Source organism: Ischnura elegans, chromosome 7 (assembly GCF_921293095.1).
Source record: "Ischnura elegans chromosome 7, ioIscEleg1.1, whole genome shotgun sequence".
NCBI lineage: Eukaryota > Metazoa > Arthropoda > Insecta > Odonata > Coenagrionidae > Ischnura > Ischnura elegans.
Window position 1 is genome coordinate 10524561 of NC_060252.1, and position 72089 is coordinate 10596649.

Here is a 72089-nt window from a genome sequence, read left to right on the forward strand (position 1 = left end):
TGCTTGGAAAAAAGAATTGATTTTTTAACTATAATTTAAAAATAAAAAGTCATAGGAATACGAATTTCTTTGCGGTTACCGTAGGTTTTTAAATAAAACACATTCATGTTCCTGTTCCCATCTTAGCTTAAAATATTTAGTCATGTGTTATGGTTATTTCAGAAAAAATATAAAATATTTTTATGATTAGGTATGTTTATTGTTTTAAATTTGATATTTTGTTAAACGTTTTCCAGGCTCAGTCGCTATCATTGCTCCTATGACTTTTTTTATTGAAAATTGAAGGAACTTTCTTCGCATGCACAGCTACTGGCCTTATGTCGTTCCTTTTTGTATAATTCTTGTTAGTTTAACTAAACGACCGTAGCGTTACGTTTTTTTTGTCATTTATAGTCAAAAACTAATGTTTAGTTTCTGATCGAATATTTAAAAAAAATGTGAAAATAATCGTGATCATGTTTGAAAAATATGTGATGCGTCTTTTGTTTCTCAATTAATTTGTAAATATTTTTCTTTCAAATTCAATCTTAAACTACAACCAATGGTAAGCAATGCTTTTAAACAAATGTCGTAAGAAGACTGGAATTTTTTTACCGTGGTCAAAATTTTGCTCGAATTATTGTCGAGAGCATGTGAAACAACAAATGTATGGATGAGCTATTTAGTATTCACTGATTATATTTGAGAATAATTTATAATTATGTCTGGAAATATGATACTTTCGCTTAGCTTTAACTGTAGCTTTTTCACATGGTTCTGCAGTATTTGATTCTCATTATTTATAACCCTTTTATTTTCTTCAAAACCTTCTGAATATATTTATTTTTTTACTAGAAAGTTCTAAGTAGCTAAGCTTTAAATCAGCGTCACTTTACAGAATTTAACAAAGCTCCTCAACGATTCAGTTTTAAACTATTGACAAAAGGAAGAAAACTGACAGGACTGACGTGAAAGCTTCGATTAGTAGAGTCATTAAATTATGTTTTTCAGTGGAATTTGCAAGATTTATTTTATTTATGATGTCAAATTTATGCTGTATTATCTCATCCCATCATTTAGAATCTTCAAATTTGTCATCTGTACCATTTATTTAATTCCATAGGCTTTCACAATTGCTTAAATTTTTACCACTTTTTTCGGTATTTTGTTTCCCTAACGTCTCTTCAAGCTTTCTTCTCACCTTTTATGCAGTAAAATCTTTCTTCTCACACCACAGGGTCTCCGGTTTGCCAATTACATTATTTTAATTAATTCATTTGAAAAAGCATGAAAAGAGTTGGTGGTTTTATTTTTAATTTTTTTTGTAGCATTTTTCATGCAGATTTTATCCGCTCCGTCAACAGAATGGTCGAATTGCGGCTCGCCTCCAATGTATTTATCTCTCTCTCTAAGTCTCGGTCTTTTTTTATTTTTTCATTCATTTATATTTATTTCCTTTTTTTACATTAGATGCTTCGAAAGATTCCCAGCCAAAATGGAATTAACGTCGTACCGCTCTTTTCAAATACGGGGCTTTTTCGTGCACCAATGAGATGCGTTGATGACAGAGGGATTGGTGTTAGGTGTAAGCGTGGATAAAAAGGATCTTTTTATTCTTTTTCACTCTTATTTTTTAGCTTGGGTCATCAGCATCATCATTTTGTCAGGCGAGCTCTCTCTCTCTTTTTCACCACTACATTCCCTCACCCACTCTCTCTGTCTCTCATTCTCTTTTTATCCATTACATTCGCTTTCCTCAATCCTCATTTCCCTGTTCTTCGCAACAACGCTATCCTCTCATTCCCCGTTGGACGAATCTCTTAACTTCCCCATCCTCCATCGGGCGGCGCCACCTGCGACCCAATTGGTGCTGGGACGCGAGAGGAGGCGCTGTCATCGGTGGGGGTTTTTGCGCGCGCTCTTCCGCTGCGCGCATGCGCACTACCCGATTCGGGCCCGGAAGGCGGGAAAAGTAGATGGGGGAGGAATCTTTGGCTTTTCTATGGGACGCTAATGAATGGTTATATAGCGGCGCGGCTATATGCAAAAGCGCTTGTTTTGCTGTCGTCCTACAGGGGCGCGAGGGCAGTTATATAGGTTTAAGGCGCGTGGGACGAGAGTGGATTGGCGGGACGCGAATGATGCTTTGGGAGCTGACGGCGGAAACGCGTGGAGCGGCGGCGTTTGGGTGGGAACTACGCGCAATAGCCCCGTCGGATGCGCTTGGCTTATGTGTGGATGTGTTCAGTTTTGGTTGTCGGTGATGGAGGATGATGGTGTTTCGTTGTGGACCTTTTGGCTGAGTGGGGTGGGGAAAGGGGTTATTCAGAGTTCTGGGAAAGATTGAGGGTGGCGGCGGTGGCGGGGTGATTTTTATTTGATGATTTGATGACGTCCGGGCGAACAGTTGGGGCACTGCGAGATCGCTGATTGGTTGAATTTGAAACCCACCGGGGAACAATGTTTGTTAATCTGCGCCTCGTCACAATGGATTTTACGCAGGATTGGCAGGACGCTCGTAGAGTGGGTAAAGGCTTAAAGGGTCGTGCACTGGGAGGCGGAGGGTGGGGGGGGGGGGGTTAGGACTGCCTTCCGCACGGTCAATTAGCGATGAAGAATTGATTAATAAGTCTAAAAAGGGGTGATTCGAGCGTGTAAAATTCTCGATAATTTTTCCCTTACTTTTGCATTAAAACTCGCGGCTTTGTCATTTTGCTACCGTTTTGAATTAATTCCAGGGCGTGGGTTATTAATGCTTCAATTTCACGGGGATGGAAGCGGATGCAAACGTCAGCCTTGATTATATGACCGTGGTAAACGTGCCGTATTTACTGCCTGCCTGGATCCTGTGTTTTTTGGTCTATTAAAGAGCTGCGATGTTATTTGTCACAGCTACACATTTGGGGGATCTCTATCGTTTGGGTCGGCTCACTATCGTAAACTCGAAACAACGCAAATCCATTGCATGACAACGGCGCGTCCGTGGCCAAATTGGGCCTTGGGCTGTTGAGCTCTTATTAACTCCATGGGGTGATTTCACTCATTAATGCCAACGGTAGGAGTTGTGTACCCTCGCACTTTGCCGTAGGTGATACGTACTCTTGCTCTGCGGCGTTTAAACCTTAAAAATATGATTGAGAGATGACTGGACTTCAAAGCGTTGCCTATCAGTCGAGAAGCAGAAATTAACTCTATTCCGTTTTTTATTTAACCTGAATGGTTACCCGATATCAATAGGTTCGTGATGAGGTTTTTTTATGCTGGTTCCTCGCCATAATTAGTTTTGTTTGATGAAATTAGTGATCTCTGTTTTCATTGTTCTATTCTAATTTTTATATTAAAATTGAAATTATGTTTTTCTTATGAGGCATTACAAATACGATTTTAGGGAGGCATGCTTTTACAGATTCGAATTGTAAGCCTTGACATGAAAATTATCCCGTCTGTGACGCTTTGTTTATATGTATTCATTTATTTACTGCTGTAATAATTATTTTTTTCAGATGCATTGAATATATCTCTTTCATAATTCAAATTTTGATATCCAACTTAATTCCTTTTTATGAGGATCCTTCGATCATAGACGGTTTCTAATGTGTAAATGTTTTCATTACCCTAAACGGGCACTGCTGTATCAAACGGGCACTGTTGTATCAAACGGGCACTGTTGTATCAAACGGGCACTGCTGTATCAAACGGGCACTGTTGTATCAAACGGGCACTGTTGTGTTTCCTTCTTTTTTTAATTTTAATATTATCGATGAATACAGCATTAAATGGCTATTAAATATCAATATGTGATAACATCTACTTGAAACAAATATGAAAAAAATTCTAGGATCTCGTTACCTAGATAAGTTATTATTTACAATTGCTCAACGTGTGTTAACTGCACGAAAATATTAAGAGATAATTGCGAAATAAATAAATGAATGAAATATATTTGAAATAATCTTGTACGCGAAAGTAAGTATTATCAACCTTATTTTTTACATGTAAAACAATAATAGAAACCTAAATGAGTAAAAATAATACGAGGGTGGTTTTTTCAATCTCCGATAGCTCAGCGAAAACACCGTACAAGAGAGAGGCGGGTACGGAGCAGGTAGGGCAACTGCGCGTCCTCCGTACCACACGCTCCAGTCATTTCTGACCGTAAGTTGTTATTTTAAGGTTAATAGCGATCTCATAATCTACACTGCCTCAATTGATTCTCCCTCCAAATGTGCACTGCGGAGCGGCAGCCAGAAAACTCGCCGAATGGCTTCAGCATTGACATGCCTTGACCTTTATGCCGATAAAGGAGATTTTTAAATGCACTACGGCTAGAGTGTGAAACTGAAAAATACGGCCATTCCCTTTCAAAACAAAAGAGGAGGCACACTGTCTTCTGGAAGCGTTCCGATCCATGACAACGCCCGTCATTTCAGCGCTAATTTAGCAATTTAACAATTTCAATAGGACATTTTCGATCACCCGCCGTGAAATACCAATCCGTGATACTTCCAACTTTACGCTAACTGAAGTTGTGGCTAGGAGGGTAGCGTTTTCAAACGGGATATTAGCTTCAGGAAATAAGGCAAAATTCTTTGTAATTCATTGGTGGTAACATTCTATGCGTAAGGTATGGTAAAGATTGTCCACAGGCGCGACCAATTCCTAAATGGTCGAGGCCATTATGTCCGCAGCACACCAAAAGTGTGCTCAATTTTTAGAAATGAAATAATTTTTAATCAATCACTTCGTATTTCGTTCATGACCTTTCGGAAATTGAAAGAAAACCGCCCTCGAAACTAGCTTTAAATTCTAAGTTCTAGTATTTGGCTACTCCTTGCAGGGATTAATCGGACCTAACTTTGTATGCATATTTTGTTTGATTAAAAATTTTCATCTGCAAAATGGCTCTAAGTGCTAATTATTTCTCATAAATGGACAATCAGACTATTGCTGTAAACGTGTAAAATGCTGATGCTAACGGAAGTCGACTTAATAATTTAAACAAGTAGAAGCAAGGTGGATAAAATTATTACAGAATTTCCTTCGCATGCAAAGCTGCTGGTATGAGCTCATTCCTCTTAGTTTTCTTCAACTTAAAATGACCACCTGACCACATTAAATGGGCCTTATCATTTTTATTCCCACAGATAATATTTATTTTTTGTTAAAGGTTACGCGGGGTTCAGTGTGGTTCAGTTAAAGGAGAATTGATTATATTGGAAGTGGCGGATGACCTTTCATGGGGTATGTGAATGTTTAAACAGCTGAAAGACGTAAAGCGGTATTGATACACCGTCTACGAGAAAACCAATCGGCGAAAATAGCGAAAGAAAAGCGAAGAAGCAATTTTGAGCGTCGGTAGCAATGGAAAGCCGGAAATGCTGTGAATGGGGTTGAAGCTTTGAAAGTAACTGAAATGCCTCGATCGCTAAGGGAAGCACTGAGGAATAACTGCAAACGGGAGGGTAGATTGTGCGAGTCTTTTGAAGAAACTTTCCCGTTTGAAGCCATAAAAAAACACTCTTGGAAAATCCCTTTCGTAGCAAAAGAGGTGAAAAAAAGGTACCTACATGACTTCTTGAAGAGAGCATCAAGCGGTGAACGAGTGAAATGTAATTCGATGGTCGATTAAAGATATGGAGAGCAGCAATTTGAATTGTAAATCGAGTCATTGATGCGTCTCATTTTCGCTCGCACGTTTTGAATTACGTCAAAAGTTTTTGATATTCCTCGACGACGAGCGGCAACAAGAGTGGATTCCTCTCCCTTACCATGAAAATGATAATGCACTCGTCCCCTTGGCCTATAAGGTGAGATTATTCAATCAGCATTGTGCTGATTATCCCCAAACTTATGAATTACTTATTGAGAAAAAAAAACATCCTAAATGTTATAAAGTTCATGTTCACTTTCTTTTCTTGCCGAACGGGTCCAAAGCTATGGGTGTTTCGATGTTATATGAGTCTACTACCTTGGTAAAAAAATGAGTGGGAGGTATAAGAAAATTATTGCCAACAATACGGCCAAAATATTTTAGGCTTCATGCGTAGATTTTGGGTAAATTACTTTCAATTTAACATCGCGATATATTTAAGTTTGTTGTAGATCATAAGAGATTAAATCAGTGCATGAAAATTTTATTTTGAGTTCCACTTGACATTATCTTTTAGTACTTAATGAAATATTGAAAATGTTCAAATAAAATGTCTGTAATGATCTCTAGAATTTAATTTAATTTTAGGCAAATTTAGGATGTCATTCTGTTTTTCCTTTGTAGTATTAATAAGTTGTGAGAAAGTTATTGATGGTATGAGGTAATTAATGAAAAAGAATGCTTCATTCCTGTAGGCGGAATACAACAGGAATATCAGTATTTGGGCAATGAATCCGTGTATAATAAATTGTATTTCAGAGGGGGTAAGTATACATGATTATCTATAGCATACTTCTTCGACGATTTTTTTATTATGAGAAATAATAATCAGGAGACAAGAAAAATTGTTTTTTTATAAATTTTACGCTAACAGGAAACGATTTGAAACATTTAAGGTTTGCTCATCTTAAAAATTGTAACCGCCTTAATTGAAATTTGCTTCTCTCTCTCTCTCTCTCATCATTCATTACGCACTCATAATTACTATCCGTAAAAATTGAGCTTAGCAAGCGAAAGATTATTTATTTATTTTGTGATGCAGTGATTGCGTAACGTTAAATGCTGACAATCTATCCATTTATGTACATGCCATGAATTTAATGAGCATCGTCAGGATTATTTACAATATCCAGTGTTATTTCCTTAGTACCTGGATCCATACGTTTTTGTATTTTTTTCCGGCTATTCTAGCAACACCAGTTGCATTGAACGCGTTATTCGAGCTACAAAAGTAAACATCAGGGATAATTGAATAAAAGCATTGCATGAAATATCTCGCTTGTGAGCGATTTTACATGGATATTCATAGAACTCCCTCTTTGTTGAAAGAATAATCAAATATGATAAAATGCCAACTGTACTGTTAATTCCTAAAATAAAACAGCGTCTGCACAAATAGTAAAATGCAATTACGTAAAAATAAAATCTTGATTCAGGATCCTTTGTTTTACGTGGTCGCTGTCCTTAGTTCAGCCGATTTTATTTATGAATAATTATATTTATATTTCTTTCCTGTCTTTATTTATAGCGTTTTAATATTTTCCAAATTCCAAGTTAGGGTATTCTCGTTCTCTGTTATGCGTAAAATATCCACTCCTGTTACTAATGGGAACCGTTATTGTTATTCAGTTCAATTCTGGCGTAGGTTTCCGCGGCGTTGCTCATGGTCAGTGCTGATTTTCGGGTTCTTCAGCCGCGTTGGTTGTTTTTGGATGACAACAGTTTCGGGAGCCATCCTGCTCCCGTCTTCAGGTCGAATGTTGGTTTCGAATAACTAAAAAACGCAAATACTTAATAGATATGAACAATATTTTACCTTCGACCTGAAGACGGGAGCAGGATGGCTCCCGAAACTGTTGTCATCCAAAAACAACCAACGCGGCTGAGGAACCCGAAAATCAGCACTGACCATGTTATTCAGTTCGTTTAATGCCCTCAATTCCATTTGATTCATAAGATTCCTTATATACTTTATTTGTTGTTAGATCATATCTTTTCATTCGTATAAATCAACAAAACATTCAAACTGCAACATAAGTTTTTTTTAGTAATCCGGTTCTCCGACATCTATTTCGACATATAATTAATTCTACGACACATATATATTGGTTTCAAACAACTAAAAAAAGCAAATACTTAATATATAGGAACGATATTTTAAATTAGGTGATTCTTTAAAGGTCTATGATTCCGATACGTCGGTCAGTTTTATGTATGTATCAGTCCAATCCAAACCATTACTTGTGGGCTTTCCCAGATGTTTTTTGTTTTTGGAATTTGATTGCTTCCTTAATTTTTTTTGTCGCTTCTAACGTTCAAAAATCCTCCATAGCCGTTACTTCTGTTGATTGGATTACTAATTTCTTACCTTTCTTTTCAGAAGGCATGAGTATTTCCCCCTCTAATTTCCATAAACAGCTCTACATGCGGTGCCTTCAGAGCTTTTCTCTTGCATAGTATTCGTTTGATAAATTCATGGAGTTAACAATTGTTATTTATTGAAATGTTCTAATTTTTCGAGAGCCTGTAAAAATTTTGAAGATTCCTGACTAAGATATGACCATCGGTGATTATTCTCCAATACGTCTTCGTTGAAACAAATTGGTGAAGTTATTATAAGCCAAAATTTCAATACGGAAAATTAGGCAGCTTAATACAACATGATAAAAATAATTCCTAATATGTAATTAGTATTTAATATAATGTAATCCAAATTGGATATGAGACAAACTATGAAAAAATAAGTTTTTTTCGGTAAGAATCCCTCAGAAGGGAAAATTTTCGATTTATTATTTCAGGACAATGAAATAAACTAACCCTCAAGGCTAATTGATAATACATACCAATTTGAGGAAAAAAAACCTTCAGTTGTAATGATTTTACTCGCGCTTGACAACACCTCAGCCATCCTAAAACCCTACACCGTATCGCAGTGACTTCCTTCCGCTGGATCTTCAACTGTTTCCGCGACTAGCAGCGCCTCCCCTCCAACTGCGTCGCTTTAAAAACTTAATTATTGCATATTCCGAGCGAAAACGTGGAAATGCGCGAAGGATATAGCCCTCTCTTTTCTCGCTAGCCTCCAGAAATCCGCGGCATACCTTGCCATACACCAACAGTGTCTGATGCTTGTGTGCTTTTAATCCGCATCCCATGAATACAGATTGCGAGATTATTAAAATGGACCCCGCGGACGTCGGAGCTCGGTTGGGGGTGAGAGCCAGGCTGCCGAGGTGGGGATATCAGTTTGAAAGACGTCTCTGGAGAGTGTTAGGACGGCTGAGGGAATAAGCGAAGGAAGGACAATGTGGGAAGAAAGAATGATTTGAAGAATATGAGTTATCTTAGCCCAGGAGCTTAGTAGGCATTCGGTAATTATTAGGGCGCTTGTACTACTGCGAGGGATTGAATTTGTGCGGTGGCTGTAGAGTGTTGGCTTCCTGCCCGGTGGGTCCGGGTTGAAATCCCGGCGGTGGTAGGGAATTTTCAGAGATCGCGTAATCCACGTTTGATTGGTAGAGGGAACAGCATTCCGTTCCTCGCATGCGACATTGAGCTGTGGTCTCCTTGGCGACTTTCGTTAAGAACAGGCCAAGGCCGACGGCGGTTTTCTATCCACCCTCCCTCCCATTACCGCTTTGAGTAAATGCACTTATCTGACGGTCGCCTCTTCAAAATACCATACGATATCAATGCCAAGTTCAAGCTCAAGAGATCAAGGTGTGACAAGGAACAAAATGGCAGTAAAGCGTTTGTATGATCCACAGAATTTTATTATTAACCGGTCTAGGTTTCGGCAACTAATGGAAATCTTGAAACTCCGGAAATAAAAAAGAAATGGTCTTGAAAATGAAATAAGGTATCGAAATCTAGGTCGAATAGTAATAAAGCGTTTTGGAATTTTAGTGGACGTTTTCTTTCATTTATCATTGACGGTGTTCAGTTAAACTAAATTGATGAAATATTGTATGAGGTATGACAAATTTTTTGTATATAGGAGAACAGAGTGGAGAGCTGCGTCAAACCAATCCTAGGATTGTTGACCAGTGATGATGATGGTGATTACTTGGCTGCTTTTACCGCTGGAGATATAGGGCGAAATTGAACATGTTCACTGCAAAAGGTCGCACTTAATTACAATTAAATATTATTTTGAGAAAAGTAACAGCTGCAACAAGATGCATTGAAAAATTTGGAATAAAATTTTAAGTCCATTATATTTCAACAAATTGCGTATCCATAGTTGCGTAAATAGCATATACAATATATTTTGGTAGTTTATATTACAATTATTCAAAGAGAGACCATTTAATTGTAATTGGAGGTTTCGATATTCGCGTAAAGTCGGGTCCTCTAAGTATAGCGTAAAATGTAATTTTGAAATCATGCAATATAAAGTACTTAGGTAAAATAATGTATGATGATCCCATGCACGGCAACAGCATACGCTGGGAACTTCCGTGCATTTTTCCGGCCGTCTTCCCCGAGCAAGTGGTCAGAAGAAGGGAGAAGTGGAAAGCCTTGGTTTTGATGCCGTGCGGTCAACTGGGCATGATCATGTAAAGTAAATTAAGTAAGCATATTTTGCGCGAGAAATAGGGATTGGCAGAAGTAGCTTGGTGATCATCCGTTTGATAACAAAAAAAATTGTAATGAGTTGATGGCAATGGCCTCCTCAGACTTTTCTCAGAGACTTGGATCATATTTCTATGTCCTTAATTTCTTGAAGGTGTTTTCATTTCTCTTTTTAACCGAAAACTCAGTGAAATTTTTTTTATATATTTTTATTATTTATTTTATATATTAAATCAAGCGTTTTATTTATTTTATATATTAAATCAAGCGTTCAATTGTATAATTTCCTGATTTTTCAAATTAAATAATTATTAATACATCAAATCACTATGTCCAGCTATTTAATAAGCATATATAATTGGCATTCTCTAACAATGATTCAGGATAAACTAAAGAAGAGATGAAACGGAAGATTGTGAAAGAATTTTAATTAAAAGATTTTAAATAGATGGTATTTCTGAATGGAGGACGATCTTAATTTTCCCTGGTCTACAAGGAATATATAAGAGATTCTTTCCTTCTTACATCCCTTGGAAATAAATTAATGGAATACCAAACTCCTATTGTGTATTCATCAGTTAAAAAACAAGGAAAAATTAGTCGAACGAATCACAACCTATTAATTACATTCCGGTGTAGGGTTGGTGGATATCTTGGAGTAGGTAGGCTCATATATTTAATGAATGAGATGTGAGAAATGGTATGAGTGCCGAGGTGAGCGGGATAAACGGGGAAGAAGCGCTCCTTAGGCCAGTCCCTCGAGTCGGAACACTTAAAAAATGTTGGACCGAAGAATGGTTCCACTGCACGGGGGGCAGAAGACCAAAGCACCTCTCCCTTATTAAAATCCGAAATTAAGTCGAGTGTCGCGGGGCGAGTATTCTATCTCAATATTCCCCGTGGATCCACGATTCATTACCATCTCCTTCTCCCTTTCCCCTGAATGAAAGACCCTACTTCTTGTTGCCACCCTCATGGCGGGTCCTCGGCGCCGATCCACGGCAAATTATTTCGCGAGCAAGCAATGGAATTATCTCCGGCTTGCCCACTCGAAGAACATTCCTACGTTCTTCCCCGACACCGAGCAGCCTTAGAAGCACCCTTGACGTTACGAGATGTCCCCTTCCCGTCTCTTCAGTCGTCGGCGTGCTTGCTTTCATTCCAACCGGCTCCTTCAGGCTCCCCTCCCTCTTCAGCTTCTTTCGGTCCTTTGTTTGGCCGTGAGGGTTTTAAGATGAGGCAGTTCAGGGAGACATTTCAAGCAACGATGTCACTCGAAATTGAGGTAAGCATTGCGAGATGAAAATAGGGATGTTAAGAGGGTAAAATTATGTATCTATCTTTTATTACACAGGAACAATAGTATTACCTTATGCAAACATTATTTCGTAAGAAAGATCTTAGGCTTACGTGGGGAAGAAGAAAGGCGCGGGGAACAATTCTTTGGCTTAGCCGGGATTCAAGCCCAGATATCTCAGTTGCCAGTCAGATATACTACCACTTTCATCGCCAAGCCAGTCTTTTTCCAAATTGAATGTCAGACTCAGTAAACCTGCCGACAATCGAGCGATCCGGGTTTGAATCATGGATATATCAAATGTTTTTTTCATTGTGAATTCCATCTTCGATGTGAATTGCATCCTTATAAATGGCTGCGAAAAAAATTAGCGATAGATTAGGGATAGCGACTAAGTAGTGTTTTCTCTATGAAGGTAGCTTCATGAGCGCAACCTTAGTGTCACAATGTGGATTTGAGAGGTAAACAACTTCTTCGGAAAAAAAAAGTTTGACATACGCTTTGGCATATTGGCATAAGTTGGCGTAATAGCGTCCCGGCCCCACAATGCAATGGTGAGATCCCGGTTTGAATTCAGCTTTAGCTGAATGATTTCTTTGTGGTGAATTTCTACTTGCTATAGAATACTTTAATTTTCATGGAAAATTTTCTAACTGATCCATTCATTGAATTCGTTGATTGAACTTTAATTTCGCATGTAAGCGAGCGACCTCGCTTTAAGATCATCCCAGAGGACTAGGCAGGAAGGTGCTGATGATGAAGAAGAAGAAGGCTTGGGGTAAAGCGGAGTGCGCGAGGTAAGAAGAGGGTCACAAGGAAGAGAACCTTGTTGTCAGAGCCCTGGGTTGCCGAAAGACGCAAGGGGAAGCTTAGGTAAGGGGTAAGTTGGAGCTTTACCGAGTGAATGCAGGGGCAAGAGGAGAGAAAGAAATTGTGTTGGGTGGCGTGGGGGGGTTGGCAACCCTGCGACGGCCCAAGGGAGGCGAAGGAGGAAAAAGGTAGGCAGGCAGAAAGTAGGAGGAGAAGAGAACCCCGAAGATTCCAGTCCTCTGCACAGAAGGGAAGACCCCCGCACCACCATCCAGGGAGAACTCCAGTCAGGCGAGAGTTCAAAGGGCGATTGGGAGGGAATTGTGGTAAGGAAGATTCTGAAGGACGAAGCTAGGGCAGAGTGGTGGGAGGGAAGAAAAAAGCGGGAAGGAAGGACGTACGTGGAAGGGAGGAATTGGAGGAGGAGAGTCGGAATGGCTTGGGGATTGGAGTGAATGTGGGCTGGAGTCGCAGGGCAGCGGGAAGAATGAGACTGCTGGGACTTGGAGGAGGTCTTTCTCTGCCGTTGGAGGGGCGGCGGAGGAATCGGAAGTGGGATGGGAATACACGAATCCCGCGCAGGGTCTGATACAGCCGTTCGTGTCCGAACGTTGACGTGTCGGGTTCAATTATTCACATCGACGGCAGATCCTTCCTCGAGTTTATTACATCGCCTGCGCGCATACCTCCTTCCCCTCCCCCCCCCCCCAATAGCTTGTTTTCCCCCTTTTTTTAAAGGAAGAAACTGAGTGAAGCGCCGCGTATTACCATGACTTTTATTTTAGTTGTGATAGCAGATATAATTTTATGATTTGATTTTTGAAATATGAAATAATTATTTGAAGATCCCCTCAATTTTCGCGAATCAAAATGCTCCTGGTGTCATGTTATTGCATACTTAGCTCAATTCTTAGTAATTGTGGCGCCATTTAAGATTTTCCACGGTTTTGGATGGTTTTTGGACCTCAATATCTTATTAAATAACGTGCGAAATAATGTTATGAGAAAAATTTGCATTTACGAATCAATTAAATAGAGTATTAGTCATTTTGAGTGCGTCAACGACCGAGGTCATTGGCTTAAGAAGGATCCGTAATGATAATGTTTCCTATTTTTAATAATTTTTTGAGAAAAATCTTCAATAAATCGAATTTTCTCCAGCTTCTTCACTCATAAAAGAAAATAAGATATGCTTTGAGCTGAAAGAATGAAAATTTATGCAATAAAATAGCTTTGTCCTCTTGTTAGGGTCATAAGGGCCCTTTAGAGCTCAAATTTCGTTTCCCTTATAAGTAGTTATTTGACCTTCAGATAACCAATTTTGGTTCTTTAGTACTTATCACTCTTGATACTCGAGTTCCCACAATTACAAGGTAGCAAAAATTTAGTGCGTTAATATTAATTTCATTTTGGTTGGCCCACCAGTGACGTGATATTATTCATGGACCGATGGACGCGAATGCAATTATAGGCTGCTTTACCTAGATACATAAGGAAGCCAAGTCTCGTACCTGAAAGACGAAATTATTATGGCAGCAAAGATTCATGCAATTTCCTGGATTTTACACAATTGAACCAGAGTGAATGGGTTAAGGGTGCTCCAGGAAATCATCTGTGGATCTTTTTAGAATTCTAATCTAAAGGATCTAAGGAGGAAGACTATGCGCATTTTGGGGTGGAGGAGATAATTGTGGTGAAATAAGGAGTTTTGTTGAGTAGGTTTAGGAATTTCCTATGAGTTAATTACCCCTTTTAAGTGTGTATCGAGGTTTTGAAAAGTCCTCAAGAGAAATTATTTGGAATACCTTTTGCAGTCTTAAATTTCCAGAGTCATTTTTTTTATGTTTTAGGCGTTCCAAATACATTTGCGGTTCCAATATCTATATGGTCATTCATACATTTGGACCACAAAAGCCTTCGAATTTGTCGTAATATGTCTGACTTGCCTACCCCTTCGGGAAAGTATCACGAATACTAAGGTTCTTCAAGAGTACAGATTGGGAAATACGCCTATAGTCTTTATTTTTCAGCATTTTTTTATATTCTGAGAGTTGCAAGTAAAGTAAATATGCACGACTCTTCTAGTAATTCCATCATTTAGCTTTGTTAAGCTGTGTTCGGCCCTCTATAACTCCCAAAAAAATAGAAAAGTATTCATTACGAATGGCACCTGCAGTCTTAAATCTCCAGTACTATTTTTTTATAGTTTTCATACATAAATTGATTGTAATACTAAGATTGTTATACTTTAACCCTCCATGTCTCCTTATTCCAAACTAGTTTTTCCTTTAATTTCTCCAAGGCTCTTCTTCCCCGTATCGTACCCCCCTACCGTATCCCCCTTTCCTACTTGATCTTTGCTTCTTCCTTTTCAATTGTTCTTCCTCAAGGGACTTTTCCACCAATTTATCCTTCTATTCAATTTCCACGTAACTGTTGTGCTCATTACGTAGCCAGTCTACCGCGTTCTTCTTTTCCGCACAGGGATCCGAAGTGTCATTTCTTTCCTAATGTTCCTATATGCCACCACATTTCCTATCCTAACCGTTCATTTTATTTTCAGCAACTTTCCCCAGCACCAGGTCTATCGCCTCTATTCTTTTCTGATCGTTTTATGTGATGGGCCATGGGTCTTTAATACTTTAAGAGGTCTTAATGAATCTACCGCTTTTAGTTGCAAAGTATTATCTCAAATAGTCATTGAATTCAGGCTAATCTTGAATCTGTTGTCCAGAAAATCGAATGAGTAAAATTTGAGCTATATAATCGTATCTGAAGTTTCGCCCATAAAATCGTATACCTACCAGAATACCAGTCCACAAAGCTGTATTAGTTTCAAGCTACGCACGATTTTATGTAGGAAATTTCAGATACAATGATAAGGGCTCTGGTTTCACACATACGATTTTGTGGACTGGAAATTCAACTTGCGCCTGAACGGAATGACTTCTGAGAGTTGCAAGTAAATTAAATATGCACGATTCTTCTAGTAATTCCATTTCTATATTCTTCTACTAATTTTCGTTTAGATGCGGTCAAATTGTGCACACATCCTCTCACAGTTCCATAATTTTACTAAGTAAAAGTGCTTTTGATGACTGGTAATGCAAACTGTTGCTTAGGACTAAAGGAGAAACGGAAAGGAAATAAAGAGAAATTGGGAATGAAAAACGTGTTGGTCGGGGAACGGTGAAGGAAAAAAGGGGATAGTGGATAGGTAGAGGCGATGTGGGTTTTGGTGGGTGGAAAAGGGGGTTGAATTCGGTGAATCGGAAGTAAGTAGAGCGTCTTTTGTCTTCCCTGCCTGACGAGCCGTGTCTCGTTTTTCTGGTGAAGCACTCTCCTTTTTCCCTTTCCCTCCAAAGGCCTCCTTCTTTTATTATCCCCGAACCTTCTGCTTGTCTTCCCTTAGTTTGAAAACGAGCCCATTGCAGTAAGGAGTTCGACTCTTATTCCTATATACATACCTCGTGTTTTACAGAGGCTGCCAGCGATAAAAGAGATTGAAAGACACCCTTTAAGAAATCAATACGCAGTATACAGATGCGAGAGTACTTATTTTCTCAAAAGTTATCCTAAAAATTGATAAATGCACACTGATAATTTCTTGTGTAGTTTTTTACGGCGATGATCTTTATGAGTGCCAACTTATGAGCTCTCCAACGGGTTTGGAGTCCAAAATGTCCTCCCAGCTAACCGGCATACGCGGATAGAGAACCCGAAATATTACACTCATACACTAATCAAAATATGTATCGGTAGTATTAAGAGTAGCCTGTGGAAGCTAATAGTTCGATTGTTGAATATATTTTATATTTGCCATATTAATCCTTCCATTTTGGAGGGCAATTCCATTGAAAATAATACTTCCACTGATGAATCAGTACCTATACTCTGAGGTTGGGTTTCCCTTGCTTTTATGTCAGAAGCCCCCTCGGAATATGTGCAAGCCAGTTCTAAGTATTTTCTTATGAATTCTTTTTTCAAATCATAAGAAAAAAGTTCTGTGATATACTATCGTTTTAATGTAATCCGCCTAATAATATCATAATATGCATTAAAGGTATAAAAGCTTCATCAACTCAAAAATATCGGATCTATAGGAATTGCGTCTCATTTGCATACCCCTTGGAGAAGTGTCGGATATCCCAGGGGTCCTAAAGAGTACTGATTGGCAATGGTACTGTAGTCTTAAATTTATAGTGTTGTTCCTCTGTAATATTTTAAGAATTATAAATGAATGTGCGCAAATATTCCCATTGTTCTATTACTAAATAAGCTAAGTAAAAGTGTAGTTGACTAATTTAAAATTAGTAATCTTGCTTTAGATAAAGCAAGTGAATTAAATATAATCATTATTTATTTGCTAAAGTCTCTGGCCATTCAAATTTTTGGACCTCAACCTTTTCAGATTTGTCTGTAAACCTTCATTCATTTAACGCTACATTATTCACAGCAGATCATCATTGAACCTGCGGTACATTTCTGTCATGGGCTGTTCGGTAAATTTGAATGAAAATGCATTAGTTTACATTTATCCGAAATATTTAAATATAGGCATTACAACGAAATCACCCTGAATAACATAAATACCATCAACATTGAAAGCGAAAGAAATAACGAACTTCGCTGTCATTGCACTGGAAATTATCACTAGCAATGCTTGGTATACTCCTATTACCCATATTTATATGCCAGGGTTCTTTTCCTTTCTGAAATGTCAATTTTTGTTAAAATCAATTTTATTTTTTCCTTACCCATCTTTTGTTTCATTCTCATCTTCTATAAAAGCATTGCATTCGTTGAGATGGAATGATTTTCCCGGAGGACCCTGATTTTCCTTATCGGTGACTTTTTAATATTCTGTTTTTAAATCAGAGGAGAGAATGAAATGGGTGGGGGAAGTAATATTATTGCTTTTAACACTAATATTCAAACTTGTATTTGAACGCAAAAAGTAATAATACAGAATTGGAATAATACAATAATAAACTTAAACTTTTGTAAACTATGCAGGTAAAAATAGGTAAAATTCTTGGCCAATCGAGATAATTTTTAAAGTAAAACAGTTCTCGTCAGTTTTAATGCATTTATACACGTCAAAATGGTGGATAAAATATTGTTATGAATTATATTTTAGTGATTGTATGAATATTTAAGGTAGTATTAATGCGCCGACCTTTGGGGATATTTTTAATTCTGGCATGAATTAATTGATTATAATTCAGTGAGGACGGAATATCTTCTCAAATTATGATAGCCGTCAAAAACCCATTCAAGAACGATTGTCATGGCCTTGGTATTCTCACACAAGTCCGATTTAAGTCGAATAGCTTCAATGACTAGAAATAACCCTTAAGGTCCAAAACGACTGAACCTCTTAAGCCTTCCATTTTGTTCAACCACTTCTTTCATTCTCCCGTCTTAACATTTCTATTACGAGTCCCCGCTGAACCAGCTCCTGACAATTCTTTCCTCAAATTCTGGGGATCTCATTATCAGCCGTCTTATGCAGCGTTGGATTACTCCTAATCCCACCCACATCGTGGAGAACTTGGAGATTTTATTCCGGCTTGCAGTTTTTTACTGTTCCGCAGCTCATTTGGAGCTGTTTTCCAATTCCAAAAAAAGAATAGTTACTTAAAACGAGCCTCGTTTTGCTTAAATTATGTCTTTCTGCGCACAATCCAATAATTTTCAAATTTGAGACTAGATTGCAAATTTTGAAGCCATAATGATTATTTGTAGATCTTGAATCCTTAATCGCAACAGTTCCATGGATTGGTGTTCATCATGAAATTTAAAGTGAAGTGAATTTAACTCATATTTTTCCATATTGGAAGCTACGTGAGGTTTTTAAAATCACCAATTTGGGATTATTTTAAAAATGTTTCAAGAAGATTGCAATAATTTTTAAACTGCGTATCAGTATAGTATATGAAGTAGTGATACTTCCCTCCAGTCAGATTTTTTCATTTGTATTAAGATCTATTTTCATTACTTACCGATGAAATTACGTTGCATCGTACCTGCATACTGACTTTTTCTGCCCATGGCTTAACGAAATTTTTATTTCGAAATGCTTATTGAGGGCACGGTCTCCATTATGAAGCCTATGATTTGAGGGCTCAACTTAGCGTAACGTAAAATACTCGTGTAATTATTTAAATTTGCATCAATTACCTGAAGGTTAACTATTTGGGAGTTGTTATCATTTAAAGAATTTGGAGCAAAATATGGATAATTTTATGATTCAACATATATTCAATGCTGGAGGTGTCAGCGCGTTAGTTTGGCAAGGTATATGGATGTGGTATTAATGTATGTATTACATATTGCTATTTTGATTAAATATTGACAGCTTAGTTACTTTATTATGACTACATTTAAAAATGTGGGCACTTCGAAAGCGAATTTTTATGCTGGAAATGGATAAAGTATAATTACCTTTTAGCATTAAAAATATCTCAATTACAACGTTTGTATTTACTGCATTTTAGTAAATTCAAGTGATAATAAGGCAGTTTGAATAAATCTAAGGAGAAGCAAACATAAATAAAACGCCGTAGTGAAATCCATTGCTTGTCACAGGAAGAGAAAATTTGAGTTAACAGTTACAATATTTTTTGAAACATTATTTCATAAAGGTATCTGCTTTTTAGTGATTTAATAATGGAATTGTGTTAGTTTGAACACTTTTTAATGTTATCGATAGTTATAAATAGATTTTGCCTCATAGCTACAGCTGTTGTTTTATAGACGTTGTTGGAGTATTTGATCCCATGTGTCCTTTGTAGTCATATGACAATATGGAATGCATAAAGGAATACGTATTCCTATATGTAGGCATGTTATCGTTAACATATTCAATTGTAATAGTTTTTAATGGTCAGAATTGCATTTATTACTGAGCTTAAATAATTAAATCCATTTCAGAGCGGTATAACTCCAATGCAACCTTATTATCATTGCAATGAGAATGGCTAACGAAGAACCCAGCGAAAAATCCTGATTCTTTCTTTTCTCTACTGCCTTGGATCGTATGAAAAAACGTAGGAGCTTGCATTCAGAAAATATCAAAATTTTCCTTAAAGATTTCTTATCTCTCTCCATCAGCTTGGAGATCTTTTAATGCTATTAATTATTTCGTAAGTTCAACTAATGCCATAGTTATAATTAGCTTAAATCATATCTTAAGCGAGATGGGGAATAGAGGGGTGGTATTGGGGTAGTGGAAGAGGAGGGATGTATTGGATATATACCCGAGCGCATGCAAGGATCTCTTTCCGTACCGCGCTTCTTTCGCGACCGCACCCGCACCGCTCCCAGCCGCACTCCTCACCCTCCCCAGCCAACCTTCACACTCGATTTGAAAAAAATAACTCCTTACTCTTTTTATTTTCGCTCACCATTCAGAAATCCCATCCTCATCCCACCCTTTACCTTTTACCGTTTTATTACTAAAAAGCATTTATACGTTTTTCTGTCGGCTTATTTTCCCTCCCTTCCCCCAATACACCCCTTCCCTCCATCTTATCTCCGTGAAATGTTCCCCCCAACCCTCCTCATTCCCACCACTACCATCTGGCCCATTTCCTTCCTGATCTTTCAACCTTTTATTATTTCCAACTCTCATTAGCACCCTCTCACTTATTCTTTCTCCCTCTACGACGCCACCGTGTGGATACCCTCCTATCTCACTCCACCCCTTCCCTTCATGAACTCAGTTTTTTTTCTTCATCCTTCAGTCCTCCATGGCTTCTCTTTTCCATACTCCTGGCTCACCTATTACACCCTCACCCTCCTCTCCCTCTCAGCTCTTCTTCTTTTAAGCCGTGGCATAATGTGCGGAGTGGGGGTTCATTTCAAACCAACTTTGCCCCACCACCCCACCCTTTTCTTGATCTTCCTCCTTTCTCTCACACCCTACCCTACCTCCCCTTAACCCCCCCAGCGAATTCATTTTATCCATCTCCCTTAAAAATGCGCATTATATTCCACAGCGCAGCACTTCTTTCTAACGGCTATCGTTATCTTCCGCCCAGTCTCCTTACTTTACCCACTGCCCCCAACCCCGGGGGCTTCTTTGCATAAACCCGTCCCCTCCACCCGAGCCAATGGAAAGGTACTTATGGCACGTATTTATGCCTTCTTCATCGCTTCCCCTTGCTGAGTGAATATGAGTGCGCATTTATGTGTATTAATATTCGGTGAATTTCGGTGGGCTACCGTCAGCGATTATGCGTATGAATAAGAAATCGTTAAATGCAAACTTCTCCTCCCAGTTAAAATACGAGATGGTTGGCAAATTGCACAGGAGAAGTTTCGACGTGTTTTTGATGGAAAAATTAGTAATAATTCACTTTAATTCTTGATCATTTTAATCATTTTTGGGTTGGGCTATTTTCAACACAATATTTCGTGTGGTTGTAATGACTTTTAATAAATTTCTGATGGCTTAATTAATTATGATCATTTGCCGGTGTGGTAGTTTTTATCAGTTATTAATAACTAAATTCTCCATTTCTTTTTTATTATTCATCAATATGGACGATAAAATCACAGGTTCGGGATCGGGTTGGTGTGGTGGCTAGAATGTTGACTTCCCAATCCGTGGACTCGGGTACTAATACCAGGGGTGGTGGACATTTTTCCGACACTGCTTAAGTGCCTTACGTTGGGACCTTAAAGCGCAGCCCGCCCGCTGCATGAGACGTTAGGCTGTGGCCCTCTTTGGTGGCTTATGGTCTTAGTAGGCTAGTACCAATGAACGAACCTTGTAGCAATTGTCCTTCACGAGCGTGCTGCGCCCGCTCCCAGCGGGCTTCCCCCGCTCTTTTCAATGCAGGTCCACAGAGGGATAGGCGCGTTTCTAATTTTAAAATGTAGAAAAAAAGGCAGGGTCTTATGTACAAATTTAATTGGAATTTTCATGCACAAATTGTGGTCAGAGGACCCCTTTAAACACAACATTGGAAGTAATTACACTAACCTCTGTTAAACGCACATGATGACTCATACTTACGTATCAATAGGAGACTTGAATGTGGAATCAGCCGCATTTTGATAAAATTTATCTAAAGAATGCGAGATATTGTTGCAAATGAAAAAACGTATCAGTTTGTACGCCGTTAACGTCAGGTATATTTACAGGTTTTTGTTTTTTTTACATTATTTAACCCCTCAACGCCGTCATGCGTACCCAGTACGCGCCCTTTAAATTTCGTATGCCGCCGTCATGCGTACCCAGTGCGCTTCCTGACCCACTGTTTATAATATTTTTTCTCCGCCAGATATTGTATGTTAAATTAAAACTAATTACTCTATCTTTTGAAGAAATGTTTTTCCTTTCCAATAAAATATTCATAGCGGTTTTGTGCCTTCAAGATTTTTAAAAAATGCTTCGATAAAATTCCGTTTTAAACCAGCGCCTTGACGACTTCGGTCCAAAAACTCATCGCCTTCTTTCAGCTGTTCTATCATGAAAACTTCCGCCTATTCTGCTTGAGAGACGTCTATATAGAAGGGTCAGCTGCTTTAACTTGAGATACGGTATCTTCTAAGCTCAATGCCATCTATCCGTCTTCTCCTTGTTTGTCGTCACCTCGAGCCCCAAGTGTGTTTGGTCCGCCTCGTTAGTCCTAAGCGTCCTAAGCGAAGGGGCCATGTGCTTCGCTCTGCATTTATTTTTTTATTTTTTTTTCTGGACAGTAATCAACGAAGATAAGATTCCATCTAAACAGTCAGCGTATACCAGTGCCCCTTCGAGATATTTTCTCGTCTCTTGATGGAGCTTCTAAACCACGAGCTTCAGTCCACCCAGTCCACCAGAGTCATTCATGCTGTGTGGTGTTCGTTCAGGCAGTGCGTTGAAATTCTCATCGGGTGTACTTCCTGTGTGTGGTATTTTTTTATAATTGGGGATCCTACGAAATGGGAATAGTATTGAAAGGCAAAAAAGAGACTCGGAAGTCTGTTTGTGTGTTATGCTATGGTAAAATCATTGGTGGGGTGAATTTCAAGGACCTGTTATTGCATTCGTACGTAATGGAAAGAAAACGCCATTACAAGTGATGTATGAAGTTATTTAGGAGACTATTGAATGAGGCAGTCCTAAATTCATATGTTGTTCACAGGAAAAACACGCATAAAAATTTGACTTATCATTTCGCGTGCCATTGGGCGAAATAATATTTTTGAAATATCCAGTGTCATACGAACTGTTTGGACTTGGCCGTCACTCATTACACAATTTAGTACCAAGACTCACAAAAATTGATTTCCTAAAGACAATTCCTGCAGCTGGGAAGAAATCAAAGTGTCAAAGGAGGTGTGCAGTTTGTGCGTAACATGGGAAATGAAGAGTTTGCGTGTACTGTTGTGAAAAATGTTCAGTGGGATTATGTTTGGATTGCTTCAAATCATGTCAGAGCAGATTTTCTAAGGTAAATCATTTGAATATTTGGATATTGACGTTTGAAACATTAGCATGTGATTACCTACATGAAATGATACGGTAATAATGGAACAAAGTCAGAGAAGTGGGCGGAGTGGTAAATTTTCAAGTAGGCAAAACGGGTAATCCTATCGAAAGTATCCAATCTGTTATGAAATTTTCAACCCCAAATAACTAAATTACATCATGTAATTGTATTTTCTAATGCATGGAATGTTAGAGATCTCGTAGCTTATTCGAAACCAAATAAAAATCTTTCAAAATTGAAAATTTATTCATTAGTTCATAAAAAGAGATACATAAAACCACAAATATTTTATCCAATCGCTCGAAAAATTATTATATAGTAGCGCATTATAATACGCAAGTTTACAAAAATTTTCAACGATACTGATCGTATATTATAAAAGATATAAATTATTGAATGATAGTATACCAAAAAGGAGAAGATTTTTAAATCTCATCCGGCCGCTGAGATGGGATTTAATTAAATGCCTGCCGCGCTTGAGGGGTTAAAAACCAATTTTAGGAAACAATAGCTATATTTAGGAAGTAAGATATGCCGTCGCATGTTTTCTGATAAATTCTCTGCATTTTGGTACCTCATTTGTAGAGTTTGGTTGCGTATTAGTTGAGAAAAAGGTATCTATAGGGTAGAAATAAACTGGTCATAGTGATTTTTTGATTTCGTTTAAATTTCATTTTATTTCAGTATTTTATTCATATTTTTATAAATATACTTTTTATATCTCATTAATTTATTTTTCGTTCCCTTTCTTTGGTTGACAAGAAGACTATGCGACTCGAAACCAAATTTTAAACATTTCCATTAAATATCTCCCTCTAATTCTCATCCCCGATTGAGACATGAATATTGAATAATTCGAGTCAGTTTTTCCTCTTGCGTAAGAGATGGCATGTTAGTTTTTCGCAGTCAATAAATATCCGGCTGCTTATACGCTTGTGCTTAGGAAAAAGTTGATGCATAATGGCGTCTAATGATTATGTATTTGCCAAATAGGTCAAAAGCTGGAATCACTATACTACAAAGGAAGGAGCAATCAAAATTTCAAAATAAATCCAATAAATAGAAAATTGACACTTTGAAGAAATCATATCGAGGGGGTTAAGGAATGGAATGAATTAACTCATGAAAACTTTCAGATCTTTCACGCAAACGTTATAAGTATCAATCATAAGTGATCCGCAGCTTTAGTGGATTTCATTGTGGCTCCTAAAGGAGTACTGGTCATAGTGATTTTTTGATTTCGTTCAAATTTCATTTTATTTCAGTATTTTATTCATATTTTTATAAATATACTTTTTATATCTCATTAATTTATTTTTCGTTCCCTTTCTTTGGTTGACAAGTAGCTACTTCATTCATTTATTTCAATTCTCATGACAGCACAAAGGGATTTCTTAACGGTATAAATATGTAATAAATAAATAAATACTCATTTCTCCTCTGTTCACAATTCTTTAGAGGGATTCAATATATCAAAGCTTTAAGCTGTTATTTGTGGGAGGGAATCCATAATGATAGTGGAACAAGTTTTGTAACTTCCACAGACTTGCACACGACCAGTTTGAACTGTTGGGATATTTTCAAGTACATGATGTTCAGAAAGTAATCCTTATATATCCTTTGAGAGGGGTGAGGTTGGTTGAAAGGAGGTTGAAGGAGGAGAAGAAGAAAGGTATATGTTGGATGGGTCAGGATTCAGATGGAGTGTGAAGTGGCCGGTTGGTTATTCACAAGGGTTATGCGAAGGTTGGTGAGGTGATGAGATGAGAGGATTGGGGGAATGGGTTGGGAAAGATTTTGTCCTTGAGGAGGTATTTTGTTGCAGGTGTTCTACGTGTTTCCAGGTCATGCGTACTCTTTCCTTTATCTGTTAAATGGAGAATTTTTGGATCGAAGCTGCTCATAGTCTCTGGGAGGTGTCGGGAAAAGCCCGATGAAACTTCCTTTTTCTTCTGGAATGTAAGTTGTTGTTTAGTTACTATTTTAAGTTTCTCCTCGTTTTGCCGATATAAAAGCATTCACATGAATCACCACTTATTTTTTATACACCAGATTTTAAATTCGTTTTTATAACATCTTAAAAATTTTTCAGTAATCTACTCAAGGATCCCGTACTGTAAAAAATATCTTATAATTATTTCTTAGTATAACCGTGGGTGCAGCATATACTTACAATGGCCAATGAAAGGGACTTGTCACCATCTAGGTTTCTTCTGAGGTCGTGTGTGATGAACCAGAGTAAATATCCACGACTATTTTACTCATAAAAAGAGTCCATTCTGCATTTTTATTCTCGCAAACAATTTCCGTTGCGACTAATTATTTCCACCGCCCACCTTTAAGCAGTCTCATTTGCATCAATGCGCATGCACTACCATCTCCGCCTCCTATCATTCTTTGATGCGGAAAAGGGTTGAGCGAGACTGATGGGAAAAGAATTTTTTTCCCATCCACATTAATACTTCTTCCTTTGATTTTTTCCCCTCACTTTTTTGAATCAGAAGAGTATCTCAGCGCCCTGACAGTTTCCCAATTAATTGAAGCGAATGACTTTGACCTTCAACCCTTTCGGCATACCTTTCCTCTTCGACTGAGTGTCCCCTGCGCAGGGCGTAATATATTAATTAATTCAGGTAATGGAAAAAAATATTTGTGCCCATTTTTCGAAGAAAGTAAGGCCAACATACACTGCATGAAAAGCGCAGAAATGGTACGTTTTTGAACGACTATGAAGCAAACTCCGCTAATTTGTGGGCTTCTTGAAATATTCAAATTATTAATTGAGTACCCTTGGAGTCAAGGGATACAAGTACAATTTAATAATTTTTCCATATTAGCGCGGATATTGGTTGGTGGGGTACTAAATATATCATTGGAGAGGGATAGTAGTTAATAACTGAACCTATATGTATATAATGATCAGTGAATCACTTATATCCTTTTGCCACAACAATATTGCGAACCCAAAGAACCATTATCTGAACTTATCCCCAAAATTATTACATCGACCCCTTGGTTTCTCTATACAGAGCTAGGATGGGGTAGAGCGCTTCATACTCACTACGCAATAAGACCACATCAGATCTCGTGACTATCACGGTTTTTCAGGGTTCCCAAGAGCTACCTACTTGTTTACATCCCCTATGCATCTGAAATTCACATATGCGCAAGAAGACGTGCTAATATTTGTGTGTAGCTCGCCACGGAAGGAGCTAGTCGGGGCTTCTGAAGTCCTTTCAACGGCTAAGATTCCGCACAAAATATGTTGTGATATTGCCATCTGTATTTCATTGCGTGAGTTAAACGTTGTATATTTCTTATGGAATACCTTATTTCCTGCTATACGAAGCCGGTGTATTTTAGCATCTTTCTCCGCAATTATCGCATGGAGACTTTCAAAAGGTGGCAGCATGAAATTTCACATGAAGTTTGAGTTTATTCATTTAATTTGTTATCGCCATTTTAATGCTGCCATCTGCTCTTGGATATTTCATATTAAATAATATATATTATAGCCACAGATTATATTTAATACACTTTCACGGCCCAATAATTTCAAACTACAACTTACGTCTCATAAGGTGTTTTAATTTTAAATGCAATGGAATTAAACTTGAGACTCAGTTTTGTATCAACTATAGGCATCTAAATCGCTGTATATATTTTTGCTTTTTACTTCTAGAAAATACTATGTAGCCTATTATTTATGCTCATGATGCTTCAATGTCTTTATAAGAACACATCCATTATGGCATTACGAGCGAAAACAAAGCTGTGTATTACCAGGGACGCTGGGTGGAAGAGTAAAAAAAATCATGTCGCCTGGAACGCCCCGTGATAGTCACGTGAATAAATATTGGCTCATAAATTTCATTACTTATGCATGTGACGGATGCAAATAGTTGTATCTTCATGATTTTAATGGATTTCAATCGGCATTATTATTCAGGTCTCCAGTCCATCTTAGGAGTCATTCGGTCAGCCTAACATGCCCCCTTTCTTGGTTTTGATAAGGGAAGAGACATATGTAGACAATTATCACATAGGTATGAGGTATTTAGGACCAGTATCTATATAGAAAATGTGAACCGGAGAAATTAGTAGAAGCATGTGTCAAAAGCATATGATGCAAAAGAATATTAACTATGTTATAAAGCGAGATACTTACACGGCGTGAAGCTTGAAGCTATTAGTTACCTATGCAATGCGGTTATTCGTGAAAATATTTTTGAATGAGATATCAAATTTTATTGTATTTGTAAATATTAATATAAATGGGTATTACAAATGAATTATTCATTCAATCATTTGATTTTGAAAGTGTTTTCCTATTTAAAAATACACTTTTTTATTTTCATACTAAATAAATTAAATCTGTTCTATTGAAATAAAACCTTACAGAATCGTAAAAATGATTCAAAATACTGCGTTTTTTTTTAAATTTATACATTTTTTCAAATTTACGAATATTTACGCCAATTTCGCTATTTGTTATTACGCTTTTCAGAGTTTCATCATTTCCATGAAAGACATTTCTTTTCTTTTATCCAAATTCTTGGAATAAGTTTTTTTCTCTGAAATATATATTTTAAGGCCTTTCTTCAGACTTTTAGGTACATCTATCAAGTCATGAAGTTGTGTGGGGCAATATTCAATCCAACTACCAGATCGTTGATTGGTGAACCTCTCTCCAGTGTTTTAAAGTTTAATGGATGGCGTAAGGTCTTTAAATTATGCATGCGACGGATGCATTGGTGACTGGGATCTTTTTTATTTTCTCACATTCATCCGTACCCATTTTAAAATCCCCCTTGCCCGTCAATCAATTCATTTTCTTCCTTGGTGCCTCGTGGTTGTATCCAGTGACATTCCGTTCTTGACAGAGCCATTCCATTCCTTGCGTTCTACCTCTCTTCCCTCCTTTTAACCCGCCAACCTTCACTTTCCACTCTCCCTGAACTCCACTTTCCTCCCCCCACCCAAACATCCACTTTCTACTAGTGCTTCTTCATATTCCTTCTTTTCTAACAGATTCACCTAATTTTATGATTCGGCTCAGTAGTCTAATAGTTTAGATGGTACTAACAAATTACAATTACTGTTTTGCACATTAATATACCAAGTTGTATATATCAGTGATTGGCTTTTGTTGTTTTGGTTGCGTATGTCAGTGATTGGCTTCAGGATCAAAGATTTTTGCGAGGGATCATCATTAAAAAGGTATTAACTCAGTAGGTAATTTGTTGTGCTTCATCGAAGGAATTTCTATATACATACACCTGCCACCATTTGCCTATTTTAGTGATAGCATGGTGTTGATATTATTATAAATATTTCATATTTGTTCCCTCAAAAAACTCCATCTCTTTTATTTCCTGGAATATTTATTGCTTATCACAATTCTTTTCTTTCTATCCTCCTTATGGAAAAATCTTCACGAGCTATATTTTGTCTACAAGCTATATTAGAACAAAACGCCCTGAAGTGTTTCGATATCCGCTAGGGTAGACATGTCTAACCAAATAAAATCTCAACTATTGTGATTTTTTTCCATAAAAATGATCGTTTCGATGCAAATGAAAAATTCGTGGAAAGGTCTAGGAAGCCTTATTGAATCTAATTGAATTCCTCCAAGCGATGAGCCTCGCACTCCTTGGTGGAATTTATTAATTGAAATCTATTTCAGATTACTCTTGACCTTCAGTTTTTCCCAGTATGTGTCAATATTAATGCAGTTGCTTCGTTCTCTATATCTTTATGATTGCAATTTTCAGTGGACATGGTTTCCATAGCTCCTTGCGCTTACCAATGAATTATGGATGCTTAAGCCAGTTTATTGTTAAGTCCTTATATGTCATCAATAATGTATTCAAATTTTAAAATTGTTTATTATTCCTTGCCTTAGTAAAATTTTCGGTGATAACCATAGTAAAGATTACCTACTTGGCTTTATTTGGCTCTTGGCTTGGCCCGTTTAGGATAATTTTCTTTGTCACTTAATATGCACTTATAAGTAACAAAGAACATGTTAGGTTTTCGGCAATAATGAAGGGAATAATGCTGGCATTGTCGTTGATGGGAATTGCAATTCATTCTTTACGTTTATATCCTTGCAATGCCTGAAAACAGGTTCTTTGGGCCTTTTCCATCGGGCCTAATCATATGTAACAACGGACGGCGAATTGTACCCATGCCCTGGATGTAGAAATGTTACCCAGGCGGGATTTAGTGCGACAGGCTAAAGATTTACCCCGTTGGCACCGATATCGAAATATCATCAATGCCAACTACCCATTTGTGATTGTAAATCTCAGTATACTTTTTGTTAAACATATTTATTCTCTTCAATTCCAAGTTCTCCCATCTTCAGCAGCTAGGTATCTCCCCGCCCCACTCCAAACCGATAGCGGTTCAGATTGAGTGTTCGTGTACCGCTAAATTATTAACGAGTTCGATGTCGGGTCCCCGTTGATGGGTACCATCCCACTCGGGCTAGGGGGCCCTACTTTCGTCACGCGTACAGCAGATGCGTCGCGCGAGGAATAAATGAACGAAATGCTTTTATTCTCGATGGAAGGATTTTACCGGATTGTTGCAGGGGTAGATACCACTGTTGGGGGTGGAGAGAGAAAGGGTGTGAGGAGATGGGATGAGTGGTAAGAGGGTTCGCGGGGTTTTGACATGGGAAATCTCCCCCCACAACCCCACGTTCCGGGTGAGGGCTGATCCAGTTTAAGAGGCGAGGTTATTCGAAACATTCTCCCGACTCCGCAATCCTCTCCCGTCGCCCACACATTGAGACGGTGGTATTATCTCGCATACAGCTTCCACGCACGGATTTTTGTCACAGCACACTTGGTGCCTCTCAGGGTGAAAAATCTCCCATCTGCGCATTTCTCTCACTGATATTTCCAGATTAGTATTATAATATTCTATGACTGTGCGTTTTCAACAACCTTGCGATGGATTGCAGCGTACTTCAAATTAGCGAGTGGTTTTTATTTCTGGGGTCATCATCAACTCAGTCAATTATTAGTACAGTAGATTCCGGTTAATTGGGACATACTGGGACTTGTGCACTTTGCCCCAATTAAGCGGCGGCCCCAATTTGGCGAACTCTCTTGTATATGGGCATAAAAAACTTTTGAATTGTAGAAAGAAGACTAAAGAATGTTTATAATGCTACATAAGTTTATTAAACTATTAATTTGATTAATAAATCAACGAATTCTGTTAATTTATTGTAATTTTTAAGAATTATAACATTTTTGTTAAAAATATTTTTCAGTCTCGGGCGACGCTGAATAATTGTCTTTTACTACTTCCTATTCTCTTGCGGATAGTATAACAACAAGAGCTTTCAAAATAGGGCAAGAATAGGACCATTTGTGAAAAATAAGAGTAAATCAAAGGAGGAAAATATCAAAAATAGTATTCTGAAAACAAAAAAATTTAATTTCGTCGCGAGTATAGAGTCTATGTCGCCGACTCATGGCCCGATAAAGCGGCATGCTGTCCCAATTAAGCGGAGAATGCTATGGGATATTCCTCTATTGGGTTCTGTTCTTCAAGATCTGCCCCAATTAAGCGGCTGCCCCAAGTAACCGGTGGACCCATTAAACGGAATCTACATTACTACCATAGGATTGTTGTTTACACTACAATCACTCTACCTCAATCCCATCCCAGTTTCTGCGCATGCCTCTCACTGATATTTCCAGATTGTGCGTATTTTATGACTGTGCGTTTCCATCAGTTTTGCGATTGATTTCAGTGCATTGCAATTTAACCAGCCGTATTTATTTCTGGGGTCCTCTTCAACTCAGCCATTTCATCGTGTTACAAACCTATAGGATTGGTGTTTACGCAGTTATCAAATTATCCCTATTCCATCGAAGTATATTTAACCCCTTCAGACCTGAATTAATTTGGGTGGACAAAAAAAATTTTTCTTTTCATATTTTAGATATATGAGCCCTCTCAAAGATTTTCAGCAAGTTTCATGCAATTTCGCCAGTAAATAATAAAGTTAGTGAATGTACAGTATACTGTACATTTGGAATCAAGTGCTGCATACTTTCAGGATACAAGAAAACTGAAACAAAATATCAAAAATAAAAATAGCCTTGCACCATTCAACAGAAGTAATATTTATTTGAAAAATTATATTCATTCACATTATATTCTATATATTAACTTTATTATTCAGTTTTTCGTTTTTTAAACTCAGTTACTTGTGGAAATTCACAAAACAATTTCGCCCTCTGTTTATACAAAGGTGAACTTCACATTTTTTACAAAATATGTGGGACCTTTGGGTACAATTAACCTGCTTGCATCTTGTAGGTTCCTTCTTCCCATCATGCTCAGGCAAATGGTCCACTGAATCCAACTGGACTTCTCTAAAAGGTCTCTTTTCACAATTCTGCCTTTTAGCAAATACTGGGGATGAGTCACTTGATGGCCTACCACGCTTATTTTCCTGTATCGGTTTGCCTGCCCTAACAAACCCTTCAGCTACTCTTAGCCTAAAGTCTAGTAGGTCCAGTATATTTGATTGTGGTGTGCCAGAATTTTTCCCATCTTCTCTATATTCTAGCCAGCTATTGACTGCAGCTAAATCAAGAGCATGAAAAATCATCCTCAACGTCCACTTTTTCGACCGAATGAAAATTCTGTAAAGGCTGACAAGCTGATCCAAAAGGTCGACGCCTCCCATACCATGGTTGTACCTTTTCACTATTTCTGGTCGAGAAACTTCAATATACTTTGAGCTCTTTTTATCCCATCTCTTTACCATGTCCTCTTCACCAATTCCTATATAATTAGATGCTAACAATACACCCCGGTTATCAAGCCACTTCACCACAACAACATCACCATCAAGACTACTTATTTCTTGACTGTATCCCCTTTCTCTTTTTTTTCCTTCCTTGTCAGAAATAACAGGTGGATTTGAAAATCTGTTTATTCTAATCGTCCCTGCAGCAAATATTTTTTTTTGCCTTTAGAACCTGTAAGAGGTTATATGAAGAAAAATAGTTGTCATAATACAACTCATGCCCAGTCAAGGAAACCCTCTTGCATAAATGCAAAATCACACTTGGGCCTAAACCATACATCTTTTGTACTGAAGGATTTATCTCTGTAGTACTCCCTTGATATATCAAAAAATCATAGGCCAGCCCTGACTTACCGCATAAAAAAAATATTTTTATGCCCCATGGACAAGGTTTTCCTTTCACATATTGTTTCACATTCAGGTGTCCACGAAAAGGAATTATTTGCTCATCAATACAAAGCTTCTTTTCTAGGTCCAGCTCTAAGCATCTTTGCCTGATGACTTCATACATTGGCCTCACCTTCCAAAACCTGTCTGTATTTTTTGGTTTTTTGAGTATATCTACTAAGTGAAGGTTGTTCCTTAGTTGAAAGAACCTATATCTTGCCATATTATGTTTGAAAATATCAACACCTATTGCACTATCCCAGTACATTCTAACCCGAGGATATTTTAGAGCACCCATCATTATGTGCAGACCTAACAGAGTTTTAATTTCATCAGGAGTGGTAGGCTTAAATGATATGTTATGCTGAAGGGCATACATATTTGTTTTCTCGGACATGTCCTGAATCAATGCATTTGGTAGGTAACGTAAGCAATATTCCAAAGGAGCTAATTTCTCACAGTTTTCCTGATTATGGTTTGTCTCGAAGGAAGCCTCAAATGGAACTAATGATCTGTGTCTCCATTTTATATCAGCGCGCTGGGTCAATGCAATATCATTGAAAATATTTCCATCCAGAGCTACACCGTCATTGAAGACAGCTGATTCATCTTGGCATACCTCCTCGACCTCATTACTGTTTGGCAGAGATACATCTGCTCCTGAAACAAAATTTCAGTCACATTGACACATTCAATCTATCTCAGGATAAAAATATCTAATCTATATGCATATTCACTAATCACATACAGATGCTGATATTTACAAGAATAGTGTTTACCTACCAACGCGATTATATTTATTAGTCAAGCATACTTGAGGCACGCATTCTTCTGCATCACTTAGTTCATCACAATCAGATTCATCTCCTTCCTCAATCAACCTGAGAATCTCTTCTGAATCATTTGGATCAATTTTCACTGTAAATAGCATTTTTTTAAATTAGTTCAGTACATGTGTCATGTATGTATGTAGTTTGAGAAAAGTAGTGATTAAAAATAATTATTTGATTATCTTTTTCATACCCTAATGTATTATTTCTGTATTTGTCAACAAACCCACAAACTAACTCGAACAACCATTGATTTTGAAACAAAAAATACTTTGTAAACCAAATGAAAAACAGAAAATATTGCATTTCTAATTACATTGTGGTTTGAATAATGCTGTTGTTAAAAAAAAATTCAACCAGTTGAGGATAAAATAATGAATCAGCATTTAAAATAGTTTTCGGCCTTTCTGTTGTTATTCCCATTAACTAACTTGTGTCAAGCGAAAGAAATGCAATTAGTTTCATTTATTAGTACATCAACCAATTATCAATAATTACTATTGCTTCTATATTTGGGGCCAATTTATACAAGGTATTTCCCAAGACCGTGCCCATGTAACCATTTTATGATCAACAAACCTATTCCGATAAGCTTTATATAGTTATTAATTTTGAGATATAAGTATTAATTCTGATAGTCATTGAAAATTTCAATAATTATACGAAAACAATCCGAAAAGACAACCGAATTCTCACTACTAAAACATTTCTCATTTTACATCTTCCCCAAAACGATCATAACATCAACAACACTTGAGACCTAATGTACAGTATACTGTACATGCATATTTCAGGCACGAATATGCAAAATTGATGCAGTATAAAAACATTCTATTACTTTCAAATATTACTTTTATGCTTAATTAACATTTTCAATTAGAGAATCAAAGAATAAATGGGTTTCATATAAAAACATTAAAATTTTAAAATGGGCTTACTTGATCGCAGCTTCTTCCTCTCCGCCATCTTGTTTGTTTATTATCGTTGATTCCATAAATAGGCAATTGGCGGCATGGAAACAACGTTGCACGGTAAACAAAACACTAAAGATATTATTTAAATGCTCAAAAGTAATACAAGAGACTAAATACGCACATATTAATACAATAAATATGATGTACAGTATACTGTACATTTGGAACGAAAGGGTTAAGTACCAATGAGTGATTGTGCCTCCATTTAATTCTTCTTTTGCTCCTCAGTTGCTAAAAATAGCGCTCCAAAAATAGGTGAATAACATCTTAAACCTGCAGTATTTATCCAGGAACGAACTGGCTTCCCGAAAGTCCCCGTTGCAAGATGGTCAAATGGCCCCGAATAGAAAATTCCTCCCCTAAAAAACAAGTGATAGTAGAAAAGGAGCATTTAGGTAGGCATTTTTTATTTCAGACAAATAAAACAAATAAATTCTATTTACAATTCCAAATAACAGTGAGTTTGGCTCTTTTGACGTCTGAGCAAGCATGCCAGCAATTTTATGCCTGTCTACCTTAAATTAAGAAATTAAAATATTTTATGCGCCCTCTGCAGATTGGCTACCCCTGGTCCAGAGGCTTCACTCAGAATTGAAACACGGGTATGTACTCATGACAATTGTATTCACCGGTTACCGAACTCCCTTTAATTTTCACGAATAAGCATATTCTAGGTTAGTTTCTCATCAAGTGAGATTGGATATCCTTGTGCACATTGAATAAATAGGCTTATATTTCTGCATTTACTATTGGCAACATATCTCCTTGTTGATTTTATTACTCATTACTCTCCGTGTATGATATCATCACTTCGATTATGGCTTCAACTTTGGCTAGGTTCTTTATTTTCCGAGCGTGACGTGTCTTGCCGAAACTTTGAATTTTGTGCCCTAGATGGCGAAGTGCTCGCAGGCATGAGATTGCATAAGTCCATGCTCATAGATCTCGAAAATAACTGCCATAGTAGTTTTGCGGTCTTGCTCTAATATCTAGACTTCTTTACGACTCTCCTGGATTAGCCAGCGCTAAGTTTATTGAGCATATCTGCGAAGTTACACAAGCACTTCTGCTGGAGCCAAATGAGATTCACTCCTCATTCACATGCATGATGAACCGCTTCTGTCGTACGGAGCAAGTTTAAAGAACTCTTACACTCGTTGGTGATCTAAGCAGCTTTGGGTGCATCACGTAATATATATAGCGGAATCTGCGGAAAACTTGTTTACTTCGGCCGATATATATATATTTGTTTTTAATGAGGCCTAAAGGAATTGCTATGACTATGACGGTGGTCGGTTGGCACATTTGGGAAAGAAATGTGAGATCTTGAACAGAGGTTCAGGCAAACTTTTTAGGAAAAAGTCGTCTCTATTGCTTGCGATAACCACTCGGCAATTGTATGCCTAACCACTAATGGGTTACGAAAAAATCGGTCGTATAAAAAGGGCATATTATTGAAATTTGAATCGGAGGTAAGGAAAAGTTTTATTCAAAAGTCTCATTTATTTTTTACCAAACCAGAGTTTCAGGAATGAAAAAAAATAATAAAAGAGAGAATTAAGTTTTCCAAGGGACTCCAAACGATGACGATGCTAATCGTGGAAGTTTGTCGTTGAAGGGGAGGTGGAGAGGAATTATGCTGGACTTTTTACTTCAAGGGGTTCAGAAATGGTTAAAAAATGAAAATTGAGTTGGAATTATAAATATTTTCTCGCCCACTCCCGTAATGAGGACCTCATACGAAGGGGCTCAAAGTTGAAATGTTGTTACCTAATGTATTCAAATCATTCTTTGAGCCGTAAAAGTACGACTCTCATTCCCTGATATACATTAATAATTTATTTCAGTACGCTTTTTATTTTGGAAATAAAATTCATTGGCAATGAGCTTAGAATGGACTTGTTATTAACAAAGCTAAATTTTGAAATATTTGGATTGAAGATATATTGAGAAAATTCAATAAAGGCAGACTATTTGTAATATAATTATTATCCTTGAGGATGTTATTTGAAATATTTGTGCGTTCTGGAAAATCAGACTCAAGTTTTATGAAAAAAATAAGAATTTTTCCATCTCAATGTATCACTTTCCATGTGAGCCCTCGCTGACGTGCGAACTGCATGTAAATAAACTTCTCTTATATGATTGTTCTTGTTTGGTGCTATATAATTTCATTCCAGTAAAGATTTTAAAGGTAAGTATTTTAACGTGTTCTGGCCCAACTCTCGCAATTAATGTTTCTTAACACGAAAAATAATTTTCCATTCCTCACAATTAAAATTTTGGCTTCTGATTGAAAAGTGTATTCTTACTGAAGAAGGGTATTATTTATTTTTACAAAGGTATTTGGAAAGCAGTCTGATTGGGTAAGCAACCTGAAGCAGACGTGATTCTTTGAGCCAAAGAATTTCGGCAATAACTGTGTAATATGAGACGGAAAAAATCAAATTTAGACTAGCTTTCGAGATTTTAAATGGCACATTTGCCATTTTGTGTTCTTTGGAAGTGAAAATATGGTTCTAGCTGATGTTTAAGTTATATTTTTACAAACAATATAGTGAAGCGTAATCCAAAAATGCTCCATCAAATTTTACGAATCAGAAATTCGAATTTTATCTCATTGAGATAACTCTGCCGTTTCAAATTTTTATCCATAAATCAATTTTTACCCATTCCATAGGCATTTAGGTATTTACTTTTCTTAATGACGTCACTGACTCTTGCCGAGCGCCTCTCCGCTTATCCTCTACTCCTAGGCCTCAAGCATCCTTAACACGTGGTTTCGTGTCATTAACGCTGTAATTAGCGATTGCTACCGTTACGTATCAGCTTAATGAAACAGAACGTAAATGAGTCATCAACTTATGAAAAATGTGCGAAAACTTATGAAATGTTGCATTTCGAAGCCATGAGAAAATGGCTGAATGAGTATTATTTTATTCCACTAAAAACTATCTCTCTTATTCATCTACTGTATTATATTGTGATTTTTGGGTGTGAGTGAACAACCCGTTTCCTGGGTGCCCGTTGCGACTCTGTCTGACTACCAGGCTTGTCATACTTTTACACATAACCTGAAGACCGTTTGGATCGGGTTGGTGCGGCGGCTGGAGTGTTGACTCCACTCTCTTTGGGCCTTGGTTCAACCTGGCGGTGAATTTTTCAGGGGTTGCCGATTCCTGATGGAGTGTAGTTTGGAGGACAGCTTTTGCAAAAATCTGTCAATCGGATGAGACGTTAAGCCATAGTCAACTTGGCGCCTTTCATTGCGAGCAGGTTAATGCCAACTCCAGATTTCTATTTACTCTTCTTCGGCTAACCTTTCCTCTTGCGAAAATGACCTAAACTGTCACTCGCCTTCTTTGAATACTATACCATACCTTCCATACCCTTCAGAGCATCATGGAAAACTTCACCTTTGTTCCCCAATATATTTACAGGTTATACAGGAATGATGAAATAAGAGAGATATTTCACAAAATATTTGCTACACGCCCATTGTGGTGGCTTTCAGAGTAGTCCTTAGATTTAGATATTAGTACAAGGGATTTATTAGCTATCAATGTACGCATTTCTAAAAAAATGAATGCTCTTATTACGGTAACCCAATATCGTATCCAAAACTCTATTCCTTTCTTCTCCTCTTATCTCTTTAGCATATAGCTATTCATCCTCTGATAATTCACCATAGATCCCCAATACATTTCCGCTTGCTACAGAAACGATGAATAAAGACATATTTTCCTTACGGATATGCTCACAAATTAATTTTTCCCGTAAAAACTATATAATACTTTAATAATTGCTAGATATAACTCTTTGGATTCCCATGAAATTAACGGCTGTTGTACCAACTCCTCACGTTGCACACCCCTTGTGACGGCGTTCGGAGTAGTACATAGATGTTGGTATTATTTCAAGGAAATTATGAGCTATACATGTATGCATTTCTAAAAAAATGAACATCCTTATTAGGGTAACCCAAGATCGTATCCAAAACTCCGACTCTCCCTCTCCTATTATCTCTTTCGCATAAAGCTGTTCGTCCCTCGTGAACCGATTGCTCTTCCTTCATCCTCACAGAAACCTTCCCCCCGCCCCTTCTGGAAAGTAATCTGCGGACTCGAGCAGTCCCCGATTATAAGGGGAGTGGATGGAAGGCCGAAACTTATGCAATGATCGTGTATCAATGGGGGAACTGGTTTTGAGGAGATGGTCGGGGCTATATCGGATCCCTATTTCATTCATCTCGCCTTCCCCCTTCGCTCCATAATCGCCCTTTCACACCCTCCCACTCCACCGAGCACCGAATTCCGAAGACCCGCCCCGAACTTTCCAACAATGTGGACCGATGTCGTCCTCGCTTCCATTAAGGGGGCTCCTCGTTTTAGGACCACGTGAGTCGGTGCGAAAACTCAATTCGGCCATTTTGTTCTGTTTGTTTAAGTGGACTTATCGACATGGCTCAATCGGGTGTCGCGTCGTATTTTAATATTTTTGAAGTGCAAACTTCTTATGACGCGTTGAGCACTTTTGTACAGGGGTACAAGACATTGGACTCGCAACTCCGTCACCGTCACCACTACTACATATATGTATAATTATGTATATTTGAAGTGAAAACTTCTTATGGCGCGTTGAGCACTTTAGTAGATGGGTAAAAGAAATTGGACTCGTGACACCGTCAACGTCACCGCCACTGCATATACGTATAATTACATATATTCTGTATATACACACTATACTCGCTATATATACAGTACTCGTGGAAGGGTACAAACCATTGGACTCGCATCAGAGTCACCGTAACCAGTCCATACTCGTGCAGGAGAGTGTACTCGATACAAGAATAGTGAAGGTTAGTACAACGTAACTCAATTTCATTTATTCATGCAGAATAATTGTGTACAATATCGCAATAAATAAATATTTTACTTTATTATATACATGACTCTAATTTCTACTGATTAATAAAACACTTCATTAGAAATTATTCCTTGCATTCAAAAATGCTCACGTTATTTCAAGTTTTAACTCCTGTCGAGACTCCCGAAGTGAATCTTTTTTTTCGTGACGGCTTCCTTTTTAAATATACTTACGCATATTTGGTTACTGACGATGTTAAGGTCGCTCTTTTTTATTCACGAAAATGGTAAAATAGCAATTTGTAGGGTTCAATTTCCGAATTTATTGGTAATTAAATTAAACCCTTGCCTATTAGCATTCTTCAAGTGAACCTCGAGAATTTTTTATTTTCCATACTTTTTCGAATTTAGCACTATTGTTGTAATATTTTGAGAATAAATAGAGCTGACTCTTTCCAATGTCTACTCGTACTTAAATATAATAATTTTCAATCTGAGAGATTCTGTTATATTATTAGGTTTTAGACTTGAAAATCTTGAATTCTTGAAAAGGCCTCCAATTACCATGAAAATTTTAAGATGATAGCTGAAGTTTTAAATGAGTAAAGTATCACGCAAAAGTAGACTTGAGCAGGAATGATGCGGGTTGTTACTACTTTCCTTGGTATTTCTCCATGTTTCTCCTAATAAATGAATTTGCTGTTAATTCATTATACTTTATTCCATTTCTCATAACCAACTGCTCTATTCCATCCAATAATTCTTAAGAAGAAAAGGTGAGATGAAAATGGTAGGAGGAGTATAATAGTATTAACAGTATGTTAAAATAGGAGAGAAAAGGCGGGAATAGGAATCTAATTGGGAAATGGAAAACCCTTTTGCTTTTTAAAAACACTATTTTAGCCCTGGAGAATTCTCTTAAGTCTAAAATTGTAACACAATAATGAAACATATAGGCCAGGAAAATCGTATTTATTGTGATAATCAATTTGTAAAATCTCCTTATCGTCTTACTTATAGGTATAATAATAATAATTTTAACTCCAGCATTTGCATGTAAATCGGACAGTGATCCATTGCTGTTATGCTACCATATGGATAGCGTCACTCAGTGACTCAAGGCGAAGGACACTTTGCATAGGTGGGGGTTGATTTTACTGATCCAGGTGAATGAAAGTTAATCATTCAGGGTAAGGGCCGCGTCACATTTCATGAATGCCTGGAAGACACATAGTTCCGGAGTTCCCGGATACTACAATCGGGATTTGAACCCGACACTTTGCATTCTCCCAGCATTGTACTCACAGGGTCACGGCACTCCCTTCTGTGTAGATAAATAGTCCGTAAAGTATATGCTTTCAAACTCTAGATAATTTTGTGTGGAAATGTTAGGGGGATTCAGCTTATTTTTGGAGGTACCTACCGGTAAAAACAAAAGCTTTCGATGACATATTTTGAACATTTATTTCATTTGACTCCCCACAAACCTTCAAAATCAGCATAATTTCGGCTTCGCGTAAAGTTTGATAATCCGCAAATGAAACGAAATCAGGAGGAAAGGAATGGTGAAGGGTTATGATATTTAGGACAAGGGGTGAATATGAGGGAAACAATTTAGCAGTGTTCTTAGAAAGGATCTCGGATGTGGAGAAGGGGATAATACGGTGCGTTTAATGTTGTAGTGGTGTGAGAGGAGAGGAGGTAGATTTTCCCAGGACGAAGAGCAGGGTCGGTTAGAAATCGTGAAAGAGGCACACACAGTAAACTTTTGAAACGGGTTTAATTAGCGAGCCAAAGACGCAGAATTTTGTCAGCTCTTGGGGTTTTCCAGGGAGTCGACTAAGAGGACGTGAGGGGAGTTAGGTGAAAAAGTGCAGTAGGGGGGTAAGATTTGAGATGCATGTCGAGGAAAGAGAGTTTTTGTCTGCTGGATGAATAGGCTTTAAAAAAGCATCTATAAACACGGGACGCGAGGAGTATATCCTAAGCGAAAGATTTTAAATACTTTTATTAGCAATAATACCATTAACCACCGCAGCCTGGATTGGGGAAATTTAGTGTGAAGACGATATATATATTTAAGCGATATATTTTGTATATATACAAATTTTTATATGCATGTTATTTGATACATCAACTTATCAGCCTTCATTTAATAAATATTTGAGGACTCTCATCCGTAACTAAATCTCCTCATTAGGATAATCATGGTAACTAAAAGCTGATGTCACGTTTGATAAAAATTGAAAAAGTAAAGAGGTTAATCACATTTTATTTACAACATAACTATCGAAAAACGTACCGATTTTGCTGTAAATGGACACAAGAGATTTTTTCCCAGATCCGAGCTTAAAATTATACTTTTAAATGTTTTTATCATTATTTTTACACGAGGTATGCTGAGAAGATAGTATTTATAGTGGAATCCAAATCCTGATTTGCCCTCACCTAAGAGTTGGAATTAAACCGCTAATTTTACATCGCAGTCTCAATATTTTAATCTGATAGTACTCCATGCCTGTTAAAATTCCTTTTTGCATCGCAATTTAACGCGATATTGTATGTATTTTTTATGAGGTCAATAGCATTAGCTCCTTCCGTATGGATACCAGTCACTAACAGTAAGTAGTATCATTAATTCATATTTCCTACCTAAATAATATAAATCGGGTATGATGCTAACAAGTTGCAAGTTAATAAATAAATGAGCCCTCGATGAACTACATGGTTGAGGATTATCAACCGACAATACATCTTTCCATTCCTAGAATCATGGTTCCTATTAAAGTAGATACATTTTTTGATACTCTTAATTCGCTCTGTACTATTTTATCTATATTTCTACTCAACTATTTATTAATGTTTCCCCTTCATTTTTATTAAGATCACACCAAAGAATTATATTGACCCACATACTGCGAGATTATACTACTCTTCTTGATGATAATATTTTGAAATCTTACAGCAATGCCTTACATGTTTTCCGTCGTAAATAATTATTTATAAAAGCGTTCATTTGTTGAAGTTCATAAACATCTGTCCATACTGTAAAAAGTTGTTAATGATATGGTGCCCAAGACTTAGTCTTAAAACTTGTTTTGTCCGCTTAGGTAATCCGGCTAATACCGGAAAATTAACGTACGTGGAGAGTAAACTGGGGCTCCCTCTGTTCTTCAGTAGTCTTCAGTTATTTCACGTCACCTCTTTTATTGTGCTTCCGTCTTACATTTGGTTATAACTAGTTTAGTGACTTTTGAGGACGTGCAAAGCCTTTCATTAGCGCTTTGTCTCTTCTGCAAACATTCTTTGTGAGATCTATTTGCTTCATTCTTTTCACGTGGTTTGCCTACTTACACCAATGCAGTGCTCAATCCAGTCGTCTTATTTGACTCCACGATTTGAATAAGTAAAGCGCACGACCTGATTTTTTTCGGGAAATGATTTTTTCGTGTGTAGGACGCAATAAATCAGCATCGTTTAGATATCAAAATTTTACAATAAAAGAAATAGCAAGTAAATTAGTTCGTAGTGAGTTTTATGGTTGATACAATTTATAAAAAATAATCTATTAATCCTCTTAAGGATAAGGTAAGCAGGTAAGCATTTTTAATGCACTTAATAACATTATTTCTTTAATTTTAGTGAATTACATATTAAAAAAATTTCAACTTATTAGGCCAATAGCTAGAACGCTTCATTTTTCCTATATATGGATGAGACAATTTTTTTTCTTATTATATATGAGTGGCTTTCGATGGATGACCTATAAGGTTACATTATTAAAGTAGTTATTCATTAATAAATTATGCTATCTTAAGGATAAAAGTAGGCAGTCATTGAAATATTTTTCATTTTTGCTCCAAATGTGCGCAGGAGATTTTTTTCTGATAGAATATCAGTGGTTATTTTTATGATTTCAGGAATTATATTTTTTGGTCGCAATCTTTTTCCTAAAAAAAAAGGTGTCTTCGACTGAAATTGCATCAGTGAGCAAGAAATACATCAGTAAACTATTTGTTACACCACATTTTTATTCAGCATACTCTCTATTCCATGGCTACACAAAATCGTTTTTTAATTTTAAACGTAATGGCTTTATTGAATGATGAACTAAGCCAATCCAGTGCATGTGTTGTTCCTAAAGCATTCGTCGCTTAATATTTAAGTACCTAATTTCACTTCATTACGGATTAAATGTCAGGTGACAAATAGTGATTGATTGTTACTGATTGATACAAAAATGCAAAATTTGACACTTAAAGCTGTTGTCACTCGCCTCAGAAGTTTATTCCACAAACTCATCAGGCCGACCAAATAGCGACTATCACTCACTAATCCATACAAAACAGCGTCACATGCCTTGCTTCCATAGCCTTTTGTTTCGTAGCTGTCCAAAGGAAATATTGAATCCATTGGGCTTGTATTTACTGGGACAAATTACACGCATACCAGTTTGTACTCGTAGCCTTTTGCTGTAATTACTTATTCTAATGAGCTCCGTAAACACGAATTCGTCAATTTCTGAGTTCTCGAATAAAATGGCCCGCCAGCGAATGTTGACACGTCTCCCCTGAAATATGCGATAATGGTGCATCGCATGTCCAAATTTTGTGGCATTATTCATTGTTTGTTCGCCTGCATATTGTTTGGCATTTATATTTTTTGTCGATTTTCATTTCGCAGCAGAACTTGCATCGATAATTACATGCATTTTAATGAGCTGCTATTCCGAACTGTTAATTCATGCTTTCGACAATTCTTTACTTTGATGGGTTGTTGATCGCGTAAAACCAAAAAAATATGGTATTGGTGCATGTATTTTTTAACAATTTCATTGCTATGTTTTTATTTTCTTTAAAATTACACGACGGATTATTTTAATAATTTGTGGAACCATATTGGTTCATTAATCTTATGCAGTCTTTCTGATAAAAGTCAGATATTTGGTGCTCCCCTCCGTGGGGAATGGTTTTTTATTTATTGCAAAAAATATAATAAAAAAATCCTAGTATTATTACTTTCTGGATCTGATGTTTTATTTTGTCTCTAAGGTTGTCATTAGCTTGAAATTTGCGTAGTTCATCCAACGCACATGGAATATTTATCCATTATTATTAATTTTATACAAGACAGTTTTTTGAGCCGTAGGCAATAGATTTAGCTTTCGAAGAGTTATGTTTAGCTTTCCAGAAAATATTTTAAATTCTTATCCTTGATTTTTTATTTTGTGTATGAACCATGAATGTGAAAACTTTGAAATCAATTATAACTGTCAAGTTCAATTAGAAAATTGTATGTGCATACAAACACCTATAAATGTTTGGAAAAGGAAATGATATTCATAATCTATGCCCTAATGGTTAAATAAATACAGATACCCTGACGCAAATATGCCCTTAAGGGAATATTGTAGCTAAGGAAGGAGATGCTTTGTTTGAAAAGGCCGATAAAGTTTTCTTTTGTAAGATAATTAGATATTTGGGAACATTCAAGTTTTATTATTTGCTTTCCCCACAGCTTCGCGTAATATTCTTATCCTCAGCTGTATACATTGTGTAATCAAGTGGTTTGCCTTTCCAAGTCATTCCAAGGCCTCGTATGACCCCAATGAGCGGTTGATGACCTTTGTTCTGTTGCTCCAATTCGGAGTTTGTAAACAATCGGCAACTAGCCGCTTACTGAAACTAGACATTATGATACGGGCACTGAAATGCTGTTTGGAAAATTTGTGGTGTTAATCGTTTAAAATAGACGAAACAGAAAATAGATTGGCAAGGAGTTTAACAATCGCAAAAAAGTATGGCGGCTTAGTTGGCGATTAGGTAGTAAAAACAAACTAGTGTTTATTCACGCTGTGCAAAGTTTTGTTAAAGTCCTTGACTAAAATATAATAAACACCTTGGAGAAGTGTGAATATTTGTATCACACTGCAGCTATTGTGGGTGGTGGCAGCCATAGAAATGGATACTAATGTCTCTATTCTGTACTGACATCGATTGAAAATCAAATAAACTGCTAAATATGTAGTTATTCTCTAGAAGTTATTTTTCTTTACTTCATTTCTATTCGTAACTCTGTTTAGAAAAAAGAATCAGTTGTACAACTTGGCTTTTCATCCCATCAATTTTAGCTTTCACAAACAATTATTATAAGATTATATTATTATATTTTTACATGTTATTTAGCAATATCGAATACAGATAAATGCATAAACTCGTAAAAACCCTCCCATCACCGTAGAGTGCTTTACTCACGCTTCGAACTTTGCTGTTCGGTGGAGGGATACTCAACGTTGCTTGGGTGGGAGGAAGCCGTGCATGGGAATAGCTTCTTATTTTCCAGCCAAGGTTTCACGTCTCCCATTTTGCATAATCTGCGCGCATTTAGTGTCCGCGTGCATTTTTCACGCATCCCTGCTGGAGCGGGCGGCTTGAGATTCTTTTTGCCTGTCACCCCACACTTCCCCTCAACACGCTCTTTTATTTCATTCCTGAATTATTCGCGGATTTTTTGTATAATTCAGGCTTCGCGAGAGAATGCTTTTAAAGTAAAAAAAAGGAAACAGGAGCGATCCGTGTCGGTGAGCCAGGTGTTAACGGTCGGTGGTAAGTCAAGATTTCCCACTTGGGGGAAAGTGGCTGAATATTTTATTTGGATGAAAAAAGCACGTTGACTTCCATCGAGATCCACGGCCTTCTAAGTGCCCTTATAAGATGGATGCGAGTCAGCTGCTCGAATGTTGAGCACTGCGTTGTAAATCCAGTCGTTCATTGCAAACGAGTGATTTTGAAGATGTGACATAGAGGTTTTTATCCCGAGTGAAGTCACTGTTGGTTTTATCGGCCGTGATTAGTTGTCCCTTCACGTTTTTATGCAAACCAATTTGTAAAATTGAATGGTAGGCGAGTGTTTGTGAAGTAATAGTTTTTAAAATACTTTTTTATATTCCACTCAACTTGCAAATACTTGCAAATTTTTCGTACATATTAGTTCATTAATGATTGAGATTGTTAGAACTTAGAGTTAATAGAATAATTATGCCCAAGGTGTGAAAGTGAAGTGCTGAGAACTTTGGGCACTAGTCTGGGAATCCATCACTTTTTCAATTAACCATTCAGTGATTATAATTTATGCAAAGAACAATTTTAAAATTTGCCTAATACCGTCTTTACATGTCATTCAATTACTGACTATCATTTGCGGAATTTGTATTGCCTGGGATACATTCGCCAATTTTAAACTCGCACTTTCAATGCGTAGAAGTAAGTTATCATCTACTTTTATGACTTTGTAATCTGGTGTCAAAAATTATAAAAGGTTCTACTTCTTGATGAAAACATACATAAAAAATAATATTAACTGAAAAAATTAGTCGGCTGAATCATTCAGCCCATGTCATTTTATTTTTTAGTTCATGGCTATTATTTACTTTTTTACACTCATTATCTCCGCTAGGAATAGAAAACCTAATAAAATACTTATCCTAAACAAGAAAAAAGTTGCCATATTCATTTCGTCGTTTTCTGCGTAGTAACAACGAAGCGGGAGCACGGACGTTAAAAATGATGAGCATCGAAGCGGGGAAAAGTCATTTAATTCGGGAACCGTCAACAAAATCAAATTAATATACGGGGAAATATTCACGCTTTCAGGTAAAAATATGCTTTATGCTTAGGACAAAAGTCGACGAATGGATCTATTGCTAATGTATTGCTGTACTCTAAGCTTACGGTAAGATAGATCCCTTCTCATTTTGTCTTTATTTCATATTTGTAAAATAAATTTGATGATAATAGTCTGCTTTCTCATTGTTTATTTTATCTTAAACAGCATATCACCACTGATCTCAAACTCTGCCAGTCTAAAGGAAAACTTTGAAAATTAATGCAGTCAAGTAGTTGGAGGAATCTGCCGATAGATTGAGTCGTTTCAGCAGTAGGGAAGAGTAGGGAAGGAAGGATGAAGAAAAACCCAACTCGACATCAGGGTCCCCTCAACGAAAGGCGCCAAGGGAACCATTGGTTTATGTCTCAAACGACGGACTGATTGCTGAATTGAAGCTCCCTCGACTACACAATCAGTCTCTGAAAATTCTGTATAGTTACAGAGATTTGAACCCTAAAAAACATGGGACCTAAAAAGGATTTGTTTAGATTGGGAAACTTTACGGAAATGAAATTCTTTTTCATAACCTTCTAACGATGATTAAATGTACAAAGAGATGTACAAAGTTGCAGATGGTAAGGAGTGGTTTAATGTATCTAGAATGATGTCGCGTAGATCGGAATCGGAAAGGTTCAGAATAATCATTCTAAGAGATGACCACTGATCTCAACGACTGTTTCAATCAGGTGAATGATTATTTATTAAGTAATTACCCTCCCACTAACATACAATCAGGGCAACAAGGTGTGTCGTAAAATTCTTTACGTTCTATATGAGATATGTTCTTCAATGATTAATGATTATGGTGCTGCTTGTTTGTTTTCTTCATTTCAGCACGAGTACATACTTTCTTTTGAAGTCAGGTGATATAAGTAGCAATATAAAACATGCTTAAATAATGAAATATTACTATTATTATAGACATATGCCATCAAACCGATTTTTGTTTTGTACATAGCTCTCCGCTCTACTCTTCTAACAGATAACCTTTAAATATTTGCTTAATTTTTCTCTTCTATATGCTGGATAATTTGTCCTAAAAATATTTTTCGGCGCTTTCTTTCCCTTTTTGAGGTTTGTATATCATAGTAAATAATTTCTATCTATAATGGATAAATAAGTACATAATATTAAAACCTTCTTTGCTCGCAACAATCGGGGATTTTGTATACTTAATTTATGATTTGATTTTCCACAGAATGTTTTATTAAATTACGATTTTCTTCGGTTAACGCCATAATCTGGCCAGAGCTAATAGGAACAACCTGAGCTAAAATGTGATATATGAGCTGCACTGGATACAAGCGAACATTTTGTTTCTCATCATGTACCTTATTGCAGTTATCATTTGAGAATATATATATATGTATACTTTTATTTCCTTCTTTGTGGATGCAACGTTCATAATTATGGCTGAAGGCAGTTCAAAAGCGCTGAAAGAATGTTTCATCTCGTGGCGCTGAGGTCTCGGCAAAGCGGGCAGGGACATCGAGGTGAATCTCCCTGAAAAATGCGCTCCGATTCAAACGATAGTGCCGCACCGGAAAATTTCCCTTGCACCCACCCGCCCACCCTAGAGGCTCGGGCAATCCTTGCGGAAACCACCCGCGGGCTGAGCGTTTCCCGCGGGAATCCATCCCACTTGATGAGGCCCATCCCTCAAGCGTGGAGAGGCCTTTCTGTACCTCACCGTTTTCCATCTCCCTCGCCGCATGGAACAGAAGACACGGGTGATGCGTCACCCTTCTGTGTCGCCTCTTTATTTCTGCGAAGGGGTGGGATGGTTCGAGCATTTTGGTTGCCATTCGTAGGGGCTTCTTTTAGTTTAGGGGCTTTGAGGTGTGGGGGGAAGATGTGAGGATTATGGGAATGGGAAATGATCGACCTCTCTCCTCTCTTCCACGGAAAAATTAATTCGCCATCTCTTCTTCCTCGCTTCTTTTGTTGGATGTGTGGCAGGGGGTGAAGAGGTTGCATCAACTCCCCCATTCCGCCCCAGCGTGAAATTGCTCATCGTTTCTCATTCATTCTCTTCGTTGTGGTTAGGGGTGGTGGTTATCCCCACACCACCCTTCCTCTCCTCCCACTCTAGCGTCTTTATCCGCTCTTATACATCCTAGATGACTATTCCTTTATTTCTTGTTTGAGCATTTTATTCAACTTCTTGAAAAAATTATTAACTCATTTTTGTTATATTTATAAGCTTGTAAAATCTCACAAAGTTAAAAAAAAAGAATATTAGCCTTTGAAATCTGGTGCTGGAGGAGAATTATGCAGAAAAAATTAACGGAAAAGATTTGAATTGAGATGATATATGGGAGAATAGGATAAAAAAGAAATTCGCCATCCTATGGATCATTGTGCACCATAGAATAATTGAGTGGATTGGCCTGGTAGTGAAACGGTTATGTGAAAAAAATAATGGAAGGAAAAAATTGATGTCCCCAGAGGAAAACAATGGAGCAAGTACCTAGGGCAGATCAAGAAGAATACGGGGAAGAAGAGACTGAAGGAAGTTTAAAAATAGCTTGGGATTGAGAGGACTGCGGAATAACAATCATGGCATGGCAATGCTATTTATGAAAAATTAATTCGCTGTCTCTTCTTTTTCACTTCTTTTTTTGGGTGTACTGCAGGGGTTAAGAGGTTGCATCAAACTCTAATTACCCCCAGCATGAAATTGTACTTAAAGATATTGTAAGTAAATATGATGGAGAACTTTATTCAAATATCAATTTATTCTGGGAAGATATTTTCGGTAACAATCGAAGCAAAAAGTTACATAATAGAAATGCCGGTTGTGAGAGAAAATATTTGAAAAAAATATAGTTTTATTTCCTTATTTATGGCTTCAACGTTTATAAATGTGGCCAAAGGTAGTTCAAAAGCTTCACAATGAAGGGAAATGTGTCGTTGCCATGGTGGTGAGAGAGGTGGCGCAGAGTGGGGAGGGAGGTTAAGGTGCTCCCTTACGCTTCCATTTTTTCGCCCTTCAATTTTTTTACACCTCGCCCGTTCCCATCTTCCACCTCATTAATCCTCTCCTCCCTTCATGTATTTCCATACTTCCGGTTCTCCCCCGTGTTTCCCGCATCATAATTCCTCGTTACATATCGTCGGTTGGTCTCCACCCCTCGCTTCGTATCGTCTCCAATTTGTCCTCAAACGCGCTCAGGGGGTTGGGTTGGGAAAGAATTGTCGTTTTCGTCGTAATGAAAAGAATAGGTTGCTCAGGGGAGAGGGTCGCAGTGCTTCAAGAGACTGTGGAAGCAAAGGCACATCCCGCCTTCAAAAGGAGGCCAGAAATTTTTACGGACTGATGAGTCGGACTTTACGGACCGGAATTCGTTATTCTAGCGCCTGGTTTGCTAGGTCACCATTTATTTAACACTGTCGATTGCAATTTTTTCTGAGAGATACTCGTATTTTTTCGTTTTTAGATCCGTCGCCTACTTCTATAGGAAATCGTGGCGAAACATCGACGGCAGTAGTAATTGCGTAATAAATAATCATTATGCTGATTGAAACAATCGTTGAGATCAGTGATCATCTCTTAGAATGATTCTTCTTAACCTTTCCGATTAAATCTACATGACATCATTCTAGATACATTAAATCACTCATTACCACCAGAAACTTTGTGCATATAATCATTGTTACAAGATGATGAAAATGAATTTCGTCATTTCCGTAAATTTTCCCCGTCAAAACTAATCTCTAAATCTCAAATCTCTATAACGACAGAATTTTCAGAGACTGCTTGAGTGTTTTGTCGAGGAAGCTTCAATTCAGTACTCAGTCCGTCGTTTGGGACGTAAATCCATGGTCTCCTTGGCACCTTTCTTACACAGTACACGGAATTGCGCAGGTTAGAGCTGCATTAATTTCTAAAATGGCGTGGAATTGCGCGAATGCATGAACGAAATTAGAACATGGGCTATTTTGCCGTTTCGCGACCACGCATTCTCGCATGTGTTCAAGCAATTCACCGCTTTACACGACGCAATTTTGATTGCGCCTTCGCACGTACGTCAGATTGCGCAATTCCGTGTACCGTTTAAAACGGCCTTTAGACAACTTCATGACGTCACTGACTCTCGCCGAGCGGCTCATCTCTTCTCCGCTACTCCTCGGACTTCGCCTCTCGCGCTTCGTTGTCATTAACACACTGATGAGCGATTTTTCCGTAAAGGACCGGAATCCTTTGATAGATCTAATGAAACAGGAAACTAATGACGTCACAAATTCATCAACAACGGGTGGCAACCCTGGCATTTATTCATTTTATAGCAATGGTGAATAGCAAGTAAAAATGGTGAATGGGAAAAAAAGTTTATCGTCGCACTTTTCCGTACATTTAAGTTTGATTTCGGGCCCGAGTTTGCGTCGTTTTTTGACTACAATGATGAGGAGGGCGTAATCCGAGAAGTTTTTAAACTACGTATATGTATACGTATCAAGTTAATCTCGCTCTGAGTTTATTACTGCTGCGATAGTTTGAAACTGCGGTTGAATCAAGGCTATATTATTTGCATGTATTTCGTCAAGATAAGTCCATGAATCTAAAATGTCACGCCGATGTTTTGATCTCACGGATGATAGATTTCTTTCCCCTTTGAAATTTTGGTGAAGGAAGTATCTGTACGTTTTCCCGATACCGAAATTCTTTTCGTATAAATAGTTAGAAATGTAGTTTGAAATGTGAACTAGGGCTAGTATTTTGTGTTACTTAGTATTTTGTGTACTTAGTATTTTGTGGTCCATTCTTTTCCTATCAAAAATTAAAATGCTCGAGATTAAGCCATTTCTCATCATCCTTGAACTGAAAATTAGTCTCATACGTATTATCTTACCTAATGAATAAATTTTGGTTAAAAGACATGGTATGTTAAAAGTGAAGGGAGTGGAACCCGTTACCATCAGCATAGTGTACCACAATGCTATAAATTTACTGAAACTTCGTCGTCCTAGTTAGGAATGGTTACTCAAATTTGATGGTGACTAATGTTAAGGGTATTGAAGAGAGTAATGCTAAGATGCAAATAAAAATACATTTATTCTTTAAAAAGACTACATTCAATGGAAATCATCGCCCCATGCCACCAAATTCGACTCATAGTCGGTCTGAAAATGACTCAGAATTTGAAGTTTTTTTAACTTCACAGCACCGCTGTCATTGAATGTTTATTGCTGGCGCGCATGTCTAGTTAGAAACATTGGAAACTCGTCCTTTACGCTAGCTACGACCTTGCTATTATTAATATACTCGCCTTCTTCTCGTCACGCTTTAAATCCGAGTTCTCTCATACCGTCTCCTACAGTTCCTTACCCACAGGGAAACCCGAGTAGCTATTATAGCAATCTTCTATCTGATGAACCCACTCTAATCATAAAAAGAACAGCCCTTTGGCACAAACTGTTAAAATTCTAGTAAAAATCACAAAATATTTACTATATTAATGAATTTAGTATGTTTCTGTCACTATCATTATCGTTTGGTCTCCGGGTCTTCCAAGATTAACTTCATTTTGCATCGCTTATATCTCGTGATTTTAAATTTTATTACGATTATGATATTCTTTTACTGGCTAAACCATATAAAATACATTTTTATATTAAGTTCTTCGGCCGTTTAGAATGCCTTAATAATTATATTCGGAAAAGCAATCCCAAGGAAAATGAACTTTCCCATCTCAATTACTAAATACTGGCTTTTTATATGAAATTCTCGAGGATAAAGTATATTACTTACATCCTCCTTGAAATGAATCTTGGCCTCCTACGCGTTATCATATTTTATGAACAAGTTTTGGCTATAAGACGGGCTAGAACATACACATGACAAAACGTTAGGCAATTGTAGTACTGGAATGTTTACCATAAAACATTTGAGAATACATTAGCCGCGTCATTCCATGCATGTCCCCTATGTTGACGGCTAAAGGGCCGATCCCAGTGCCTCTGAAGGTGAGCGAGTACAATTTAAGTGCAGTATGTCTTTCGTTTGTTAATGTGATCATTTTTTGATTTAGCCAATAAAACCTAAATGTGGAGTAAAAGTGAGTTTTCCTTTTACATACTTTTCTAAAAATAACTATTCCAACGTTTTGATTTGCAGAAGATGAGTCAAATTCTTTGAAGATGGAATAAAGATTTCCCCACGGTTGGCAATCGTACCTTCCAATCTCGATTTGTCCCTTCTCATCTAATATCGTGCGCCTTGGGATTTACCTTAATCGGCGCTCCTTGAAATGGGGAAAATAAATGCATTTTTACCCATTTCCCATGCATTTCCCATTGAATCTCCCACTCGAACCAAGAAATTACTCCCACTTGGTTTCATCAACAAAAAAAATGAATCGTAATTTTCTTCCCCATTGCAAAATATTCCCCCTTGCCTTAAGCATCGAAAGAAACTCAACCTTCTCAACCCTCCATATACATTCGCAACCGGAAGAGTTCCTATGCGAGGAAGATAAGGAAATAGAAAAGTACGCTTTGTTTCCACATCCTTTTGCTTATTTTTTTCCCGCCGTTTTCTCCTTCCTTGTTCCCATTCCTTTCCACTTTTGCAGCTCTCCATCCCCTCAGGATGTCGCCGACACACGATTTAGTCCCGTAGATCTTCAATTCCGAATTCACGGTCCTAAATTGGCAAGTCCTACCATAGCTCTGCCTCTCTCTCTCTCTCTCTTTCCTCTGGGAGATCAGCGCGAAGGGTTCTTGGGGAAGAAACCTTACGGGAGAAAAGGGACTGGATTGTTGAAGGGGAGTTTTTTGGACAGGAAGGGGGGGCTGGTTGGAAGTGCTGCAGAGGATTTAAGGGATGGTCAGGGAGCTGACCTGCACTCCCTTTTCCGAGTGCAAGGCAGGGATGGATATTCTTGCAAATGGTTGTAGGGTGGGGTAGTGGAGAGAGGGGTTGGTCTATCCGCTAGGGACAGTGCAGTCTCTTCACAGCCCGGGCTGTCCCTCCCCACATACTTTAATGCCGTCCCAAAAGGTACACGCAAGACCCTTTACTGCCCTCGTCCTCTGTGAGCCGAGGGTGGCCGCCGCCTACGATGCCGGCGCTGACCTCGAGCGATGAAACCAATGACGCTTTAAAGTGGATTGATGCATTTATTCTAGAGTTTTATCATTTTTCACAAAAATATATTTTTAATATATTATTTTGGTTTTTGATCTAAAAATCGTAGATAGCAAGTCCTTTTGTGAAGTTATTATTCTTAGCCAACGTTTTCAACTTAAATGAGTTCCATCATCAGGGTTAAATAAAGAATATTTCAAGGTACATGAAGAAATTCATGGAAAACTCCACAAAAGCGTTGATAAACGCACAGATTTTATACGTCCCTCGAAAAGCGTACTTAATGTTCTGGCTGCCAGCATAGTAAAAAAAATTCGTTGGGCACCCATTCATTAATTATAAGATAATGTATTCTATCTGTGCGTGGTATTCATGTGTGTTTGTGTGTTAGCTTAAATATTTTATGGATTTCATTTTTGTTGCACTCTCAAATATTATTTATTTAGCCCTGAAGACAAATCTCCATAATTCCGACGGATTGGCTAAGATCGTAAAAGGACCTATACTCTATCCAGAATAATATATTTTAAATGTTTGACGTAATAATATAATTATAATGTCAATGATCCAATAAAAAAATTGTCGGAAGTTTTCTGAATATTTATGTTAGGGCACTGATTCTGAATATTTATGTTAGGACAATACAAAGGAAGGCTACGCGTTTCGTCAAAAACTACTACGGGTGTATAGACAGTGTTACTCAAATGTTAAGCGAATTAGGCTGGGAACCGCTGGAGACTCGGAGGCTGCGCGCTAGGCTTAGATTGCTCGAAAAATTGAGAATGGATATCTTTAAGATCGACATAGTGAACATAATATCAGAGTCACACTATATTTCCAGGTCCGATAGATGCGATAAATTAAGAGAGATGTTTTGCCGAACGGATAGATATGGGAATTCGTTTTTCCCCCGAACCATAAAGGACTTAAATAAACGCTAGTCCCAACTTCATTCGAGCACTTCATTTTTTTTTGCTGTAAACGGCTGATGTCTCCTAACACCCCCTGCCACACGCCTTTTAGGCGGCTTGCGGGGTATTATGTAGATGTAGATGTAGACTCAGGGAGTCAAACGTCTATTTGACATGGGACAGTGTTTCCTCTTCACAGCCCTGGCTGTCCTTCCCCACATAATCCAAGACCCTTAAATGTCTCCTCCTGTGAGAAGAGGGTTGCTGTCTCCTACGATGGCCGCCCTTTTATCGTCAGGCCACACCATCGGCTTATTCATCCATTCGCTCCTTCTCAACTATACCATGCTCTATACAGTCGCGTCATTCCATCCAATCTATGTCGACCAGTAGAGGACCGAGTCCATGGCCTCTGGTGGTGAGCTAGCATAACTACAGTTCAGCACATCTATCGTAAGTTAAGTTGGACTTTTTTCCGATTTGAAACAAAAATTTCGCAATATGATGACAATAGAGAGCGCACTTCCTCGAGCAGCAGAGAAGTCTCATTATTCATTAATCCCATTATGAATGGCGGTATGACACGACAACTGAAAGGTCGGAGGTCTCTCCCAGCAATTGATGCATTCACTCTCCGAAGGTTGAATGCGATCTGGCGTTGACACTTGTATACCTTCCTCTGTCATTCAAGAGATGAAGCAATAAAATATTTCATGTAAAACTTCCTAATTCCCTCAGCCAATGAAAGCGATAGCCAAAATCTTTCCTCGCAGAACGAAGCGCTTCCCTAAAAGCATACTAGGAAGCTTTGGAAAAGATGGCTTTTAAGGTAAATAATTATACCGTAAAATTAGGGGTCTGACAACGTTCATGTAAAGCTTGGTCAAGAATGTCAAAATCGTGAACTTTTAATGAAACCCATGTTTTTTTAAGTAAGTTAATTTCACGACGGAGCTTATTTAAATTTTATTAAATAGCTATTATAATGTGTGAGGATTAAAGAAAAGCTATTTAGAGGGATTCATGTATCTATCTTTGCTATGCAAATCTTTATAAAAATTATAGATACGATTGTCTGGATGGCTAGAGAAATGATAATACTGTAAAAATTATATTTAGCTGACGTATCTGGATTGCGCTGTAGTATTTAATAGTTTTAAATGATTAAGTTCAGCTCATTTCGGACATCAGTATCAATCGTAGCCTCCGAGTTGAACAGGCTGGAACATCCAAATTTCTATTTTAATTTGTTTGAAATCATAATGCCTCTTTTTGTGTGTGTCCTTACAGAGAAACATTTTGAAAATTCTCTTAAAAAACGTTTCGTCAGTATCGCTCACTTGTATGCAATAATTGTCATGGTTATCAAGTATCATTACCGATGGCTCATGTAGCATTTTATTTGTTTTTTTTTCCAGCACCACGTAGTTCAAAAAATGGGTCGATTGAAATTGTTTTTATTTACAATTTGTGTGTAATGTTTTTCCCAGAGATACTATAATGGATTCATGATTTGAATTTTTGAAAAAAGTGAAAAAAGTGGCCCATAAAATAATACGTGCGAATATAAGTAGTTGCTTATGTTTCGCGAATTTTGCCATAAGTACACTGTTGGAAGTGACGAATGTTTTTATTGACTTCTGGTTATAATTGCGTAGAAGTCCGCCTTAAATAATTCAAACGCTTTCCCTAGTACATAAATATTTAAAATAAAATTGAATTGGTATATAAAATAGCGCAAGAGACTAGATATTAAAGTTAAACGTTATTGAACGTTTTCATAAGAATATCGTTGGAAATGGATATCCCGCGCTTCACGTAGGTCGTCTCAAAAAAAAAGGAGGAGGCATTCCGGCCTGTAAATCTAGGATGCTACGAGTCAATTCTCCTCTGGCGCTAGGCACTGCTCTAAAGTAATTCCGTTTGAGAAATTACTTCTGTGGTTACCGAAACGAAAGATCAATGAGGAGGGTAGCCAAGATTACTTATAAGGTCTCTCCCATGGAATCCCAGAAATTTCCTAATATTGAGTTCTAGTGAGATGTCAATTTTCTATTGAAATGAATGGCTTCCATTATCGATAGCTTTCGAAGTGGGGAAGTGTATACGGCCTCTTGTACAACGGAACATCTGTGTGCACTCGACGTATAGAATCTAAACCAATGTTTCGTGTATAAAGCACCATTTGTAAATGGTTGAATGCTATACACACATCATCATCAGAAACATTTAGCAATGCGAAGATTGATTTGACTCAGCACAATACTGATTTTTATCAACAATTCTTTCACCTCTAGCATCCATCATAATTCATACCATCTTGAAGTATATGTCTGGGCTGGTAATACTTGGTTGGTACCTCTTAGTTCTATAGCATAATTATCATGATTATCAAGTAATAGCTAAGTAATCAACTAATGGCTCATAAAGCGCTTCATGTGAATTTATTCAATAAATCACCATGTCGCTAAAAAATCCGGTCGATCGGAGCATTTTTTATTAACCATTTGTCTGGTTACTTTTTCCCTAGTATGCAGCAATGAATTCATGATTTAAATGAAAGGAATGTGGACGATAAATAATACCAGCTAATACATAAAGTTGCTCACATTTCTCGAAATTTACTCCAAGATGTTATTGATTATTATATAAATGAGATCATGAAAAAGAAATCAATTTATCTAACATCCATCTTTTACTTCAAATCCTTTATAACCTGCTCCGTGTACGTCGTTCTAGCTTTGCTCTTCCCACCTTTCCTTGTGCTTCGACTACTGTTTTTGTCAAATCATCGTGTCTCATTGGTCGTTTGAGTTGTCCCGTATTGTTCACTAGGTTCATCATCTCACCTACAAAGATTAAAACTATTATTGCATGTTAACAAATTCACGTTATATTCCTCTTTCATATTCATAATTTTCTGCAATATCGTATTTCAAGCGACTCCAGCCATTAATGTCTTTCTGCTGTCATCGTCCATGTCACACTGGAATAAAGGTTATGCTCCAAATGCTAGTCCTAATTAACTGCTTCCTTATCTAAACTATTTTATTTCTAGCTGTAAGTATAATCCTCTTTCTTCGGAATGCCCTATACGCTTCCCCTATTGTGCTTATTTAAGTTATGCACTTGCGTGGTTCCACATTTTCTCTTGTGAAAAAGTTGGAAGGAACTACTGAATCATTGAACCACTTAAGCCTTTTAATTCCTGGTAATATTCGAATCGTCGATTCCTCATTGTCGAATGGAACCAGTCTTAAATCAGAATGAAATGTTTGCGAAATTTTTGAGGGTGTGTTTTTGGTAACCAAAGATCTTAATTCATATTAAATCTTCTTTGCGTGGTGAAAGAGAAATCTATAATTAATCATCTCCTGAAGTTAACAGGAGATGATTAACGAGCTTTAACGGCTTATCATTCCGTTTAATTCTAGACAAGTGAAGGTTTTTGATAAAATGTAACGTTTCATTAATTATTCATTAAAGTAAAACTGAGTATATTGCATGATATGGGCAATATTTTTAAACGAAATGACGTGAGTTGTGTGCATTATCGTATAATCAAAGTTACTCCAAGTTTAATTTTAGATGACCCGTACGCACGTCACCATTTTGATACCAAATCCTGTCTTTTGAGCAAACTCCCTCCCTTTTAAATAAGCTTATGATTCAATGCATCGATCCGTGCAAGTCAATTGTTAGTTTGCATTGTAAATTTACTTGAAAAAAGTTAGCTTAAGAATGAGTTTCTTGCTATTTTCATCATCGTGAGAACCTCTCCCTCAGCCCATAAAAAATCTTTAAAAAGAGGAAAGTCACTCTTCGACTTCTATTCTATGACCCGAAAGTGGCGAAATGGCTTCAGGCCACGTTGATCATTCATGAATCTACGTCCTCACCACATTTTTCTCTCTTCACCCTGATATTTTTAGCCCCCCGAAGTTCTTTGAAGTTACTTTTCGCATGCAATCGAGCGAATAAGAAAAAAATTGGTCGGAAACAACCACAACGCATCTTTCGTGTTCATCTCAACCTTGTCTGACTCGGGTCTTTCCAGGACTAGATGGGAGGGCTGATTTTTTTTACCCTTCGGGATTTGAAGCACTTTTGCCTTTTCTCTAAGCTCTCGTATAGTGCATTTGAAAATGGGGAATAGGAACATTTTTTGATGTCCCTGAAAGGGGAATTGCTGGTGTGAGGTCCGGGGGGTATAGGTGCGTCGAATCAAGGAAAGTTGGAAGCGGAACTTGTGTGGTGACGGAAGGGAGAGAAAAAAGCGAAGGACGATGTTCGGAAGGAGAAAAAAGGGGCACTTTGGAGGCTGGACAATGGTCGCCAATTAACGTCAGGGGACAAGGGTCAGAAGGGGATGGGTTGGCATCGTCATCTCGAAGGGTTTGAAGGCCGGTGGCGGGGGATATGCCTTTCAAATGGGATGAGTGGGCGGTTGGAAAGGGGATTGTTGGAGGGGCCAGCTTCGGAGTATGCCGGAGGAGTGAGGTGCCTTGGTGTTCGATGGCTACAAAATCTGACCTGGCGTTCGGAGTTATGCCACCTATCGGTGCCGCCATTATAAAAGATAAACTTAAATGGCTCTTCCTCAATGACCTCCTCTCTGAATGACCCTCTTTCATTTCATGTCCCATGAGTTGTGCGCAATTCCCGCATTACTTTAGTATTCATGACCTTTGCCCTCAGAGTTGTCCCTTTTCAGTTCCAAGTTGTGTGCAATGCAATGATGACCTAGAATACGCACGAAGCTTAAGTAAAAAATTTGAAATGAAAAACTTTAAGCTCTCAAGTGTGCCGGAGGAGTGACATGCCTCGGTGTCCGATGGCTTCAAAATCTGTGCCGACGCACGGAATTGTGCCATCTTCCTATCGGTGGCGGCATTATAAAAGATGAACATTAATAAATACTCCGGAGTGACCTCCTCTCTGAATGAACCTCTTTCTTTACAGCTGGCTAAAGATGCACACAATTCCCGTATGATTCCAGTATATATTTCTATGCTCTTAGAATTTCTCTTTCTTCAGTTCCAAGTTGTGTGCCATACAATGATGACCTCGGAGTGGCACGTATTTTCAATAAAAATTTTGAAGCTAACATAAATTCTCTGAAATTGTTGCACTAAAGTTTTAGAAAATATTTCTTTGAAAAACCACGGTGTAAACATTCAAGATATTAATAACCCAAAATTGATGGCAGAAAAGGTTGACTAGAGTACTGCCAATTTCGAAGACTATTTTCCTGAAGAGAGAAGGTTGGCGGTGATCGGTTTGGTGTCGAGACCAGAGTTGTAGCTTCCCACTCAGTGGGTTCTGGTTCAATCCCGGCAGTGGCAGAGTTATTTTTAGAGACTGCCTAATCCTACTTCATTGTTTAGTGAATGTTGTTCCTTTCTTAACTCCTTTGTAGAGGACACTTCAAGTGCAGCATTCTTGCCGTTAAATGGGACGTTAACCCATAGTCCCCTAGCGAGGTTATTGTTATCAGGTTACTACGGTTTGTCGATAATGCCCATTATTATCTGAATAGAAGCTTTCTTTCCCTATATTTTGAACTTGATCTATTCTTGAGCGCAAATATTTTTTTTGAAACGTAGTAGTTCGTTATTATGTGAAAGTGAATTACTGTGTAATTCCAATAAACTATACTGAATAGGTCAATTAATTGTGTATTAGTGGTTGAAATAATCGTCAACCAGGTTAAGTTTTTAAATCGAGTTTCGACTACAGTAGCAGTAGTTTTTCATAAAAAAACAAACTTTAGGCGATAAAAATCAGTGTAAATGTTCCTATAGAAAGCACTTAAAGAGATAATTTGTCTGTTTGGCTATGCACTCTGTCAAGAAGAAGATTACATCAAGTTGGAAGCAAGCAAGTATAATGTCGTTGCGAAGATCATTTTCTTAAGAATGAATGTTTTTGTAATATTCTTGAATGATGATAGGTAATATTGGGGTGGTTTACTTTTATTTTTTATTGCCTAAATCGAAAGATTATTACTACTGGAGTACGTATTTCACGCTTTTAGATTTTTAAATGACGATATCTATTTTTCGCGATTAAATGAAAAATGAAATATTTCAAGCGCGCGAAAACGCTACGGCTAAGTAGGAATGATGGGAAAACTCCGTAGTGGCGTCGTTCTGGTTCCCGCTGTCGCAAGTGAGGTGACCTTGGGGCGAGGCTTTGAGCTCTGATATGACACAGGATGCTAGCAGGTAGCTGAGTGGAACAAGTGGAACGGAATAAGGGCAAAGGACGGCCCTGAATGAGTTACATAGGGCAGGTTATAAAGGGTGACAGAGAGGAAATACGTCGCTATGAAAATGTTAGCGGATCTACATCTACATCTACATAATACCCCGCGAGCCGCCTAAAAGACGTGTGGCAGGGGGTGTTAGGACACCAGCCGTTTACAACTATAAAAAAAAGAAGTGCTCTAACGAGGTTGGGACTAGCGTTTATTAAAGTCCTTTATAATTCGGGGGAAAAACGAATTCCCATATCTATCCGTTCGGCAAAACATCTCTCTTAATTTATCGCTTCTATCGGACCTGGAAATATAGTGTGACTCTAATATTATGTTCACTGAGTCGCTCTTAAAGATATCCATTCTCAATTGTTCAAGCAATCTAAGCCTAGCGCGCAGCCTCCGAGTCTCCAACGGCTCCCAGCCTAATTAGCTTAACATCTGGGTAGCACTGTCTGTACGCCCGTAGCAGTTTTTGACGAAACGCGCAGCCTTCCTTTGTATTTTATTCAGTTCGCGGATTAAGTCTTTCTGCACCGGATCCCATACGCTCGCTGCATGTTCAAGGTGCGGTCGGACGAGAGCGAAATAGCACCTTTCTTTTACTTTCTCATCCGAAAATCTTCCCACAATACGCTTGACGAATCCTAATTTCTTCAGGGCTATGCCGCAAATATTCTTTATATGTGTTCCCCACCTGAGGTTCGAGGTTATCGTAACTCTCAGGTACTTCACTTCGTCTGTTGCCTTTATGTTAATACCATCCACCGCATGAACATGGTTAGAGTTGAACGAATTCCGCAAGAAATGTACCGCCATGCAGTTGCTCGAATTAAGTTCGAGTCCCCATTCTTGGCTCCACAAATGAAAGTTGTTTAAGTCCGATGATAGAATTTCATATTCAGAGTGATCACTAATTCCGCGATAGATGACAGCGTCGTCAGCAAGTAAACGTATTTTACTGCTAATGCGGGAGCAGAGATCATTAATGTATATCATGAACAACAGGGGGCCGATTTTGCTTCCTTGTGAAACACCTGATGTAACGTTTACAACATCGGAGCTAATTCCGTCAAGAACTACTTTTTGTTTACGATCTCTGAGAAAGTCGCGTATATGAGAGAGCTGCGTCAAACCAATCTTAGGATTGTTGAATAATAATGATGATGGATAAACGGGATGAATGCCATCGGAAACTTATGAATTTAATTGATCTCAAAATCAAGAATAAATATTTATGTGAACGGCGCTAGTTTTAGCTTATTTAACCAAAAATTCGGATCCCTCTGCCCTTCAGCGACGTAAGTGGGGATTATTGTGAACCCATTTGAATGCGCGGTGGGTGACAACCCATTAAGTGGCCAACTAGAGAATCATCTATTGTAATATTTGTAACATGTGTCCTCTCAGTATAAATTCGGATTGAAGCCAAACACCGCCTCGTGGGCGCGTGACGGGGAATGGGTTTCGCAAAGGCGGAAATTGAGGGCTGTGTGGCGCTTCGTGGAATTAGCCGATAAAATGTAAGCGGCATTTTTCTACCGGACTGACGCATCAAATTGGAACAGATTTTCCTCGGGCGCCGTCTTAGAGTATTTAGATTAAATTGGACACGGGACGGAGGTATTGCATTATGGGAGACAAACGAGAAAGGCCGGCGCTGCGTAATGGGAAGAACGCCCTCTCTCGGGTGCTAGCCAGAGTAAAGCAATTTGGCCTTCTCACCGTCTCTCATGCCCCCTGGGGGAAAAGGAGAGGCAGATGAGCAGTAAAGCTTTAAAAAAAAGGAAGGGAAGGGGGTGTCATACCTATTTATCGGATCGCAACTCTCAATGATACGCCCAGGTACGCATTCAAATTGCATCCCAACGCTTACAGCTCTTTTGATATTTTTTCGTTTCGTAACGTATTCAGTTGGAATAAAAAGGTGATTATTTATGGAAAGAACGGAAGGAGTCGACATAGCCGGCGGAAAGTCCCTCTCGCGAAATGGGGACACCGTATCGTTTCCTCAATTGCACCGACTTGCGCTCGAGTAATTCCTTCGTCGCCTTATCTTCCGAGTGTGTGTGTGCGAAATGTTTAGACAACGTCTATAATTTTTGGATGCCTTCACTTTAGATTGAAAAATGCCATTATTTAATGGAATTATGTGTTATTCAACCTTAAACTATGCTTATAAATCCAGAGTGATTCTCGTCATTAAAAAAACATTTGGCTTAGCCGGGATTCAAAACCAGATCGTATGATCGTACCGATTAGGTATGCTTACAGTTACACAACCATGCCACTTTCTCCCAATTTTGACCATTATCGGGAGATCCGGATTCGAACCCAGGCTAAGATAGGTAGGTACTTAATATTTTCATGGTGAATTTGATCCTTGGTGGATGTATCTTTTCACCCGTGGGCGTGACCGCGTAGAAACACACCTTTTTCATGCAGTGCTTTGGAAAACGCCTATTCATTTTTCCAATGTGAGTCAGAAATGTTTTTCCCCTCCCCGCGTACCATTTAAGGTGCATTTACACTGTGTAACATGTCATATAAACATGTTGTATGTAACAAGTTACTCGTAGCATTAGCTTTATATAAAATCTGATTCATAACATGAGTCCAGCGGGGCCAAAAATGCACAAATAAAATGATTCAGTCGTAGCCCACCCGTTAACTGGCTATCACCACCGTGCGCCTCACCTCTTTTCTGTGACACATTACACATTTTCCCGCTTCGTGCGAGAAACCTAAAACTTGTTACAGAACACGTATTATGGTTTTGTAACACAATATTACATGTACCTTGTTACACGGATTTGTAACTTTTTGGTTAAATATGTTATATGTAACTTGTTTATATAACATGTTACACAGTGTAAACGCACCTTAAAATCTCTGGAAAAAATTGAGAGCCGTCACAAGGGAGTGGTCACCTCAATGGATATTACGGTTCAAAGAGGTAAGTTTACACATTAGCAATCTTCAGGTCGTATTTAGACGCCTCATTGTTCAAGAAGAGGTATACTAACAAAAACATTTACCGTTTATTTATCCAGCTACAGCAGATTAAGAAATTTCAGCTCAGTGAAATAGTAAATTGCTTGCGTATATAGGATCTTTAACATTCGATTGTAACTCCAATTAATTTTAATGGAGCAGACAAGCTAAGCGTATAGTTGAGAAGAATACCGCTTTTCATTGAGAACTTTCTTTCGTTTATCATGGCACACTCCAGGCTACTATGTATTAATCCTGTGTGATTTTGACTGAGAAAAGACCGGCTATATTGCTGTATATCGCAGAAAAACAACCATAGGCAAAGGAATTCCTAGTAGTGTGCTACACAAAGATGACCGGAGAGGCTTGTGTTTTTAATAAAAATTTTAAAACTCTATGGCGAAAATTCTCCCCAAAATATGCTACGCAATGTTTTAACAAATCATACCTTGGAAATCAATGACGGAAATATTGAAGACATAAGTAACTCTAATATTGATAAAATGAAAGCTGCACCACTATTATGTCAACTTTGAAGACTATTTTCATTGAGTTAGAAGTTTGGCGGGAAATGAGTTGGTGTGGTGGCCAGAGTACAAGCTTCCCGCCCCGTCGGTTCAGGTTTAATAGCCAACAGTAACAGAGTTACTTAGAGACTGCTCAATCCTCCTTCATTGCTTGGAGGAGGTAGTTCTTTGCTTGACTACTTTGTCGAGGACACTTCTGGTGCAGCACTTCGTCCGTCAGATGGGACGTTAAGCCGCGGTCCCCTCGACGCCTTTCGTTAAAAGGAGCTAATTTCGAGGTCGAGTTTCTCTCCACCTTTCCCAACCTGACCTTCCCTCATGGCACAAATGATCTCCGCTATAGTTTGCCCACTCCAAATAATACGCCTCGAGAAGGAAAGCATTGATGGTGTTTGTGAGGAAAATACTCATAACTTCACTCTGTCATTGGAGCTGGTTTGACCAGTAGTGGGAGTGCATTGTTGGAATGAACCTTTCGCCCCTCCTCTACCAAATGCACCCAGGGTTGCACTGCACCCTATGCCTCCCTGCACCTCGACGTACTCCAACCACTTCTCTCCTTGCATTTATTTCGGGTCTTCCAATTGGGATGAGATCCCTCCCCGTACCTCCACTCCTCCTTCGAACTCCCTCCTTCAGTCTCTCTAGAACGCAATTTTGGGACAGTAATCGCCTTTGGAGCACGATTCAAGGGAAATTCCGCCTTTTCGAAGGGGGGAAGGAGGTGGGGTGAAGTCTTTCGGAAGGCTGAAAGAAAAAAAAGCAATGGAAGGGCTGGAGGAGGACGTAGAAGGGATGCACAAACAGGCTGGGAGGGAATGGTTAAAAAAAAAAAAAATAACGGAGCCACCTTTTTTTCCCTCTGTTTCCTATAATGAGGGAGTTTCTTTAGGGTTGTTCGAGTGGGGAGGTCTGGGACAGTTGGCCTGGGAGGAGGGGGGCTTCTCTTAAGATGTAGGAGGACTGGGAGAGTGTGTAGCCGGACGAGTTTGTGGGGGAAGTGGGTGGGTGCTCAGGGTTGATGGAAGATTCGAAGCAATAATGGGGAGGTTACCTCAAGCGGGAGACATTGCCTCTCTGTGTCTTTCTCCATCGCCCATTCTCCTCCCGACCAAACAAAAGGGTCCCAGAATGCACAAATCCACTTTTTTATTCATTTATCCCTTTTGCTGGTATCTTTACTCCTTTGCGATCACTCCCACTGTCATTCCTATCGAGTCTCTTTCCTTTTCCATTACAAAAATTGTGCGGTATTTTTTTATTTTAAGTGTACCGGGATTAGTCACGGTGATAACTTTTACGGGAGTCACCCGCAATGTAACAAATTGTTCGAAAAATACACAGAAAAAAAATCCTGGTCAAGGCAAATGATTTTTTCTCTGTGGATTTTTCGTACGGTATCTATTTCCTAATCCCTATCCCACTTGTGTTTATGTGCAATAGGATGTTTGCATGCAGAATAATTTATGCATAGCGAAGAAATTTCTTAATTTTTTTGGTGTCGAACGAAAGCGATTTTATTATTTTTGCCTCTTAGTTGTCATTGAGCGAAAGAGCTTGTCATTTTGCAGCATACTGCTTCCATGTCAATAACTTATGCTGATTAGTTTTTGTTGTAACATGTTATTAATTATGATGCTTATGATTTTCAACATTTTTATAGCTTTCAATATCAACAGCTTACACATTGTGCTAAAGCTTCCCTTAGTTCAAAAGGTAGGTCTTGATGTCCGCTATGCATTCATAAATATTCAAATAATATTGTGTGAGATTTCATTTTCATTTTTGATGGTGGCTCAATTCTGGTCCTTTGACCATGGAGACCACCTAAAGCTCCTTGTCTTGTTTTTTTTTTATTCAGATGTAAAAACAAAATGTAGGAGTAATAAATTATTATTATTGTTATTATTACATCTACTGCAAATGGAAATAATAATATTTCGATCAAAAGTGTCATTTGTACATGTGAAACAATTGTAGTGCAATATTTTATATTAAAATCTAGGTTCTATACCTGCCCTGGCTGTAATGACATTTTTGTATTTCCTCGGCAGAAAATCTTCTCTTAAGAACTTGCGACAGAGAGGATGGATTACAGATATGACAGAGAGGTGGAAATATGACAGCGGCAAGGAGATTTCCGTAAGTTAAGATCATTTATTGTCATCCCCATGATTTGAATAGGTATTTATATAAATACAAATTTGATGCCTTGGTAATGTCAATGCCCGATACAAACTTGAGCGAATGAAATCTAGTAATTCTCTCTTGTTTGACTTATGATTGAATGGAAATAATATCCTTTCTTACTTTTTCAATGTTTCAATACACATTTTTCAATAACATTGCTGGATTACTCTACAAATCCAAAAAACCAAGTAGTTGATGGTGATTGGGAATCTAAAATTTGTTTCGGTGTCTAGATCTCCGCGATTTGGACATTGGATGCTTATCCTATTTTGTCGCTATGCACATGATCATATTCCCACGCGAAGTGGAATTCCACGAGGCGAATGTATGATATTGTTGAAAAATTTTAGCGCGTCGTACTAATATGAGCACGTTGAACATAATTAATGCAGTTCTCATTTTTTATGTTTATTTTTTTATCGTACTTCATGATGCCGAGGATTAAGTTGTCCCGTCTTTTTATAAGTGTGAGAGAGGCTTGCTTTTTCTTCATTTTCTTTATTGTCGATCCATTTGATTTTCATCAACCTTTCGATGGTTCAACCTTTTGTGTGGTTCCACAGTTGACTTCTCAACTGCGAGTTAAGTCAAAAGGACCAAAATTACTGACATACTCGATAATTTTCGTGATCTATTGGCAGAAAAGGCATTATTATACCTAATTAATTCATTTTAGGCATTGAATTGCTCATTGATCGATAATCTAAACTAAAGTATTTTATTTATAAAAATAATTGTAACAGTTACGTAACCTTTGAATTTCGGAGTATACTTTTACGAATAGTGACAAGGAGCACAAATGTTCATCAAAGAATTTCTCAAGCATAAATGTTCCATTATTTGTGGTTCTTTATGTGTCTGTTATTAAAATAGTAGAGAATCCCATGATTTCTGTTCCATTCCTAAACTTACGCTATTAAAAAATTAAAATATTTGAATCATTGTTTGAGCTGATAAAACTCCACTTAAGCAGGAGTTACCATTTTCAGCGGCAGAGGCTGCTGTCCTGCTGCAAATCTGGGACATCCGCGTTCGAGTATTGAAAAAGGCAGGTTATTTTTCGTCGCACCTTTATCTAGTCGTTATAAAATATTGTATAAAATAATATGATATTTCGTACTTCACCTTAAGTTATTGAGTTAATTTTATATTTATGTGATTCGAATAGTAAGGACCTTGTCCCAACATAATCCTCAGGTGGAAATTGTATTACATTGAGCATAGTTCATTTAAAAAATGAGCATTTCAAGTTGGAAAGAATTTTGGAATGCGTGAGTATATTAATAGTAAATGTCTTTACTTTTTGTACCAGTTATTAAATTAAAAAAGCACGATTCGTTTTTATTATGTTGTTTATAGCGAACAGAATATTTTGAAAAATAATGTTTTCGTTTGGTGCTTGTTGATTCGTGCTTAAATGATTGATATGACGCAATATTTCTGTGGAGTAAACATGTAAAATGCATATTTATCTCAGTGGATCTTCACATGGAGACAATAACAGTGTTCGCCGCTGCGGAAGGCCAAATTCATGCTCAAACTGTTAGCATTTCAAGCTCAAAAGATTTTCAATCTTATATCACCCTTCCGGCGGATTCACGAGTGAAGTTGAAACATCAACCCATTTCGACAAAGAGTCACTATACGGCAACTCTACGGGGCAAAGGGGGCGTAGAAATAGAAAAAAATGGATAAAAGGGGGTAAAAACTGACTCTGAGAACCGAGAAGAGATACTGTATTTTCGCCAATATCTCCGGCAGGTCTCTTCGAATATAAGGAGATGGTCTCTTACGTTGGCTTTCGATGGGATCGCCTTTTTGGCATGCAAGCAATTTCACCGCGATTGTGGTGGTTTCAGAATCACGGTCAGACGGGAGAGACAGTTGGGAATAAAGTGGGTGGATAGCTAGCTGGCTCTCTCCACCATGAAGGAGAAGAGGAAGGTTTTTAAAGAGTACTGCGGAAGAGAAAACCTCAGTATTGACTCGGGCGAGATAGGGAAAAGACAGTTGAACGAGGCAGGTAGAGGTCGTGGGGGTAAATGGGCCAACTTCCTTGTGCCCGTAACGAGAAAGAGGTTGGAAGTGTCATGTTCCTTTTTTTCAACTTCTCTCTCCTCTTTTTTGCTTCTCTACTTCAAGCCGATGCCACGGGAGGAGCAGGCGTCGGGAAAGAAGAGTTTTATGGTATAGCCGGTGAGAAGAGTGAGGAATTTGGCGGGCCATTGTCGTTTCGCCCTCCAATGAACCATGCATCGATGCAGATTCCTCGAGTAGAGAAGAGAGGTAGAGGGTCGTATGCTATTCCTTATGGACGGAAGAGATAAGGAAGTTTGTGCAGACTTGGATAGTTTATCCGCATTGAAAATCTGTCATGTCAGCCACCAGGTCAGGAACTAGAATATTGCCGATGTTTCTGCAATTGGCTTGGCAATCTTCTTCAGTGCATACATACTGGGGACACTATCAGCACCAAAGAAAATGGCCGAATAGGAAGTAGAAACGTCGCCGACGCGTCGGCAAGATTCTTGTTCCTGATCCGGTGCACGGTGGTGCACAGAGATTTAGCGAATTTTTTTATGGCTCTATAATTAACACTGAAGAAGATGGCTGAGTTGGTCGTCAAAACGTTGGGGGCGCTCCAGTTTCATATATAGTGGCATTCCCGAGAGGTTTCACGCAGTTTTTTATTCTTCAGGATAGAATCCAATGAAATTTCGTTGTCATTTGACGATCACGTAAAGGCAACCGAAAGCTCTTCGTATCATTACCCTTTACTCGTTTCCACAAAGCAAATACGTTCAGAAGATCAGATGAGCCCCCTAAATTTACTTCTATGTTGTAATGTCTTCTTTATGAACAATTATCATGATGGATAAAACTTATTTTTCACAAAATACGTTGCATTACATGTACCAATATAATGATTAAGTTATACTTAACTCAGTATTTGGTGGAAAAATACCCAGTTCTTTTAGGAGCTTGCATTAGCATCCATCTTCAATATTTTCTACTCGTGGCCTAGTGGGACTTAGTAAACTCATTTTCATTTTCCTCAGCTAAAATACTCCATTACAGATTGCATTTCTCAGTTTACAAGAGACCTTTGATTTCTTGATACGTTCGAGTCGCCAATATGACCAAATTCCGCCATTTTTTGGACAGAGACGACATTCATAATTTTCAAATTACAATTTTAAAATATAATTTTTTCCCCCCGAAAGATCATGTTTTATGCATGCATTACCTGAATCCTACTGAACCTAACGTGCAGATTCCTGGGATGTGGATGAGGAGACTACCGTATGCTATTCCTTATGCGGGGCAGTAGGAAGAAAGTTAGTGCACTTGGAAGGGAGAGGGCTGTAACTGGAGTGGATGGTCCCGTGGAGTAAGTAGTCTGACGTAGTGGGGAGGCAAAGAAGGGATTTAGCAGTCTGCCGCTGCTACTGCTGAGGGGGTAAGGGTAGGCGTGGGAATACGCGAAGCTGTACAGTGATGGTGCTCGGGAAACCAAAAGGAAAGGACTTCACGGAGGTCGGTAGGTACCTGGGAATTGGAATGGTAAAGGGAATCTTGCTCCGCTTGGAGTGTTTCTCCTCTAATCGCTGGAAATTTCGGCCATTTTAATCAGTTGCTGCCGTACCCTATTGCATTTAGAGACTTTTCAAAGTTCCTCGCAAAAATTATTTGAGATTCACCTTTAATTTGAAGAGATTAAAAACTTTTTTAATTTTCCACGCTAAGCATTTATTCAACTCAGCTGATCCGGTTATAGAGCTTACGGCGACAATTTCAAGAGGCTACTAAAGTTTTTATAATTATAAATCGGATGATTGGTTTGATATAACTCTCCAATCATATCTCTTCTGTGATTATATTTTAAAATCTACGAAATGTTACATTCTATTTAGTTTTTCATATTTTCCTCTAATTAAGTCCTTACTTCTTTTACAATCCTTTGTCAGCCAACTGAGAAGTTGGACAACATCCATAACCACATCAAGCAAACGCAAGTGCCACATGACAACCACATCCAATATATCTATTATTCAGGAGTCATAACCTCCAACACATTCTTCATTATTTGTTTGGCCAATCTCTTACGTAGCCTACCTATGACGTTCTTCCTACCCACCAGTCCCTCATCGATTATTTTCATCAGGCCATCGTTTCGTGTCCCATATACGCGATGAAGTAGTGCCCTATTCTTTCCAAGGCTTGTACAAGACTTGTCTTTCCTCCTATTTTTCCCTAAACTCTCGAATTACTCACACTATCTATTCATCGGATCTTCTTTATTTTTCGGTGACACCACATTTCGAAATCTGCTACCCAGAATTCTTTGTAGTAATCGTCCATGCCCGACTATCATGCGGAAGTATTCTACAAATATAAGTCCCAATGGCATCCTACTTTCAATTCTTATATTCCCAGCCGACAGAAGACTCCTCTTTCTGTGGAATTCTCTCTTCGCTTGTGCTATTCTAGTGACTATGGCCTTCTTGCCTCGTCTATTGCAAGTCACTACCTACCATTGTCTTTTGATACTAAAATTATAAACACGCAAAACAGTTTGAGGTGAGCGAATGTCAATTTTGGGGAGTGACAAAGTATTTTTAATCTCTTCTAGAGCCACACTTTAACTCGAAGATACGCTGGGATAATTGAGGCTATTATATTACTGAGTTATAGTACTGAGTAAGAAAGGGCTGTTTGTTATATTTGTTCGTTAAGGTACTCATAAATTCGAACAAATATTCGCAGTAATTACCATGTGTAGTAAAATTTCATGCAATCATCAGCTAGGATTAGGCATTGAGTTAATGTAATTGCTTGGTGAAAAATAGGGAAAATGTAGCCCAAACGTTTATGCTTGCAGAATAGCGGAGCGAAGTAAAAAAAAGGTACTCATTTTTACATGAAAGGGTTTTCAGGTACTAATTTATACCACTGAGGAGGAATGAGTAGGTAATTATTTTAATGATGAACAAAATTAAGATTTTATTTTGGGAATTATTCGAACTGTCAATTATTTAGGTGTAATGGAATGAATTTTCATGGAGACCAATGAAATATTTTCGTTGGCTTGCATTCAGGAATATATTTAGCAATTCTAACTGATAACTTATACTTAAATGGAGGTATATGCGATTTATCTTCTCCTGAAATTTCGATATAATTAATTTTAGCGGTTTCATAGGGAATTTTCACTAAGGGCTCGAAATTTTTGACCCATGAAAATGGCATAATGGAAGCATACAGCCTTAAAACTTCAAAGAATAGCATTTAAAAAGTAGAACAAATGGAGATCTCTCAGTCACAGAGATTACTAGTATGGGCACAAAAAAGGCATAACGCTGAATTTTGGAAGCATTGTCCGGAATTCTGCCGAAGCTCCATTGGGTCGTGTCATGTATCGTTCTACTCATTGTTCATTCAACTACAACAATAAATAATTAATAATTGTTTAAACGTAAATGTTTAGTTTCTACGGTCGAAAAAGTGGAGAATAAAAAGTGGTCGCGAAAAGCTATGAAAACTACGAAACGGTCACGGGAAAAATATTTGATTGGAGTATTTTATTGTATTTTTCATAGAGAGAACAACATCTTCGCAATACTAAAAGCTTTTTCAAATATATTTAACCCATTCATTGATTTTTTAAATGGCCGAAAGGTAGATTTCAGTTTCCGAGGCTCGGAAGAGTGCATGAATTTTGAAGCTACATATGCTATATGCTAAATATAATTCTAAACT

The 72089-nt window shown here is 37.9% G+C and overlaps 1 long non-coding RNA gene across 1 annotated transcript; it reads right to left on the reverse strand.

The window, feature by feature from the left end:
- Positions 1-31024: 31024 nt before the first annotated feature.
- On the reverse strand, positions 31025-33831 carry LOC124162196. The gene is made up of 2 exons (XR_006865508.1): positions 33793-33831; positions 31025-32942 (listed from the first exon to the last, which is right to left on the reverse strand). It is a non-coding gene; the product is annotated as an uncharacterized LOC124162196 (long non-coding RNA).
- Between the last annotated feature and the right edge of the window lie 38258 nt (positions 33832-72089).